General features: G+C 44.9%; 1 protein-coding gene and 1 long non-coding RNA gene across 4 annotated transcripts; one reads left to right on the forward strand and one right to left on the reverse strand.

Moving 5' to 3' along the window:
* Window positions 1–4,776: 4,776 nt before the first annotated feature.
* Window positions 4,777–16,302, forward strand: LOC309537206 (trophoblast glycoprotein-like). 3 transcript variants are annotated; one of them, XM_082231870.1, is made up of 3 exons: window positions 4,777–7,093; window positions 10,432–10,742; window positions 13,579–16,302. In XM_082231870.1, the coding sequence occupies exons 2-3, from the start codon at window positions 10,465–10,467 to the stop codon at window positions 14,414–14,416; spliced, it is 1,116 nt and encodes a 371-aa protein (XP_082087996.1). In that variant the 5' UTR covers window positions 4,777–7,093; window positions 10,432–10,464; the 3' UTR covers window positions 14,417–16,302. The 3 variants fall into 3 exon arrangements, with proteins under 3 accessions (XP_082087996.1, XP_082087997.1, XP_082087998.1); XM_082231871.1 differs by having other exon boundaries at window positions 10,436–10,742; XM_082231872.1 differs by lacking the exon at window positions 4,777–7,093 and adding an exon at window positions 7,610–10,238.
* A 25,022-nt stretch (window positions 16,303–41,324) lies between these two features.
* Window positions 41,325–49,967, reverse strand: LOC309537434. Its single transcript, XR_014221924.1, has 2 exons — window positions 49,651–49,967; window positions 41,325–41,437 (listed from the first exon to the last, which is right to left on the reverse strand). It is a non-coding gene; the product is annotated as an uncharacterized lncRNA (long non-coding RNA).
* Between the last annotated feature and the right edge of the window lie 21,909 nt (window positions 49,968–71,876).

Consider the following 71,876-nt stretch of genomic DNA (forward strand, 5'->3'; position numbering starts at 1 on the left):
GACACCTGGGTAAATAAGAATGTTTTCAAATTCCTCCTGAAAGTTAATAATAGAGACAGGCGCACCTCACTAGGTGAACCACCACAAAAAAGGCCTTGTCACAGATCAGGCAAACTGGGTGGCAACACCAACAAGGCCTCACATTACGATGTTCTTGTCACTCCCATTAAAGCTGCTCCCCGACTGAGTTTTGGGGAAATATCCTGCTGAATTCATGAAGGTGTGTGTCTGCTCCTAAAACAAAAAAGAACCTGGTGACATCTTAAAAGCTTAAGGACCCATCTGCAGTATACATTTAAAACAGCATCATACCAGTATCATAGCCTCCCCAAAAGGATCCTGGGAACTGTAGTTTGCTGAAAGTTGTTAGGTGACACCTATTCTCCTGAGCTACCATTCCAAGAGTTCTGTAGGAAGAGGGATTGGTTTTTAACCCATTCTGGGAAATGTACCTCTGTGGTGTTATGCTAGGCTTAATGTAATTTATTGTGGACTGAATCAGCATAGGCATTGATCACACAGCCTGCGTTAATAGGCTAACCAATGGCAAGATCATGGCCACTGGTCCCATCACCTCCTGCCAAATAGAAGGGAAAGAAATGGAGGCAGTGAGAGATTTGACTTTCTTGGGCTCCATGATCACTGGAGATGGTAACAGCAGTCACAAAATTAAAAGACACCTGCTTATTGGGAGAAAAGCAATGACAAACCTAGACAGCATATTAAAAAGCAGAGACATCACCTTGCCAAAAAAGGTCCGTATAGTTAAAGCTATGGTTTTCCCAGTCGTGATGTATGGCAGTGACAGCTGGACCACAAAGAAGGCTGATTGCTGAAGAATTGATGCTTTTGAATTATGGTGCTGGAGGAGACTCTTGAGAGTCCCATGGACTGCAAGAAGATCAAACCTATCCATTCTTAAGGAAATCAGCCCTGAGTGCTCACTGGAAGGACAGATCGTGAAGCTGAGGCTCCAATACTTTGGCCACCTCATGAGAAGACTCCCTGGAAAAGACCCTGATGCTGGGAAAGATTGAGGGCACAAGGAGAAGGGGATGACAGAGGACGAGATGGTTGGACAGTGTTCTCAAAGCTACCAGCATGAGTTTGACCAAACTGCAAGAGGCAGTGGAAGACAGGAGTGCCTGGAGTGCTCTGGTTCATGGGATCACGAAGAGTCGGACACAACTCAACGACTAAACAACAACAAATGGCGGGATATTTGTGTCAGCAGTTAATGAATGAATGCCGTGAAATGTGTAATTGTCAGGGGTTCAGGAGCAGAGGCGAGGGCAAGGGAGGAAACAGAGAGCGAGGGGGAGGAGGCAGAAGAAAGGATGAGTGATGACGACGACCCGAGATCTCCGAGTCTTTCCAGTGAATCAGAAGATTCACAAAAAGGAGCACCAGTGGCCAGGGCAAGGGGGGAGACTAGGGGGACACCCCAGGAAGAAAGAGCCAGAGGGGACTCAGAGGGGAGCAGTTGGAGATCGGGACCAACGTCACCGCCAGAGAGTAGGAAAGAGGAAGAGCGCCAGGGAGCAAGCGCTGGCAGCTCGCAACAGGAGGGAGGGCACGAGTCAGGAGTGGCCACACCTTCATCGGGGAGCGAAGTGACGGTTAGACGGAAAGTGGAAGGTTGGGCGCGCGCGCCAAGTTCAAATGCACAGGAAGGTGGCGCAGTAGGCAGCCCGGAAAGGGAGCCAGGTCCTAAAGCCCGGCGCAAGGAGACAGGAGAGTCAGGGGGGTCAGCGTCAGAAGAATCCCGGAAGGAAGAGACCCAGGGGGGCAGAGGGACCCAGAGGAGAACTGTCAGGCGGAAAAGGTGGAGCAGGGCTAGGATATTAAGTTGGTGCGCAAGGGGCGGAGACTCAGACGGAGCTTCGCCGATCTAAGCATAAGACGTAGGGTTGCACGCAGCAGCTTGAGAATGGAGACTGTAACTCAATAAAGACTTTTATTTAACGATCGCTGGCTAGCGTGATCCTCTGTGAGCTAGGATCTGGAAGTAACCCTGACAGTAATCATCACTGGCTGTGGTTTTCTGCATTTCCTTTCCTTCCAACCTCATTGTTTACAATGCCTCCACCAGCACCACCCCAACCAAATACCTGCAGCTCAGGATAACACTTTGGCTACACACACACACACACACACACACGACTGTTTACACACGATTAGCCACAATCTGTGGTTTCTCAAGAAATTCTGTTGTTCAACACATTTCCCTTCAAAACAGTTTCCACCCGATTTAAAATCCTAAACTGCGTTCACATCAGTTAAGCTGAAGTGTGTACATTTGCTTTGTGAATAGGAATTCAAGATACTGCAGGTGCAGGGAAACCAAATAGGTAATGTGCATTGAGTGAAGACATGGCCAACCTCCTCCTGGTGCGCCAACAACATGCAAATACAGGGAAATAACTACTGTACTTAGTCTTCAAGTCTCAAGTGACCTGAGAAAATCTGGCACCATGAAAGGCAGTCTATAAATACCAATTGATTAAAAATTATTACATGGAAGTATTAAAAGTTCCAGGAAACTCCTTGCTGCTTTAGCTGCCGCACGCCAACATCTCTGTCCTTAAAGGTGTAGGAGAGGGGTGGGAAATTTGTGGCCCTCCAGACTCCCCTGAGCCCCTGACTGCATGGCCAATGGTAGGGGGAGATGGGAGCTGTAGCCCAGCGATATCTGGAGGGCCGCATGTTCCTCAGCCCGACATAAGAGCACCTCCTATTTGGCCAGCAATGGACTCCCATGGTCCCTTGGCTTTCCATTATCGTACAAGCTCTCCATCCCTGCCTCAGTGTGACCCCCCCCCCAAAGCAGGGCAAATTTGCCCTGGATGATGATGGTAATGAAAAATGCCTTTCTGCTTGTTTGTTTGCTTGTTTTATTACCATTTTGTTTTAATATAGTGCATCCCCACAGCAGCTTTAGTCAAAGAGCAACGGCTCCTTCATGTGGTTTTCTTTCCACAAGGAAAAGGATGACACTAGCCTTCGCCAGCTTCTCCTCCTTGCAGCGAAAAAGCGCCTTTCTGCTTGTTGAAAGCACAGATTTCATCAAAGCCTCCCATCCCTCCTTCCTCGTTTGTATAATGATCCTGGGGGTTTCACACTGAGGTGACAGAATTGGTTTTGCCATTATTGCTTTCTCCTCTTTGCATGCCTTTGACACACACACACACACACACACCCTCTTTGATGACCCTTTTGTTCCAGGAGGTGCAAACTTGCACCTTTTGATCTTGGGGCTGTGTGGCTTGGCTAGAGGGAAGGGACCAAGGACTTGCCTTTGCTTAAGGAAAAAAGGAGGTGATGCCAGCCCCTCTTCACACAAGCCACAAGGGCAAGGCCACTGGGTCAAATGCCAGGCTTGCGTAGTCACTCTAGGCCAGGTATAAATGAGCAGGACTGCCCTTCATGAGGGGAAGAGGGCCTTGGTGCCTGAACAAGTTGTTAACAGGAGATCAGTCAGCCAATTTTGCAATGGCAAGGAAGTGGATCTGGTAAGGGCTGTTTGAAAGTGGAAGGCAACAGACTCTGTTTTGTGGGAGGAATTTAAGGAGAAGTTGAACACTGGGCAGCCATCTGTCAAGGAAGCCAACACAGGGAACGCAGTGGATGTAGCCTACCTTGATTTCAGCAAGGCATTTGACAAGGTGCCCCATGATATTCTTGTAAAGAAGCTGGTAAAATGCGGTCTTGACTATGCTACCACTCAGTGGATTTGTAACTGGCTGACTGACCGAACCCAAAGGGTGCTCATCAATGGTTCCTCCTCATCCTGGAGAAGAGTGACTAGTGGGGTGCCACAGGGTTCTGTCTTGGGCTCGGTCTTATTCAACATCTTTATCAACGACTTGGATGATGGACTCAAGGGCATCCTGATCAAATTTGCAGATGACACCAAACTGGGAGGGGTGGCTAACACCCCAGAGGACAGGATCACACTTCAAAACGACCTTGACAGATTAGAGAACTGGGCCAAAACAAACAAGGTGAATTTTAACAGGGAGAAATGTAAAGTATTGCACTTGGGCAAAAAAATAAATGAGAGGCACAAATACAAGATGGGCGACACCTGGCTTGAGAGCAGTACATGAAAAGGATTTAGGAGTCTTGGTTGACCACAAACTTGACATGAGCCAACAGTGTGACGCGGCAGCTAAAAAAGCCAATGCAATTCTGGGCTGCATCAATAGGAGTATAGCATCTAGATCAAGGGAAGTAATAGTGCCACTGTATTCTGCTCTGGTCAGACCTCACCTGGAGTACTGTGTCCAGTTCTGGGCACCACAGTTCAAGAAGGACACTGACAAACTGGAACGTGTCCAGAGGAGGGCAACCAAAATGGTCAAAGGCCTGGAAACGATGCCTTACGAGGAACGGCTAAGGGAGCTGGGCATGTTTAGCCTGGAGAAGAGGAGGTTAAGGGGTGATATGATAGCCATGTTCAAATATATAAAAGGATGTCACATAGAGGAGGGAGAAAGGTTGTTTTCTGCTGCTCTGGAGAAGCGGACACGGAGCAATGGATCCAAACTACAAGAAAGAAGATTCCACTTAAACATTAGGAAGAACTTCCTGACAGTAAGAGCTGTTCGACAGTGGAATTTGCTGCCAAGGAGTGTGGTGGAGTCTCCTTTTTTGGAGGTCTTTAAGCAGAGGCTTGACAACCATATGTCAGGAGTGCTCTGATGGTGTTTCCTGCTTGGCAGGGGGTTGGACTCGATGGCCCTTGTGGTCTCTTCCAACTCTATGATTCTATGACATAGGAGGGTTCCCATATTTCAAACAGTGAAATTCCGGACACAAAAGCTGTTGCGCTTTTCTTGGCAAAGTTGTTGTGCTTTTGCGGGGGCGGGTGTTGAGTTGTTTTAAAGGAAATTTGCCAAAATCCACAGTTCCGACATGGGTTGCCATACATCTGGATTTCCCCGGACATTTAAGCGATTCCCACCCAGACACTCTTTCTAACGGCCGACTCCTGGCAATGTCCTGCAAATGCTTCCAGGCTACAATCCCATCAACCAGTTGGGGTTGATGGGAGTTGTGGTCCCAACATCTGGAGGAAACCACATTGTTTAGTGCCCTGCCCCTCTGCAGCAACAAGATTCTTGCACTGAGCAGAAGGCTGGACTTAAGTCTGGCCCTACTGGTTGGTAGAGCAAGGTGTCTGCTCTGGTATCCTCTAGATGTGCAGCAATGTGCAAATGAAACAAAACAAATAAACAACACCCAACTTGGGTGACTTGTCCCAAATCCTAAAGCTCACCAGCCAGCATCATTTCACTGTGGGGAAGTTTTCAATCAGATGAATGTTTTAAATTCTGTTTATATGTATTCACAAGCTTTACTCCTGTCTTGTTGGATTGATGACCCCCCATGTTCTGTGTTTTATATGTATGTATTTTATGTTTACATTGCAACGGCCATTCAATGCACACACAATGGGTAGATGGGAGAGAGACCAGCCCTTAGTGGTAGAAAACCTGTTGTGTAGTTGGTAAGAATGTCTTTTGGGACATGGTATACTGACACCGACTCTCTGGAAAGAGAACTTCGCCAAGGATGAATCTTTGCATCTCTGCCAAGTTCTACAGCTTGCCTTGCCTGCTTCATTAGCCCTTCTCTCTCCTTCTGCTGTTGTTTATCCAGCAAAATCTGCCTTGTGCTGTCACAAACCCTGAGGCTCATGTTGTACACTGGGCAGGAAGATATTTGCCCCTAAACTCCCCAAGCTGCTTGCTTCTTCCCCCACCTCCCCAGAAGAATCCTGGCCACCAGCTGCCTTGATTCCAGCAGAGATGCCCCTTTGTGCGGTGACTGAATAATCTGATTAGGAAGTGCTCCCCCCCCCCCATATTGCTGTTTAAAAACCAAATAAATGCTTTGCAATTGGGAAAGTGCTATCCATCTTGCTGCCTCCCACCCCATCCCGGCTGGCTTCTGCAGGGGCAGCAGGTCACAAAGCCAAGATGAGCAATACTGCCTCGAGCCCTACTGTGCGTGGCCGGCGCCTCTGTTCATAAGGAGAGATCAAAGGGAGCCATCCAGTGACAGCTTGGATGGACATAGCTCTTTGAGGGTTCTCATAAACCTATCCATCACTAAGGAGAGTGGCAGCTGCAACTGAGATGGCAGAGTGATGTGGGATTTGTCGTGGGCCCATCCTAAACCAGGATGAATCCAGGTCATTCATTCAAGACACCCACCCAAATAATCCTGGGAACTGTAGTTCTGTTGCCTACAAAGCTACAATTCCCAGCACCCGCAAAGGTTTCAGGGCACACGTTCTGCTTTATTTCCAACTGGTGCAACTCCTTAAAGCTGCCTGCTGGAATCAGCTAAGTTTGTATACCACAACCGTTCCATTTGAGAGGGCTGTGTGTGGCTCCACTTTTGCTGAGCTACAGCCCAAGGGTGCCTTTCCAGAGGGCAATAATGCGGCAACAGACACAGCATTGCAGGACAACTAATAAAGCAGAATGCTGTGTGGATGCCCCAGTATAAACCCACCACAAATGCACTATGATTGTGCCAATAATATGTTGCAGAACTCCTCCAACCCAATCCCCAGTCTAGAAGGGTTGCTTTTTAAAATATTTACATTTTTACATTTATTTCCCTCCTTTCCTTCAAGGAGCTCAAGGTGGTGTACATGGTTCTCCTAGTTTTATCCCAAACACCCGCAAGATCCCGCCCTGCTTTTGCCTTCTTGGGGAAGCTCATCCCCTCCTTCTGACTGAGCTGATATTCCCCACTGACCCTGGGGCGAAGGAGGCACTGGAAGAGGTGGGTGAGCTTGCCGCCTTTTGGGGGCTCCTATACCTTTAAGGCAGAGGATGGGAGCTAGGAAAGGGAGGGCGGTCCCCCTCCCCCAGCAAGCCCCGCCTCCGATTTTGCCTTTGAATTTATTTCATCCCATTGTGTAGCCTGGAGATCCCAGCCTGGGAAGCAGAGAGATCTTTGGCTTTGGGAAGGTAGAGGGAAACAGCACGGATCCTGCTCCCCAACAAGTTTGCATCATCTTTCTTTTCTTTGCAAGAAGAAGAAAAGCATCAGAGCCAGGTTGGAGGGAGAGAAGGTGTGTCTACTTTGGAGGAGATGGTGGTTAATTTTTAGCATTTGTTGATGGGAGGACCCTGGGGTGGCAGTGTCTGCGTATAGTAGGCATCCCACCCACCTCCATTGCCGTTTGGCCAGGATTCTGGGGGGTGGGGGGCAAATGCAACAGGGCAGAGGTGTGTCTGTGTGAGAGAGGGTTGGGAGGGATTGTTTTTAGCATTTGATTTTAGTATTTTTAATATATGCTCTTATTGTTCTGTGTCAACCGCTTGGAAGTTTTGATGATTAAATGGTATATACATCTAATTGAATGAATGAATAAAAACAAAAGGTCATTATGTTATGATGTGTGGGTCAAGATCTAGTCTTGCAGTAGAACTGGCATGTTAGAGTCCTGAGGGTGTAGCATGAACTGTGGAATGATTCCTTTTTCTATCATCTATTTTTCTATCATCTATCTATCCATCCATCCATCATCTAATTTATATATTTATTTACTTACACTTGGTTGCTACCTTTCTTCCATGCAGAGCCTCTGCTTTCCAATTGGTCTCTCATCCAGGCACTGACCAGACCCCCGACTTGCTTAGCTTCATCAGAGTAGGGACTGAACCATTAAAATGGTTCATTAAAAGTTAACACAGCAGGAAGAAAGATTTTTAACTCCCCCCTTTTCCCTGTTGAGCTAATTTTTTACTTGCAGGGAAATTTTATTGGTCTGCTTGTTTGTTTTCAAAGCCCGCCCTGCAGAGCATTCCAGAGTGGTTGCCCCCACCTCTTGTCCAAAGTGGTACATGCCATTCTGCCACCTTAGAACCTGAGCATCTTGTTCCCCTTTTGCTCTGTGATATGTTTAGACCAGGTTGGATATTGGCTAAAGAAGGTGGGGATGTGGTATTTGGGTGATGGGCATGCATGTGCACAAAGGAAGGCCTTAGAAACTAGGAATCCATGAGCAGTGCTTTGATGCGTAGCCGTGACCTGGAGTTTTGAGCCTTCAAAAATGTTTCATGTGGTCCTCATAAGCTTCTTCCACCAGCCTGCCACATTGACAGTCAGGGTGATTATTGCAGAATGATAAAAACGTAACCCCGCTTTTTTAACCTATTGAGTTTGCTTCTGGGCAGACCAAGAGTCTCAGGATGGTGCCCCCAGCAGGGATAACATAGCACTGTGAATCAGAAAGCCTCCAGTTCAAACTGCACCTCTACAGTAAACACAGTAAGTGGTTTACATGCAGAATGTCCAGGTCCAATCCCTGGCATCTCTAGGTAGGGCTTGTAGAATCTCCCCATCTGAAACCCCGGAGAGCTGCTGCCTGTCAGTGTGGGCAGTACTGAGCTAGATGGACAGTGATCTGACCTAGTCAGTATAAGACAGCTTTCTCTGTTCCTATGTATGTTCCCCTATGTCCTCTAATGGTTGTTGGCATCCGCCTGTCTCGAGAGGCAATAGAGTGCCTTCAGGAGGTGAAATCAAATCACTGCATTAGCAAGTGACCTCCCTGGGTTGCAAGCCTGGGCAGTGTGGGTGTGGAGGGCCTGGGCCTCCCAGACGGCTCTTGGCCTTGCTGCTCTAGTCCAAACAGAAGCCGTGTGCCATGGATAATGGCCTGCTCCATGTTCCCTAGGCTTGGCAGAAGATCAGGAAGAAGACCTTCCTCCATCGTGTGACTCTTCAAAGGAGCAGAACAGAGTGTCAGCGAGGGGGTGGGTCAGACATAGCTCAGTGCAGAAGGTTGCAGGTTCAATCCCTGGCATCTTCAGACAGGACTAGGAGAGACTTGCTGAAACCCTGGAGAGCTGCTGCATGTCAGTGTAGACCGTACTGAGCTAAATGGATCAAAGGTCTGACTCTCTATGAGGCAGCTTCTCATGTTTCTACCCTCCCCACCTCACCAACGCTCATAAATGGCCTAAGAAAAAGGCATAGGAATATGCCTTATGCCAGGCCAGACTGTTTGGCCAACTGGCCCAGAACTGCTTGCTCTATCTGGCAGCATTTCTCCAGGGCCCTGGGCAGGGGTCTTTCCTGCCACCTGTGATCCTTTTAACCTAAACCTTCTGCATGTAAAGCATATCCTGTTCTACTGATCAGTGGTCCCTATTAGATCTCTTAGCCTCAATTCCCACATTTGTCAGTATTATTATTAATTTCTTACCTGCCTTTCACCACGAGGTTGCAGAGTGAGTTGCAGCAACTGAAGAATACAGTATTAAACTCAGTTAAAACTATTTGCATATATGGAAATAATAATGCTGACTTACCGTACAGGGTTATTGTAAGGATACATGAAGACTCTTGAACACGCAGTGCTGAGCCCCAGGAGATAGTTTAATATGGCAACCTTTCTAGTGCTAAGTAGTTCTTGGTTGGGTTGGAACGTCAGTTGGGAACATCATCTCTGCCACCTTGATCTTTGTGGAAGGAAGGAAGACTGTAATTAACAAAACAGAGTCAATGTTTGGATTTCTGCCTTAACCAGCTGCTCCGATAGAAATGAAATGGTGACACTTAAAGAGAGTTTTGAGGATGGAATGGCTCAGGTGGGCTTCATTCGCTGAAGCCGGTACTGTTAATGTGTCCAGGGTTAATGTGTCCAGTTTGTACACCCAGAAGTTTGGCATAGTTTGGCATTTATGTAGCCATTACTGGAGAACCTGTGGTTCAGAACTGACATGCTGAGTGACTGGTTTGAACTGTTTTGGCAACTTTAGTGTTTTAACAACCCAAATCCTAAAAAAGAACCTAGAGCAAGCTTACATGAAGTGCTGCATAATGCTTGTATAACTATATAGTAATCCATGTTAAGAGATTGTGAACACTGTCCTTGGGATGGTAATTGATTTGTAATCCTTGCATTCCAAATCTACTGTATATAGTCCTCACTCCAAAGAGCTCATGGTGGCATACATTGACCTTCCTTTTCTCTCTCTTTATGGCTACCCTGTGAGGTAGGAACATAGGAGGTTGCCTTAATGCCAGCTCAGGCTATTGGCCTATGGAGCTCAGTATTGTCTCTGCTGGCTGGCAGCTGCTCTTCGGGGTTTCAGAGAGAATGCTCCCAGCCCTACCTGAAGATCCCAGGGGTTGAACCTGGGACCTTCTGCATAGAAAACACAACACTCTACCACTGAACTACATACAGCCCTTTAAATGGGAAGGTGAGCTTTGCAAGAGTGAGGACCTGAATTCTGGTTTGCCTGCTCTCTGACCACTACACTACACTATACCACACTGGCACGCTCATCTGTTTCTTCCCATTTTGATCTTGTGGAGGAACTAACTAGGCAGATTTTATTCTCTCTAAGCAAACTGTGCAGTGTTCTAATAATTACCTCTTTCCTTCATCACCAGCCAGGATCATTCGCAATTGGAGTTGTGTTGGAAATGACCCCTCGGGATTCTCCCAGTGCCATCCTGGGCGCTTGGGAGCTCCTCTTCCTCCTTGTTGCCCCTCTCTCCGGCCAGCTGTGCCCAGTCCCTTGCGAGTGCTCAGAACCGGCCCGCACCGTGAAGTGTGTCCAGAAAGAGCTGACTTCCATCCCAGCTGGCATTCCTGGATATACCCGCAACCTCTTCATAACCGGCAACCAGATCGCCCACATCGGCAGCCAGGATTTCAAGGGGCTGCCAAATTTGGTCACGCTCTCTCTGGCCAGCAATAGGTAAAGCTCGCTAGAAGCTGGGGAGCAGTGCTCAAAAGAAAGTGGAACCAGAGGAGGACACACACACACACACACACACACACACAGGAACGTAAGAAGCTACCATATACCAAATCAGAACATAGGCCCATCTTGTCTGCACTGACTGGCAGCTCTCCAGGGTTTCAGATAGGGTTCTCTCCCAGCTCTATCAGGAGATACCGGGCATAGAGAACTAGGAACTTCTGCATGCAAAGCAGATGCTCAACTGCTGAACTTCCCCTACCCACTTTTTTTAGAAGGCAATGGCGTTCATACTGTGTTTGAAATTAAGGAACTCAACAAAGGAAATGAAATAGGCCTAGGGAGGAGCGTGGCCTAGGGATAGTTTGGAAGGCCACACAGAGAGTTGCCTAGTGTGGGTGGCATTTAGTGCTCAAGCCTGAGCTCTTCCACCATGTTTATGGTAATTTGAAGCAGTCATGGCTTCCCTCAGAGAATCCTGGGGGAAGTAGTTTGTTGAGGATGTGGAGCAGCGGTTCTCAACCTGTGGGTCCCCAGATGTTGTTGGGACTACAACTCCCATCATCCCTGAGCTCTGGCCTTGCTAGCTAGGGGTGATGGGAGTTGTAGTTCAACGACATCTGGGGACCCACAGGTTGAGAAAGGCTAAGTGGAGAGTTGTTACAATGCCCCATCTCCCCTCACGGGAGCTGCAATTCCCAGAGTGGCTTATGAAATCAATCCCTCTTCCCAAGGAACTCTGGGAAATTTAGCTCTGTGAGCTGTAAATGTTTATAATGCAGGTGGGACCACTGAGAGCTTTTAATACAAATATATAAATATGTAGATGTCGTCTCAGAAAAGGTATTCTCCCTTCTGTCACAACAGCTTCTTCCACCATAGCACCTTGTGTACACACACACCCCACCTAAAAATAAAGTATAGCTTTTGATTTACAACTATTGCTTCTGTTCTTATTCAAATGTTATGCCCATATATCCCCTGACCAGGGGTGTGCCCCATTGAAGTCACTGGGGCTTACTTCTGAGTAGACTTATATAAGATTGCACTGCTGATTTTGAATAGACAAGTATCGTGAGAAGTTTCTCTTCTTCTTTCTTAATACTAGAACCCGGGGTCATCCAGTGAAGCTGAATGTCAGGAGATTCAGGACAGGAAAAATAGAGTATCTGTTGCAGTCTTCTGTAGCATTCACCCGGAGTCAGTGTTCCCTGGTCTGTGCTTACATGTCCTGCCACCTTTGCTGTGGAGATAACAGGCATTACCATGGCAACAGGCTTGTCGGAGACTGCAATTAAAGCTCTAGACTGATGCTCTGGTGCCCTGCCTCCTTTTCATTGGTGGCAGGGGGTATAAGGGGCAACCAAACTCACTGACTTCTGAGGTCTTTGTATCAGAGGCACGAGGCCTCTGCAACCATCCAGGAGGCTGGCTGGGATAGCTGCAGTGCCTGCCAAAGCTTAGGTCTGAGTGCAAAGGGGCCATGGAAATGAGCCTTTTAAAAAGGATAACGGGCTCTTCCATAGGACTCTCCTGTGGAACTGGGAACCAACAGCTCTCAGGAACATTATTATTATTTTTCAATTTATATCCCATTCCTCCCAAAGAAGCCCAGGCAGCAAACACATTACTAATAAAAACATTTTCAAAAGCACTCTAAAAACAGTTTAAAAGCATTCTCTCAGCCAGTGATTTCAAGGTTGCCAGAAACTGGACCTTCCAGTTTTTAACCTGCTGAAAGGCAATTAACGTAGGAGACAGATGCACTGCACCAGGGAGGGCATTCTGTATTGGGGGAAAGGCCCTGTCATGTGTCAGGCAGCTCAGTGGCAGCGCCACCACCAATAAGGCCTCACCTCCTGATTGTAGGATCTGCGATGACTGACATTGGGGAAGGTGCTCTTTTAGGCACATTGGTCCCCACAACCAGATATATCCTTCTGAAATTAAATAATAATATTTTTTTTATTTAATTCCACCTCTAAAAAGAGCAATCAAACTTCATTATTGAATAAACAGCAAGGTTATTTATTTGCCACTTAATGCCAAAATAGGGTTATAACTGGCATAGAAGTATAAAAACCAAACACAAGCAATGAAGTAGAAACATCCATCATCGAAGTAAAACAATTAAAGCACACAGTAAAGTGATCCTGTTAAAACATCTATCATTAAAATATGCTCTAAAACAATCCCATTAAAACAAGGACTTGGGCCAAGAAATAAAGGGAAGGCCCATCTGCTCAATCTACGTTCCTGTTGATCCACTTTTCTACATGCAATGAGTTTTTAATGTGACAGATCACTAATATATGATACCGTCTTCACTTTGCTGTATAAGGTGATGCAGCCCGCAATTCTCACTTCGCTTTGAAATGAGGCACAGCGAAATATCTCAACCAAAACTTTTCCAAAGTGAATTGTTTTAAATTATTTTTGGCAGTTGAATCACATCCAGCTCCCCAGCTCTGGAAAGCTAGGAATACCCACCCAAGATCTCATCAGAAGTCAGATGGTTCTGTGAGATCTTGCGAGAACATCCCAGAACTGGTGCACCAAATAATAATAATTAATAATAATAATAATAATAATTCATTAGTTATATGCCACCCATCTGACTGGGTTGCCCCAGCCACTCTAGACAGCTTCCACTAAATTAAGCACATTGACTACAGGAATACATTAAAAACTTCCCTATACAGGGCTACCTTGCTTGCCCCCCCCCCAAGGAGCTTAGAAGCTCGTTTTACACCGATCCTCAGAGTGTTATCATTGAGACGTTATTACAGAATGATATAGGTTTGGTCTTTCCTCTCTCTCTCTCTCCCCCCAGGATTAACACCATAGAGTCACAGGCCTTCTCTACTCTCCAAAGCCTGCGCTACTTGGACCTGAGTCATAATCTTTTGGCTGCCATCCACCCCAATGCTTTCAACGCTAGGAACAACTCCATCCGGGAGCTGAACCTCAGCCACTCGCTATGCAACTCCTCCGCCATCCGCCCTGTGGCAAATGCCCTGGCCCAGGGGGGCTTCCAGAACCTCTCCAGGCTGGAACTCCCCAGCAATGAAATTGTCTACTTGCCAGGTGGCATGTTCTCCACACTCTCCAAGCTCGAGCATTTAGACTTGAGGAATAATTCCTTGGTGGACATCAAGAACTCCACCTTTGTTGGCCTTGATCTTAAGTACCTTGATTTGACCTCGAATTCCTTCAAGACCCTGAGGAGAGAAGCGTTGTCTGCCCTCAGGAGGCAATCGCACCTCCGCCTCTTCCTGAAGGACAACCCCTTTGTATGCAACTGCGACATAGAAGACCTGGTGAACTGGCTGAACCAGAGCCGGCTGGTGGTGGATGTGGAGAAGTTAGCTTGTGCCTTCCCACAGGAACTGAAAAATGCCTCCCTGGTGGAATTGGCTGGGGCAGATCTGGAGTGCCACACCAGCCAGCATGGCGAAAATGTTCTTCAGACATCCTACGCGGCTTTAGGTGCAGTCCTAGGAGTCATTGGTGTCATCTTCCTCTTTGTGCTTTACTTGAACCGTAAGGGTATCAAGACATGGATGAACAGCATGAGGGATACTTGCCAAAGTCTGATAGAGGAGTATCAGTATCGCTATGAAATAGACTCCGATCGCCACATCACGCAGGTTTCGGCACTGGATGTATAATGCTGTTGATAGCTTGGGGGGGGGGGCTTTCCAATGTTCCTTTGCTGTGTCTATCAGGCACCCTGAACTGATGGCACCCATAGTTTTTGGAAGTGGGCTTTTAGAAATGCCTTCTCTGCCGTTGAAAACCCAAGCCAATTAAGACAGAGGGACCTGTGGATCAAAACTCTGGGTGCGGCCTCAAAGAGCCTCCTTTTATATTTATCCTTAACATTCTGCAGGTGGTTTGGATAATTTGAAACGCAAAAGGAAGAGCATATCGCAGTTCTAGGAGCCAGCTCTGCAGAGAACGGAAAGATGTCACCATTCTGATGGGATGTGCTGTCACCAAAACGTTTAGCCTCCTGGAGGACCAGGAGTCTGGAATCTTATCCTGTTGAGTCTTAAATATTCTGGGGAGTCTATTTTTGTCCTGTTTCAACAGGATCAGTTATCTGTCTTGCTCATTGAGTAACAGGTCCATGAGATGGTGTGGTGCTTATGTCAGACATGGCCAAATAACTTTGGTCTTCATAAAGGACCTCTCTCAGCAACTGCACCGCTTCCGAGGACACATGGGGGAATGCTATGGTGGTATGCTTGGTCAAAGGCCCCAAACCTCCAGCATGCTAAGAATAAGCATGCTTGAGGGAAGACTAGCTTAGAATCATATAGTTGGAAAGGACCTTGAAGGTCATCTGGTTCAATCCCTACTCAGTGCTGGATGCAACTACAGCATCCCTGGCAGATAGTCATCCAGCTCTGCTTAAATAAATACCTTCGGTAAAGGACAGCCCACCACAGTCTGTTCCACTATGAAAAAGCTCTGTTGGGTATTTTCCTCTGACATCAAGCTGAAATTTGCTTCCCTGCCTTCTCTGCCCATTGTTTCTCACCTCTCTGCCATACAATTTTTCCATGTGCAAAGAACTTGTGACAGCATTAAATCTTGCCATTGTCTTACCCTTCACCTTCATTCTCCAATAGTACAGTTATAGGAGAGCTGCTATACATTCTTTTTCTGAGCATAGAGATCAGCCTGTGGCAAAATCCACAGCATTATTCCACTGGACAACAGAGGAATCTTATTTGTCTCTTCCTTCTTAACTAGAAACTGATGGGTCTGTTCTTCTCCTTGCTGGTATCAGCAGTGTGCTCATCAGAAATCAAGTAGGGGCTCTTCACTGGGTTTTGGAATAGTGTTGGCAAACTCCACAATAATGCTGCTAAATTCAAGAGTACATTCTCTGTCCCACCCTTGGGTCTTCTGAACAAAAACAGTGCCTGGTGCAAAGAGCTGACTTTGATCATGATGGAAAGCATTTGCTTTGAGCTGTCATTCCTTTTGTTTTCAAATCCAGCTCAGCCAAAGAATCAGCTGTGTGGCCTCAGAGACACTGTCCTCTCTTAGCTTGGTCAGCAACGTGGTGATGTGAACAATAGCCATGGCAATGATAATGGTCCACCTACCTTACAGGGTCATTGTAAGAACTACTAAGAAGTGTATATATGCCAAGTGTTTTATTTCCTGCAGTGGCCCTTGTAGATAGGGATGGGGAACTTGTAACCTGTAGGGATGTAGCAACCTTTTTCCAACTCCCATCAGCTCCAGCCTGGATGGCCAATGACCAGAGATGATGGGAGGTGAAGTCCAACATCTTAAGAGCCGCAGCTTCCTCCTCCCAATCATAGAACCATTTTGAAGGGCAGTGGGAAACTTTTGAAAAGTACTTGCAAGTTTGAGCTTAAGTAACAGAAATCTCACTGAATTTAACAGGGAGGAAACAGAGAGAGGGTTGCAGCCAAAGTTATGCAACATTGATCTCCTTTCCCCAGGAGTTCTAAGGAGGAATAAATAAATTTTCTCCTGCTGGTCTTAAGCATATAGCTGTTTGCCCCCCCCCCCCAATGATGTATTGCATTTAAGGGCAATAATTTCAAAATTAGAACACTCTAGGATATTTTCAACATGTCCACAAACGATTGTAGGAGGACACAACTCAAAAAATAAAATGCAAGTTTGTCCTTACAGGGAAATATTACTTTGTTCTGGTTTTCAGTACTTAACACAGTGCCTGCCGTTGTGACAGACAGACACCAACGATGGTGCAATTTTATTACTCTTCTTTTTTATTACTCTTCTTCTGATACCAGGAGGGGAGACAAAATATTGACAATCACAAAGCATAAAGCATTTCAACTAATGCAACAAATATTTAACAAACAAACAAAAAACCAAGGCAAGACTTGTTTCAGTGATTAAAGCAAGAGAAGAAGAGGAGTTTGGATTTGATATCCCACTTTATCACTACCCTAAGGAGTCTCAAAGCAGCTAACATTCTCCTTTCCCTTCCTCCCCCACAACAAACACTCTGTGAGGTGAGTGGGGCTGAGAGACTTCAAGAAGTGTGACAAGCCCAAGGTCACCCAGCAGCTGCATGTGGAGGAGTGGAGACGTGAACCCAGTTCACCAGATTACGAGTCCACCGCTCTTAACCACTACACCACACTGGTTCTGTGTGATTATGGACCACAAAGAGAGAACAGCACCAAAACCCGCAGCCCCTGCAATAACTCCACCCACTTAACATTTTTGTATAGCAATACGTTTGGCAGTGCAGTGACGTTACACCCATTTTCTAAACCACTTCGCTGGGTGCTGCTAGCGCAGGTAGAGAAATCCACAACACAGCAGTATCACATCATGTGTTCTCTCTCATGTTAACGGTGGGAGGGGGGATGTAGGGTCTGCATCAGCATCTCCTTTGGCAATGGCCTTTGACTTAGTGCAAGCTTGAGTTCAAATGGCTTGTTTAGATTTTCTCATGTCACGCAACCACTTTTGTTCAGGAAAGGATTTTGTTCACAAAGCTTTGTTTTGCCAAAACTTCCGTCTTTCAGCCGCTTCAGTTTGGTCCTCCTCAGACATGTCCGCCAGTGGCATTGCTTTCACGTTAGAAAGGGAATCAGGGATTATTTCTTCACCTTCCTGCGTCTCTCTGTAGCATTTCTTATTGTCCATGTTTTGGAACTCCTCCAACTCCCAAGGCCTTTGCCTTGGCATTCTCACATGCTTGAGGAAAGTAGCTAGCTCTGCCACACGGGTTCCAAAACTCTGGTCTCACAAGTCCCCTTTTTCACACAACGCAGCATTCTCAGGGTGTCCTCTGTGGTTAGCACTGCGGCATGCAAGTTATTCGTGGTAGAAATCTGGTCGGTGAGTGTGGCTGGTTCATGAAAGTGAGTAGCAAATACTTTAAAAGCTATTTTGCTGGCAATAAATTCTGAGTTTGCCCATGCCAATCCAAACCCATCATACGTAAGATGTTCCTTTCCCAAGCTCATTGATGATTAGCATAAAGTGTTTGGTTGCAATCCTGGCAGATGTAGGTGGATTTCCCTTCCATGTTTGATGAAGGTGTGTCCCCCCCCGTGCCGCCCTGCAGTTCCCCTGCCGTACTATAGCCCCCCGTTGCCGCTCACTGCCCTTGCTGTTCTTTGCTACTGCATGCTACCATCTTATCCCCAGAACTCACAAAAACAGACTTCCAAAGGGACCAAGAAGTGAATGTAGTAAAAAAAAAAAAAGACAACAGAATTAGTGTACATAGCTTATGATGAAACTTCAGCAGACAATGTCATTTGGGTAAGTTCATAAGGATATTGTCCAGCCTGCCTTAAAAAAACAACACCCCGAACCCTGCAGAAACCTGACCAGCCTTTAGACCTACATAGCAATAGTAAGGAACCTCCCTTCTCAGAAGAAAAACAAATAGGGTGAAATAGAGCATGGAAAAAGTTTTCAAATCCAACATAAGAAGAAAATTGAGGATCAGCTTCTCCCCCCCCCCACTTCTAGATGACCAAAGAGGGGACCTCAGCTCCTGCTACCAATGCAAAATCATTGCTGTGCTGAATCTTAAATTGTGGGTCGGTGTTATTTTTTGTCAAAATGCAAACAAGGCCATTTTGCTTTTGAAATAAGGCACTGGACTTCAGTCCCATACCTCGAGACGAGTGAAAAAGCCCCAGAAGGAAACAGTTTTATGGAAAAAGCAGCTGCCTTTCCCCCTCACTTATTTCCCTTCTCATGGGAGGATCAATTTTAAAGGCCTAGTTGCCCCCAAAAGCCCACTTAGACCTAGGAGACTTGCTCCTCACAGGAAGCAACGTTTGTTCTCTACTTAAAACGCTAAGTTGGATTCTGTGCCCAGTGGGGTTTAGACAATGCTATGTGTCTTGTGTGTGACCATCAGAGGCATCAGGGCCTTGCATTTCATTCTGTTATGTTTTGGAGGAAACAGCCCCCAACATGGCGTCAAGCCTTCATCATTGTTGCTGCCACCACACTCCTTTTTCAGTAGTGAGATGTGTTGAGGGGATGCATAGAAATGCGGAGGGGGCATTGCTGAGAGGAGGAGGCCCTGAATGTACATGCCCTGAATGCAGAAGCCCCCTAGGTTTATGGTTAGGTGGACCAACTATCAGAATGCACAAGGCAGCTTCAGAAATTCTTCATGTGGTGAAAGAATCATATGCTCACTTGTACATTTTTTTCCTCTGGGCAAACAGTGAATAATGTTCCCATCCCACCATGAACTTGAATTTGCCCCTTTAGAAACATTTATAACTTATTTCTCTTTTTCAAGAAAAAAGCAATGTATAAAAAAGTATTAAATTAAAACCAACATTGTAAAATCCCTACATTGTTCTTTGGTACAAACAATGGAAATAAATTAAATAATAGAATTTAGAGGCCTCAATTTTGTGTGGAAAGCTTTGAAAGGTTACAAGAAAGCTTTTTATAATGTGTTGATAGAAATGGTATGTCAGGGAACTGACATTGGAGCCAGAGGCGGAGGGAAGGCTCTCAAGTGATGCTGGAGAGGGACCCAGCAGGGAGAGAGGTAGCTCAGCGGGGGAAGGAAATCAGGGCAACACCAGGGATAAAGGGGGGCAGATGGGGGAATCGGCGAGAGGGCTCCAGGACTCTTCGCTGGACACCAGCGGGGAGAGCACGGGTCCTCTGCTACCCACACCCTCCCTGCGCAGAAGACTTCCACGCAGGGAGAGTAGGAGGAGACTTGGCGTCAAACAGCTTTTATGCTGGAAAAGGTTTAAGAAACGCCCACTGACGGATTCTGCTAGCGAATGAGGCAGCCACGAAGTGAAGGGCTGTCCAGACATAAAAGGTTTAACAAGGCAACATAGCCAGGAGTGGTGGCAACTTAGGCACGAGCAACCCCTATATTCACTACATGATAGGAGGCAGATCATGGCCTCCCTGCTACTTAACAGGTGGAAAGAAATTTTATCCCCTCTATGGCCCAGTTCAGATGTCACAGTCCTGTCCTCCAGTCCATGGTTTGGAAGATCAGCAATACCGCAGCATCAGCTTCGCTCTCTTCAAATCACTCACACTCATTTCTTTCTGTGCTTTGGCCTCAGTTTGTTCAGATTCCTGAATCATGCAGTCTGTGATCAGCAGCAGCCTCCAAATCATAGTTTACAGATTTGGACATTACAGCAAACCAGTTAGAACAGGCTTCCTTAACCTCAGCCCTGCAGATACCGAAGAAAGGGGAAGGGACTTTTCTGAAGGCGATTCTGCAGACTGAGGGGAGTGGTGAGAGGAGCAATGCACAGCTCCCTCAGCCTTTAGAGCGAAAGGGGTGACGCGCCCACCGCAAATGGGAGCTTGTGGGGCATGCCCTATAGTGCCCTACTATACTATCCATCGCTTGGCGTTTTCTTCTTCCCCCACTAGCATGCCTTGGGAAGCAGCGCCAAGATGCTGAGGGGAGATCCAAGAGGTCATTCTGCTACGAGGTGTGGATAAGGTGCCTCAGGGAGGAGCAGCAGTTCGCCAGTTGCCATTTCCCCCATCTTGTTCCTGCCATCTCAGGCCTGTCGACCTGCCCTGCAGGGAGAGGAGGAGGGGCACAAACTGGCGCGAACCGTGCCTATTCCTTGTGCGCATGCTCTGCCCCTGCGACAGATAGGTGGGTTGGCAAGAGACATGTGTCTTAGGGTGCGACGCTGCTCTGCGCAGCACAGCACCAAGCCAGATGGAAGGTTAGTTGCAAACCTGGCTGTTACAGAAAAGGAGCAATGCGACCGCGAGCTGCAGCTGGCTGGAAAGCAAAACATGATGGGAATGTTGGGACTGTACCGTGGGAACAAAGGGACATTCTATTCACAGTGCTGAGCACCGGATTTAGCTCAGAGTGTAATTTGAGCTATACAGGAAGTATAGGAGGTGGAGTTTGGCTCTCTGCTGTTGGAGTTTGAAGAGAGCAGATGCGTTTCTCTGTAATGCTGCAAAGACAGAAACAAAGGCACGTAAATACATTTCTGTCTAACTCTTTCCCTTCCCTGGGGGGAGCAGGGAGCAGGGAAGGGTGGTGTGTCCTTCTCACGCTGAGGAGGATCGCCGATCGCGACCTAGCCTGTATCTTGCCGGGAAACGCAGACGGGGAGGTCAACAAGGAGATCAAGCCGGGTGCCTGGAGAGTGGCCAGTTTCTCCTCAGAGGCAAGATTTCCTGACACTGGCTACCAAACTTCTCCACGTCCTTGCAAAATGCCGGTTTCCAGGCACAAAATGCACCTAACGCTGGCTCGTTTTGAATGCTGTTTGTTAAGAAAAATCCAGAGTGGAGAGAGACTAATGTTAAGGATGGTCCCAACAGTCCCCAAGAGGGCCTATGTGTCAGAGAAATGCCAAAACATTAGAAATCCCTTCAGACAGCCCTGCTTCAATTTGTTGTTCAAGTAATAATAATAATAATAGTAATAGTAATAATAAATTATTATTTTTACCCCACCCATCTGTATGGGCTTCCCCAGCCACTCTGGGCGGCTTCCAACAAAATATTAAAACACAGTAAGGCATCAAGCATTAAAAGCTTTCCTAAGCAGGGCTGCCTTCAGATGTCTTCTAAAAGTCTGGTAGTTGTTGTTCTCTTTGACATCTGGTGGGAGGACGTTCCTCCTCTTCCCTGACAGGTAGAGATGCCGCAGGAGGCATTTCGCATTTCTATGCCACTTTTCGTTCACTTAAGTGGCTTACATACAATAAACAGTGGAAGGAAGAAAGGAGGCTGTGGCGTTTGCCCTCCTAGGTGTGTGACATCATACTGGGTTCATAAGGAAAGGGTTAACCACCGTATTTTTCGCTCTATAAGACGCACCAGACCATAAGACGCACCCAGTTTTTGGAGGAGGAAAACAAGAAAAAAAATATTCTGAATCCCAAAAGCCAGAACAGCAAGAGGGATCGCTACGCAGTGAAAGCAGCGATCCCTCTTGCTGTTCTGGCTTCTGGGATAGCTGTGCAGCTTGCATTCGCTCCATAAGACGCACACACATTTCCCCTTACTTTTTAGGAGGGAAAAAGTGAGCCTTATAGAGCAAAAAATACGGTAATTGTAAAATGACTAACCAATGGGAACCCAAGGGGAGGAGTTAGAGTTAGGGTGGTTGAGAAGTCAGTCTGGAGTTAGAAAGACAGAGAAGACAAGTCTGTGGGTTGGGCTAGTCTGATGTGAGAGAGTGAGAGAATCTGTTAAGAGGAGTCAGTCAAACCGTTGATATAATCAGTCAGAAGGTATTAGGAAGGTATAGGCCGGTAAAGAAACTAAAGTTAAGAAACTGACAGGAATATTATCTGAGAAACCATAAACTTTTTAATGCTTATAAACTTGTTTATTTGGTTCAATTTTTTTAAAAAAAGATATTTATTAAGATTTTCAAGAAATTACAAAATAGAAAAAACAAAAGAAAAATACAAAAAAGAAAAATACAAAATAAAAATAGTTAAAAAACAATTCAATCATCACATATTTTTCATTTACTTATTTCCCGGACTTCCTTACGCCTTCCTTCTCTGTATTCCAGTTCAAATTATTATTTCAGCAAATCCCTCCCCTCTTTCAAATCCTTTCCATAATTCCTAATATTCTGTCATCACATTACCTTAATCATCAACCCTGGCAATCAATGGGGTGACAGATGTCGCAGCCAGATCGCCCTCACATCCATTGACTCTATTGTTAAACCTAATAGAGCCATTTTCAGTCCCCTCAAACTATAGAACCATGGTACAAAGCCACCCTGTATACAAAACAAAGAAATGGACAAGCCTCAGCTCCTCTCTTGCCCTGGACATACAAAAATCAATTGATATGTCTGCAGCTCTCTCTGATCCAATCCTGCCTGCTGATCAATACCAGAAATTACTTGATGCTTTCTCAGCAACTTACATAACCACCACCTCGCCTACTCACCAACGCCTTTTCTCTGAATCACCTTGGTTTGACAAGGAATGTAAAGCCCTAAGAAGGCGAATTAGGAAAATGGTCAGAATCATCAAATTTTCCAACGACCCCCAAACCCGTGCAAAGCTCATAGAGACTAAAAGGACATACAGAAACATGATCCATTGCAAGAAGCAGCAGCACATCTTTAAAGCTTGGTCCACTCTTCATTCGGCTGTAGAGAGGCATGACTCCCGCTCCTTCTGGCGCTTAGTTAGACCTTCGGCACCATTCAACCCAGCTACCCAGATTTCCCCTGATGAATGGATTGCCTATTATTTAACCAGTTTCGCTTCTCCAAATCATCTTACAGATCTCCTTCAGTCCCCGTCGGACCTCGGTTTCTGTTCTCTTAGTTCCACTTCCTCAATAAACTTTACCTCAACTCGCATTTTCAACATCATAATGTCAATGCGAAGAAATAAGGCCCCCGGCCCAGACATGGTCCAGTTGGACCTTTTCCTGACTGATCCTCTTTGGTGGAGCAAACACCTGACTCCTGTATTCACCGCTATCTCCTCTGCCCTAGACATCCCCGACTCCTGGAGAGAAGCTATAATAGTTCCGATCTTCAAAGGCGGTCAGCCAAACATCCCAAGGAACTATCGCCCCATCAGTTTATTATCCATCCCGGGGAAAATATTTGCCGCTGTTTTACTGGAGGAACTTCTCTCATGGGTCCAGGAGAGGAACATTCTACCGCTAGAACAGATCGGTTTCCGAAAGTCAGCGTCAACCATGGACCACTGACAGGGGCGCCGACTTATAAAAAATATTGGGGGGGCCCATACCGGGGTCCTGCCGCTGGTTCGCTCGGGTAGCCGGGAGAACGCAGTTCGAGGTGGCGGTGTTGGGGAGAGACCCTCGCTCAGGGCGCCACGAGACTTGGTGGCCGGCGGCCTATCTGGGGGGTTTTGGAGCGTATTTCGGTGGAGCGATTGGGGAGGAGGGGGCTTGTTGCCGGATTCTTCAGCTGAGCCGGAGATCCGCTGCTGGGGGTCCCTGGGCCGAGTTGTGAGCACGGCCTGCTGAAGGGAGATCCAGCCGATTGCGCGACGGGGACGGCCGGGGCTCTCCGGCTAGGGCGCGCGGCTGGCTGGCTGGCGAGGGAGCAGGTGGGGAGGAGGCGGGGGTCCTCACTCTCTTAGGAAACGCACCCGCGCGCCCGATTGCCACGAAGTCCGAAGGGTGCGTGTGTGGAATTAAAAAGCAAAAACGAGATACGGGCAGGGCAGGCAAAGAGTTTTCTGCAAGAGGATGGAGGGCAGGTTGAAGAGAAAATCACTCAGGATGAGACAGTCAAATCAGCCATGATAAAATGGGCTCAGGATATTGGGTATAACATCATGTTTGAGGACTGGGAAAGGTTATGGACCACCGGAATGAAATTCACGGCATGTAATGCCTTGAAGGAAAATATTATGAAAATGATTTATAGGTGGTACATGACCCCAGTCAAGCTTGCAAAAATATATCACCTGTCTGATAATAAATGTTGGAAATGTAAGGAGGCTGAAGGGACATTCTTTCACCTCTGGTGGACTTTTCCAAAAGTGAAGGCCTTCTGGGAAATGATCTATAATGAGTTAAAAAAGGTATTTAAGTATACCTTTCCCAAGAAACCAGAGGCCTTCCTCTTGGGCATTGTTGGCCAGAAAGTGTTAAAGAAGGATAGAACTTTCTTTATGTATGCAACTACAGCAGCAAGAATATCGCAAAATATTGAAAGACACAAGATTTGCCCACACTGGAAGAGTGGCAGACGCAATTGATGGACTACATGGAACTGGCTGAAATGACTGGCAGAATCCGAGATTTGGGAGAAGAAACAACGGAAGAGGACTGGAAAAAATTTAAGGACTATTTACAAAAACAATATAAGTTGTATGAATGTTAAAAATTTACACGATTCGGAAACTATAGCTTCAGCAATTAGATTTGGGAAACAGGAAATTATATTTTAAGTAAGAAAAGGTCAAAATCTAAGGTAATACTATGTTTAATTTAAGATATAAGTAACTGATGAAAAGTATGTTAAATTTAGAGGTATAGTATTTGAAAAGTACAAAATAAGGTACGAAACAAGGTAATAATTTGCTGATATCTTTATTATAAAGAATGCAGGGTAAGGGAGATGCGAGGAAGTCCAGTTAGTTATATAAAAATGTGTTGAATGGTTGGTTTTCTTTTCTTCTTTTTCTTTTTTTCTTTTTCTTGTTCTTTTACTTTTTTCTTCAGTGTATGTTTCTAACTTTGTATTTGAAAACTTAATAAAATATTTATAAAAAAAGAAGAAGAGAAAATCCTTTCGCTTTTCTGGGGCGCAGGGAAGTCTCAGAGCCGGAGGTTGGGGAAGGGACCCCCTTTGCTCTGCCCTCTTCTCCCGTCTTAGATTCGCATGGGGGTCCCCGCCCGAGCTTGCTGTCCTCCGCGGCTGTGGAGCAGCCCTGCGCCGGTGCCCAGCCCCTCTGGGCGCCCGCTGCGCTGCCAATGACAAGCGGGCGACGTTGCGGGCGGGGAAGGCGTCGCTTTCTTTCCCGATCCTTCATCCTCCCAGTCTTCCAGCCCTTTTTTGGGTTGGAAGCTCGTCTCGTTCGCCCTTCTCCTTTCTTCACCCTGCGCGCAATTTTCCTCCCTCGTCTCCCTCCCCATTTCTCCTTCCTTCCTTCCTTCCTTCCTGACGGGCTCGGGTTCGGGCTTCGGCTCAGGCTCGGGCAGCCACAGCGTCAGCGGTGTTGGCGATCGGCGGCGCGGGGGGATGGTCCGGGGGAGCCGGCGCTGCTCAATGGGGTTGCCAAGGAGACAGGCCGGCCGCCCCCCTCCCCTGGCCCGGCGCCCCCCGCCGCGCCGGTGCCCGTTATCGAGCTGGTGCGCGCCGGGCGCCCTATAAAAGCCGCGGACGCGCCCACCGCCGCCCGAGATTATTGGGGGGGCTGAGCCCCCCCAAACGAATTTTTGAGGGGGCTCGGGCCCCCTCAAGCCCCATGGAGTCGGCGCCTATGACCACTGTCTAACTCTCTATCACCTTGCCAGTAAATACACTGCTCCAAGGCAAGGCCACCTATTTGCCGCTTTCATGGATCTGGAGGCCGCCTTTGATTCCATTCCTAGGCAGAGATTATGGTCCAAACTTGCCCACCTGGGAATTGATCCACACCTCCTCTCCCTAATTATTTCCCTTTATTCAAACACCACAGCTCGCATCCGAAGTGGTCCCAACGGCTCCCTCACTACTCCATTTCCAACGGCCAAGGGCGTCCGACAAGGTTGTCTCTTGGCCCCTTTACTATTTAATCTTTATCTTCATGATGCAATTTTCACTCTGAAGCTAGCATCTAAGTATCCTCCTCATTTAGCAGGCCACCCCGTTGCCTCCCTTTTCTATGCTGATGATGCCATCATCTTATCCAGAACAGCTGCGGACCTAGCAAATGCAGTTAATGCATTTATCGCCTATTGTAAGGCGGAAGCTCTCAATATTAATTATAAAAAATCGAAAGTCCTCCACTTCACTCGTTCCCGCAAACTCAAGTTGGAGCCGCTTAAGATCACAGGTGGCTATTTAGAAAAGGTAAAAGCCTTTAAATATCTAGGCCTAATATTCACTTATAATCTCTCCTGGTCCACCCATCTACAATCTGCCTTTCTCGCTGCAACCACGACCTCCAACGCCATTGTCCGATTTTACCACCAGAAGGGCGGCAAACACCTTCCAGCAGCAATTCAAATATTTAATGCCAAAGTTGTCCCTAAATTATTATATGGATGTGAAGTATGGACTACAGCAATATCAGGTAACTTGGATCGCCCACTTCATATGTTCCTGAGATCTCTTTCCGGCGTCCCGAGATGTGTCTCAGGTGCAGCCTTACGACTCGAGTTCGCCCAGCCCTCAATTGTTAAACGAGCATGGAGTCGAGCCATTTCCTACAGACTCCACCTATTAGCATCGGATGCCCGAATTAGAGGTGGTTTTTCCAATCTGATCCCAAGAGATATTCATAACTCCCCTTGGAAAACTACAATTAACCTCAAATTCCGCTCTCTTCTCAATCTGGATTGTAAAACTGTTCTTAGAATCATAGAATCATAGAGTTGGAAGAGACCACAAGGGCCATCGAGTCCAACCCCCTGCCAAGCAGGAAACACCATCAGAGCACTCCTGACATATGGTTGTCAAGCCTCTGCTTAAAGACCTCCAAAGAAGGAGACTCCACCACACTCCTTGGCAGCAAATTCCAGCCTCAGCAGTTTTTTTCTTAACTTAGAGTGTATCAGCCCGGCGGCCCTACCTCTAATTAAAAAGAAACTAAAGCAACTTGACTTCTCTAACACAGCTTCCTATGCAAGAGGACCGTGTTCAGGCCTAGCCCTAGCTATTCCACCCCCTGAAGGGATCCCTCTATACTGCTTCACAATTCCTTCGGAGGCTAAGCGAAGGGCCTTTACCTGTGCCCGTCTCAACTGTTTTCCTACAGCAGTTCTCTCGGGTCGTTATTCCAGAGTTCCCATCGCAAATAGAACATGCACCTGTAATGACACGTCCCTGGAGACTATGGAACATGTAATGCTCTTCTGTCCCAACTGGACAGATGAAAGATCTCGGTTTTTAACTCCCCTTGTGAACAAGTTCCATCTCCCAATCCAGCCTTGGATAGTGTCCCTCTTTTTGCAGGATTCTGATTGTTGGATTACGGAGATGACAACTAACTTCCTGCTTAGTGTGATGAAGAGGAAAGCGGCACTAACTTCTTCCTTAACACCACAGCTGCAGTCGACACGCCGCACAATCGAACAAAATTCCAAGTAGCCTTATTGTACAAGGACAATCGAGTTAGGACAAATCTGAGGAGCTGAAGGACCCTTTAACGGTCCTCCTCCAGCCTCAGCAGTTTTTTTTCCTTTTCTTTCTTTCTCTAAGCCCAGGACGATATCTACCTTTACCTCCCCACCCCCATTTTATGCTGCTATTTTAATGTATATCATGCTATGGCCACATGGCTAATGCAATATATAAATAAATATTTAAAATTTACCTTAATCTATTTTCATCTTATCTTATATATACAGAAAGAAAAAAAAACCTTGAAGTTTAAAACTTAAATCTTAATTTTTACCAACTTCTCCTACCATAACATTCTTACCTAATTCTTTAAACATTTTTATTAGAGCCAAATAATTTCATTTCAACATTTTCCTAACATTCATCAATTTTATAAAACAGTCCTAATTGAAAATAAAAAATAAGCAATCCAATCTTCATCCAGCGTCCCTTCCTCCTGGTCCCGGGTTTTGTCAGTCCTTTCTATCCTATTAATCTAGCACATTAACCTGGCAATCTTATACAGTGGTACCTCGCAAGACGAATGCCTCGCAAGACAAAAAACTCGCTAGACGAAAGGTTTTTCCGTTTTCGAGTTGCCTCGCAAGACGAATTTCCCTATGGGCTTGCTTCACAAGACGAAAACGTCTCGCGACTTTGTTTCCTTTTTCTTAAAACCGTTAAAACAAAGGGTGCTTAGCTTGAACAGCTGCAGTTGCGACTTGACTTCGAGGAGCAACTGTTAGCACGTGGTTTTGTAGCCTTTTCTCAGACTTTGCTCACTTTTGAAGCTTTTCTAAAACTTTTCCAGAACTTCTCTTGCATCCATTTGGTAAGTTAAACTTTTAAAACTTTTTGGGGGGGTTTTGGATTTTGGGTTGGGGTGTTTGGGATTCAAGGACTTGGTGTTGGGGGGGGTTGCGATAATCTGGGAGCTTGTGGGGCTTTTTTGGGAATTTTTATGATTTTCTGTGACCATTGGGCCAGGTTGTTTTTTTTTCAAATTTTTTCCCCGAGTTTGAATTTCTGAGTGCTGGCTGGCTGGGGGAACAGTTGGAGAGGTTTCTGCAGGAATCTGGGAGCTTGTGGGGGTTTTTTGGGAATTTTTATGATTTTCTGTGACCATTGGGCCAGGTTGTTTTTTTTCAAATTTTTTTTCCTGAGTTTGAATTTCTGAGTGCTGGCTGGCTGGGGGAACAGTTGGAGAGGTTTCTGCAGGAATCTGGGACCATTGAGCCATGTTGTTATTTTTTGAAATTTTTTTTTGTCTGGGTGGGGGAACAGTTGGGGAGGGGTTTGCAGCAGTTGGGGAGGGGCTGGGGGAGCAGTTGGGGAGGGGTTTGCAATTTCTGTGTGGTGGGTGGGTGTCTGTGGGAACAGTTGAGGTTTTTGAAGGCATTGGTGATTTTTGAAGCTTTTCCAAAACTTATTTTGCAGCCATTTGAGGTTTCTGAAGACTTCGGTGATTGATTGTTGGAGCTTTTCCAGAACTTCTCTTGCATCCATTTGGTAAGTTAAACTTTTAAAACTTTTTTGGGGGGTTTTGGATTTTGGATTGGGGCTTTTGGGATTCAAGGACTTGGTTCTGGGTTTTAATTTCTGTGTGGTGGGTGGCTGGGTGCTTTTGAATTTTTTGGATTTGAAGCACATCACTGATTTCTTTTTCTGAGTTTACGAAGGTAAGAGCTGTGCTGCCATGGGACCCAAGAAGACTGCTGCTGCGGTGGCCGGCGAGAGGAAGAAGGAAAAGGTGACGCTGGAAATGAAGGAGGAGATCATCCGGAAGCATGACGGCGGAATGCGTGTGACGGACATCGCCAGGGAGTACGGGAGTAATCAATCAACCATCGGGACCATCCTGAAGATGAGGGAGAAGATCCTGGCGACTGATGCAGCCAAGGGAGTCACCAGGATCGTGAAGAACCGCCCAGCTGTTCTGGAGGAGGTCGAGAAGTTGCTGCTCATCTGGATAGAAGAGAAGCAGCGTGCAGGGGACACAGTGTCTGAGGCCGTCATTTGTGAGAAGGCCAAGGCCTTGCACACTGACCTCATCCGGGAACAGCCAGGAACCTCAGGCGAGCCAGAAGTCTTCAAGGCAAGCAGAGGTTGGTTTGAACGGTTCAAGACAAGATCTGGCATCCACAGCGTGGTCAGGCATGGAGAGGCTACCAGTTCTGATGTTCCTGTCACTGAAGACTTTGCAGCGGAGTTCCTGGAGGTTGTGACGACGGAGGGCTACGTTCCACAGCAGGTCTCCAAAGAACTGAGGGACATTTGCCAGAAGTGGAAAGATGTGCAGGCTTTTGCACAGCGGCACCACCCTGACAAGGACCTGACACGTGGCCTTGCGAACACTTTTGATACGAGGGTCATGTCGTCTTTCAGGGAGGTGCTGAATAGGCGGATGAAGCAGCAGACCATGGACAGGTTCTTGAGCAAGAAGCAAAGAGTGGAAGAGGAGCCTTCTTCGAGTGGTCCCCCAGAGTCTTAGAAAATGCACTGTACACTTTGTTGATTTTTAAATGTTTTTCTGTCATGTTTATAAAGTTAATTTATTTTCCCTTCAATTTTTGAACTGCTCTTTACAGTATGTGTGACTTTAAAGAGCAGTTAATAAACTGTTGTTGTACCAAATTTGGCTTTGTTTGGACTTTTTTTGACCATAGGAACGCATTAATTGATTTTCAATGCATTCCTATGGGATTTCGTGATTTGCAAGACGAAAAATTCACTAGACGACAAAACTTGCGGAACGAATTAATTTCGTCTTGCGGGGCACCACTGTATCAGAGGCCCTCAAGTCTCTTCCATATCCCTTCCGCAGCTCTTCTTCATATCTTCCTTTTATTCGTGGGAACTCCAGCTTGGTAATATTTTTGACCCTTTTCAACAAAACAGTCCCTTTTCCATAGTCCAGACCAGACTCGATGTAGTATTTAGAAACATGTACCAGATTCCCTTCAAAGTTAAGAGCCCCCACAGCTCCAGACATCTGCAATGGCCTCCCCAGCCTCTCCACACCACGGCAATATGCGTTCCTGAATCTGCTTATCTCTTTACAACCTTGAATAATAACCATTTGAGCCTGTTCCATCAATGGCAGCCTTGTTCTCCTGATGGACCTCAACACATGTTCATATGTAAAACATGTGATTTACACTAATAGCAATAAGATGGGGCTTTGTTTCTTGTGCCCCCTGTCTGGGGTACAATAACATCCATTCAACTTTGCTCTTATCTTTTACCCACCTAAGCCAGTCATTCTGAGAGAGGAGAAAATGCCTAAAAGAGTTTTTGGGATCATATAGAGAACAATATTCTAATGGCCCCTTCAATGGCAGCGGGGAAGCAAGCACAGTGGTGGCACAGGGATCAATAGACTGTTAAACGTCCAGGGATCCTGTGTGATCACCACAGAGGCTTTCTGTGCTTTCTCTGTTCTATCGTATCAATACCTGGAGAAAGTGGCCAAGTATGTCTTCCACATACCTGGAACAAGATGTCAGGGAACAGTTAGAGTTAGAAGTTTCCAGAGGGAGAAAGCTTTCCACAAGAGGAGGGGGGAGGAAAGCAGTGAATCTAATAGAAGAGAGCAACAGGAACAACAGGGAGGGACAGGATGTTCACAGGAAAGACAAGGGTTAAGTTATAGCTCAGATTCGAAGGAGGGGAGATACAAGCCAGCTCTAGCGAGGTTAGAAAAAAGAGCAGGAAAGCGTTCGCCATTTTGAGATTTGCTGGTCACGGAGAAGCAGAAATAAGAAGGTACCTGAAATGAGGGACTCTGAGGAATAATAGTTGAGGAACCGTTTATAAGATTGTTTGTTAATACGCAATAAAAAGTTATAAAAGAACAAGAAGCATTTGTGTGGTGATCTGAAGAGGACAACAACCAGTCCTGACACAAGTGGTCTGACAGATAAGTTTCCCTTCATGTATGGGGCTCTTGAGCTTCTATTGCCATAAGAGATATGTTGGGAATCTGTAGGACTCACTCAGAAAGTATCTTTCTCTCTCTGAGGACAGGCAGCAGAAAAAGCCTTCTCCACCCCACCCTCAGTGTCAGGAGTCTCCAAACCTCTTCCTCCTGGATCTCCAACTGATTCTTGCCTCATGGCAGGAGGCAGAGTCATTTCGCACAACAGAAACTATTAGGTTCTTTAAAAATAAGAGCAATGGAGCATAAGTCAAGAAGGCCGAGACAGCCATTTCTCCTCTCCGCAAGGCAGCAAGGGGTGGAACTGGTGCTTCCCCCCACTCTCTCCTACAACAACAAATAGGCAGTGACTACACAAAGTGCCTGTTCTAGATCACACAGGGATCATTCTGGAGCGCAGGAGACCAGGGCAGGGCTAAGAGCATTCACCTGCCACTTTTATCATCACTTTGTGTTACCATTTCAGATGAAGATGAAATTTGTTTCTGAAACGTGCATCAGTGATGGGCATTTGGTTAACAGGACGACTCTTCCCAAGGCATCTGTTTGAACAACCAGCTTTCTAGCAAAACTAGTCCCCTTGGCTGGTGGATTCTGTCAGAAATGGGAGTGGAAAATTCCAGTGGGTCTACTCTGAAGATGACTAACACTGGAGACAACCCTTAGAATATAAGTAGCCATGGCACCAGAAGGTGCAAAGTCCACATTCAGATTGGGACCTGGTGATGAAAGGCTTTAACCCTTTGCTCCCATGGGGGCTACAATCTATACTGGGATGGGTGCCTGTTATCTGCATCAGGAGAATGGAGAACCCCTTTAAATGGGGAACCCTGGGAACGGTAAATCATCTAGAAAACAATGTTATTGGATGGCTTTCTCAATACCTCCATCAAACTACAATTCCCGAGGTTCCTTGGAAGAAACCGTGGCAGTTTGATGGATTTCTAAAGGCCAGCCCTCACGCAATGGGGGCCCTTCCTGTTCATTCTGCTGAGTGGGGCCATCGGTTTTCTTCCACAAAGTGTGGCTGTCATGGCATCCCTGAGCCTCATCTATTCTTTCAGGTCTTTGGCGCCTACCTGCCTCCAGAGCAGCTCCTGCAGGCAGTGTGTTACCTGGCCAAGGACCTTGCGGTCAAGGTCATATTCCTACCACTGATCATCTACGATCTGCTCCAGGAATTTTTGGAGGAAATAAGTGGCAGAGCCACCGAGGGTCCCATTCAGCAGAAGGAGCAGGAAGGGCTCCCAATGCAGCAGAACTTCATTTTACTTTGAAACTTCATTCTCTGTCTCTCTCTCTGATTAAGGAACATTTACATCTCTTCCTAAACTGCAAACCCGAGCCACCACAGGTTCCAGAATAATAACAGTAATTTTCTTGCACCTTTGTGAATATATACCGAATATATTTTGATGATGCCCACCAGCCTAGACAAAGATAGGAACACATTCCTGCATTCCATTGATTAATAGTAAAATCAGGTGTAATGTTTTACAGACATATGAATAGCAAATACAATCAACTGACTTGCTACTTAATTACAACTTATTTGATTCATGAACTTTTGAGCTAATACCCAAACAAAACTTGTTTCTCTTTAGTTGGGGTAGTCTTATCAATCGCCCGCTTTCCCCTTGTGGCTCTGCCTGCATCTTTTGTTTATTGTATGACCCTTTATTTTTCCGTCTTATATCTCCATCTCTTTTTTATCGCAATTTCCTTAAACCTTTGGGGTGTTTTGTTTTTGCTCCCAACAAACTATTCGTGGGGTATTGTAACAGGAATTGCCTGTGCTGTGTTGCGATTCCCTCTTTATTTCCAGCCAAACTCTGTGTCTAAACAAGCTTTTTATCTCGTCTCTCCCTTGCTGCCCACCTTCGCTAGTGGGGAGTTGTTAAAGATAAACAGTCTCTCTCTTATTGGTGAGTTCAGCGCTACCTTGCCAGGTTTTTGGGGTGTTTGTGTCAGAGAGGGAATTAACCCTTTTGCGTGGAGGTCCTCCCTGCGTCTTGGCTATATACTTTGTTTTCTTGCTTTGGGAGACCCCATATCGTGCCGCCATGGGCTCTGCCCTCAGGATCCCCACCTGAGGTTGGGTGACTTATGTCTCATCACCCATTTCTGCCTCTCTCAAACGCCGGGTCTGCCTTGAGATATCAGGAGTGCAGATCCCCACCCGACTGTAGGTGCGCTGCTCCGGAAGTCTCCCCAGCCTGGGATGTTTGGCTGCTGCAGGCAAAGCATGATGGATCTGGGCTCATGTCATCATGTCCACACTGCTGCTGGATGGGCAGTGGTGAGGCAGGTGGGGCACCTGCAGCAGTGTCACCTGGGGGGCTTCTGCAGCCTGAGGCAGTGGCCTCACCTTTTCTAATGATGGGCTGGCTCTGCCACCTGCTCACAATCCTGCCTTGCAGTACCTCCTAGGCACCCTCCTCCCTGCCCAAGCAAAGAAGGGAGCGGGCTCAACAGATCCTAGAAGGGGTGCTGATGCAGAAGTGGGGAAGAGAGAAGCCACACCCGTCCCTATGCATGAGGAGCCGTGCAGGAAGGAATTTCATCGAGAAGATCCCCTTCCCCTCCATCCAGAGGAGATGGAGAAAACAAACCCCAGCAATTCTTTAATGACCTTTGAAAATGTACCTCTCCTAGTGATGTACTAGGCCTTCCTTCAAGGTCTCCAGCTGCTCCAAAGTACGCCAGCAATTCAGCAGTCCTTCAGCTGCGCCTTCCCCACTGTGCCTGCACCCAGTCTGCTGCCATGCCTCCTCCTGTCACCTGGAGGCAGCCCAGGGAATCCCGAGTGTGCTGGAGGTAAGGAGGCCTCCATTTGTCCACCAGTCTATATGCAAGGATGTTGTCCAGGGTGCTGCCCTGAGCTTATCTCAGTCTGCTGCCAACAAGCAGGTATGTGTCATGAGTGGCAGCGCTGCTTGTTGGGTAAGTAAAGCAACATCCCTCCCTGGTAGGGATGGATGGACTTGCCTCTTGAATGATGGAAATTACAATCCAGTCATGTGGCTAGGCAGGGGCCCAGGCACCTCCTGATTCTTTTTCTGAGTCTCAGGATGGGTAATGAATTTGGAGAAATTGGACTGGCATGCAGCGCCCCTATGCATTCATCCCTGCCCTGCCCCAGCACATCATGGCACTTGGAAGCCACTCCTGAGAGTACCTGTTCTCCTCCCAACCTGCCTGTGAATTCATTGGCCTTTCAGTGTGTCACCTCATTGTTTCCCACTGTCTCTTTGGGACACCTGGCTCACAACAAGGCCAACTTTATCTTGGTAGAAGATTTGCCGTCCTACTGTTCCTGTAAGTGAGGAGAAAATGCTTCTGCTAAGAAGGGTGTTAAGTGAAGAGAGATTAATATTTGAAGGATCTCTGGTGGTGCGATGGCTGTGCTTAGTTTCTTGCCTCCAGTTATGTGTGTTTTTGACTGGTATTTTTGCCTGGATTGCATCAACAGCTCAGCCTGTGAGCGATAGCTCTGCTTCTGGAATTCGACCTAGTAAGTGACTCCCAAAGGAAAGGATGGAGGGGCAATCTAATCAGGTTGTTCAATGCAAACCTTCCAAATCTGCACTTCCCAAACCAAGAATCTGTTCTACCCCCCCCCCCCCCGCAAGACAGTGAGATCCTCCAATACTTCTGGATTTGGGGATATGAATGGTTCCCTCAACAGTAAAATTAATTCAACAAAGAAGACAAAGAAAGGGCCCAACGAAAAAGACCAGAAAACCTTGAAAAATAGAGAAACCAATGCTGACAAATGCATCTGTCCCTGTCCAGAGAGCAGAGGGTAGGAGGGGGTCCAACTTCTCAGACCATGGTCCAGAGCATGAAACTCAGGCAGATTCCCTTAGCATAGTGCTTGGAGCCGCAGTCGAACCAGGTTCCATTTGGAAGTCTAGATTCAAATTGCAAAGAAACCTTGTTGTTGTTTTTATTATTATTATTTTATTAACCTTCCCAAGTGGAAGGGTCAGGGATTTGGAATGCACCAGTCCATTGCTTGCTCCAGCTTGTTGCTCAGTTGAGGAACACCTGAGTGTGGGATGTAAAGGTGCAGTCAAGTGCAACATTCTGGCAGAGGACTAGCAGCCTCCATGTTCTAAGCGGTTGCTGGTAGTTTTGAAAGACGACTGCTCAGTTGCAGTCACCTCAGGACCAACTTCCCTCTGGTATAGTTTCTTTGCTTGTTATATAACCTAAGCCTGCCTTCAGGTACAGTTCTGTAAACCTGAAGGAACCCGAGAGTAAAACAGTTTTAGATGAACATGAATCAGATTTGTGTGTGTATTCTTTAGGAGGGATTCCAAGGGATTTTGAACCAGGGAGGCATCTTGATTAGTAGAACTCAGACGAGTCAGCAACAAGCTGGTTGTTGCATCAACTTAGAAAGGGGATTTTTTGAACTGTGCTAAAGTCAAGCTTCCCACCCTGAGGCCATAACTTCCGAGCCGAGCACATCCTTTGCCCAACAGTGCTCTTGGGAGAGCTCTGTGGAAGACCTTGGAGACAGTGGCGGAGGAAACCTCTTGGGCCCCTTGGGTGACGTGCCCAGGGGCAGGGTGAATCGCCCCTAGGGATGGGGTGCACGACGCCCGTAGGGACAGGGTGCGCTGTTATGTACTGAAGTTCTCACCCTGGGCCAGCAGGGGAATACTGTAGATAGTTTTCACTCAGGTCCACGTCAGTTATTTTAGGCGGGAAACCCTGGGTTGTTGTTGCTACAATGTTGACAGCCGGCTGCCTATAAAAGCAGGCGGGCTGAGCTGTTTGCTGTTCAGTTCTGTTCCAGCTTACAAAATAAAGAGCTGCTTTGGAGAAATCACTGTGTCGTGGAGAAATCGCTGTGTCATCTGCCATGTCTACCCACTATTCAACATGTGCAGTGGGGCCTCAGCCGCCCTACAGCTGGGGGGGAGGCAGCAGGCAGAACAGGAGGATGAATACACAGCAGAAATAGGGAGTTATCTGGAGAAAAATGGGGGTGAGCAGCTGACAGAAGAAGAAAAAGCACACCTAAATAAACTAATAACGATGGATGAGGTTAAGGAGGCTATTAAAAAAATGAAGCCAGGGAAAGCCCCAGGTCCAGATGGTCTGTCGCAAAAATACTATAAAGTCTTGGAGGAATACGTAACACCCGTCTTATGTGATGTATTTAACAACATTCTGCAGGGAGGGAGGATACCGGACTCGTGGAGAGAGGCGCATATCACGCTAATACCAAAACCAGATGCGGATAAACTTGATATAAACTATAGGCCGATATCACTACTCAATGATTATAAAATTTTTGCTGAAATAATGGCAAAAAGATTAAAAAAATACCTGATAAAATCAATCCATAAAGATCAAGCCAGATTTTTGCCAGGCAGGCAGTTGAAGGATAATGTAAGACATATAATAAATATCATCGAATATTTAGAAGTTAAAAATGAAATCCCTGCGGCTCTAGTATTTATCGACGCCGAAAAGGCTTTCGACAACATATCCTGGTGTTTCATTTTAAAGTGTATGGAAAGGGTAGGGATAGAGGGGCCCTTTTTGGAAGGCATTAAAGCAATTTACTCGAGCCAAAGGGCTAAATTAATTATTAATAATAATTTAACAGACTCCTTTATGATTTCAAAGGGTACAAGACAGGGGTGCCCTCTGTCCCCTCTCCTGTTTATTATGGTACTGGAAGTAATTACAAACAAAATAAGGGAAACCCCGGAAATAAGAGGAATTAAACTCGGAGCGAAAGAATATAAATTAAAGGCATATGCCGATGATTTAGTAATATCATTAGAAGAACCAATAAAAGGTGTGGACAAAGTCTTGGAGCTGCTTGAAGAGTTCGGAAAGCTATCTGGGTTTAAGTTAAATAAAATTAAAACAAAAATGCTGACAAAGAATTTGGCTGAAGATCTAAGAATCCAGTTAGAACAACAAACAGGGATTAAGGTAGTGAAAAAGGTGAAATATCTGGGTATTTGGGTAACTACAAAAAATATAAACTTAGTGGAAGATAATTATAACAGAACCTGGAGAGAGATTAAAAAAGATTTAGACAGTTGGAGTAGATTAACACTCTCCTGGGAGGGAAGAATGACTGCCATTAAAATGAGCATCCTTCCAAAATTATTATTTTTATTTCAGAATATTCCTGTGATCAGAGGCACGACAATGCTTAAGGAATGGCAGAGGACCCTGTCCAGGTTTATCTGGCAGGGGAAGAGAGCAAGAATTAAGTTTAAATTGCTTACAGACAGAAGAGAAAGAGGGGGGTTTGCTGTCCCGAATTTACAATTATATTATGAGGCCGCGTGCTTGTGTTGGATTAAGGACTGGATAGTTCTAGAAAATCTGGACGTGTTAAACTTGGAAGGATTTGATGCTAGATTTGGCTGGCACGCTTATTTATGGCAAGATAAAGAAAGGGTGCACAAGGGATTCTCCAATCATATTGTTAGAGGAGCGTTGCTAGAAGTATGGAATAGAACTAAAAGACTGTTGGAAAAGGACACCCCTTGGTGGTTATCACCAGTTAACATCTCAACAATTAAAAACCTTAACACGGGAAACCAAAGATGGACCTACGAAGACCTCTTGATTAAATCAGATAAAGGGTGGAGAATTAGACCATATGAAGAATTAAAGGATAAGTCAATGGGGTGGCTACAGTTTGCTGTTCAGTTCTGTTCCAGCTTACAAAATAAAGAGCTGCTTTGGAGAAATCACTGTGTCGTGGAGAAATCGCTGTGTCATCTGCCATGTCTACCCACTATTCAACATGCGCAGTGGGGCCTCAGCCGCCCTACAACTGGGGGGGAGGCAGCAGGCAGAACAACAACAGAAATCCGGCATGATAAATGAGGTCACTGTAAAGAGAATGGTCAAGATCTCCTCAGTATGCCTGCCATTGTCTACCTGGGGCCCTTCCTCTCCAAAGCCCCACTGCGGGATAGAGAAGGATCTCTGGTAGTGAGATTGTGATTCCGTTCCTTCAAGCACCATCCACGTTGTGCATCGGGCCTTGGCAGATCAGCCCAAGGGGAGGTTCTGGCGCTTGGTCAGGAGGCTGCTAAGTCTTATTCCGCTCCAGCCCATGAGCAAACCGTGGTCTGTTCTAGAGAATGGTGAGGGGTCTGTGGTAAGAGCAAATCTTTAGAGGTTTGAGATCTTTGAAAAGACCCTCTCTTTTGTGTAGGACCCCTGGATTCTGCAGGTTGATTTGCTGAGATCCCTCAGCTGCCCAGCCACCGATTTCATTTATTTATTTTTTAGAAATAACATTATTAGATGGAGTCAACATTCACAGCAAGACAAATCCTCCAAATGTTTGAATTTTTTCCACAGCAAATTGTAAAATGAGTCATTTAAAAATAGCAGTAGCTACTTTAACCCTCCTCTAATTCCTATATTCTATTTGTGGGTGAGAAGATTTTCTAGACTACTTCTTTACAGACAATTGTGACTTTGTCACGCGTTCAATTAGTTTGGTAGGTAGATTTTGCAATTAGTTTGGTAGGTAGATATTGCTCATGGAGCTCTTCACAATGCTAAAAGAGGTGCCGTCATTTGGGTCTTTCCAAAAACTGACAGTCCAAATTCCAATCCAGACATTTCCAGAGCCGATTCCCTTGACGTTTTCTACACGCCACTCTCCAGGTCACAACCCAGATGAAAATAGCTGTCAAAAATGCACATAACTGGAAGCAAGAAACTAAGGATGGCCTTCTCACCACCAGAGATGCTGTGGCTGAGCGGAGGGTGCCATCGCCGCCAGCAACAACAGCCACCGCAACAGGCTCCGGCCGCTAGGGGGCAAGGGATGGGTCGGGCACCCATGGGGCAGCCGGCGGCGGGAGGCGTCGTTGGGCTGCATGAGCTCAGAGCTGCCTTTGCCCGCTGGCTGGAAGGAAACGAGGGACTACGACAGGTGCATCTTCTACATCAACCACAACACCTGGCAGACGTTGTGGATCGACGCCCGGGACAGGATTACAAAGCCACTGACATTTCCTGGCTGTGTTGGTGACGAACTGCCTTTAGGATGTGAAATTGTTTATGACCAACAGATTGGTGTTGATTACATGGACCATATCAATCTGAACCAGACCGGGAGAAAGAGGAACTAACGAAAACAGAAATCAGACATGATAACTGAGATCACTGTAAAGAGAATGGCAAAGATCTCCTCAGTATGTCTGCAATTGTCTACCCAGGGCGTCTCCTATCCAAACCCCACTGCGGGATAGAAAAGAATCTCTGGTGGTGCGATGGCTGAGCTTAGTTTCTTGCCTCCAGTTATGTGTGTTTTTGACTGGTATTTTTGCCTGGATTGCATCAACAGCTCAGCCTGCGAGGGATAGCTCTGCTTCTGGAATCCGATCTAGTGACTCCCAGAGGAAAGGATGGAGGGGGCAATCTAATCAGGTTGTTCAGCGCAAACCTTCCAAACCTGTGTTTCCCAAACCAAGAATCTGTTCTACCCTCCTCCCCACAAGACAGTGAGATCCTCCAATACCTCTGGATTTGGGGATCTGAATGGTTCCCTCAACAGTAAAATTCAACGAAGAAGACAAAGAAAGGGCCCAACGAAAAAGACCAGAAAGAGGATTGTTTTAACTGTGCTAAAGTCAAGCTTCCCACCCTGAGGCCATAGCTTCCGAGCCGAGCACATCCTTTGCCCAAAGGTCTCTTGGGAGAGCTCTGTGGAAGACCTTGGAGACAGTGGCAGAGGAAACCTCTTGGGCCCCTTGGGTGACATGCCATGGGGCAGGGTGAAGTGCTCCTAGGGACAGGGTGCGCAGTGGGGCCTCAGATGCCCTACAGCTGGGGGGGGGGGAAGCGGCAGGCAGAACAACAACAAAAATCCAGCATGATAACTGAGGTCACTGTAAAGAGAATGGTCAAGATCTCCTCAGCATGCCTGCCATTGTCTACCTGGGGCCCATCCTCTCCAAAGCCCCAGTGCGGGATAAGAGAAGGATCTCTAGTGGTGAGATGGTGATTCCGTTCCTTCAAGCACCATCCACGTTGTGCATCGGGCCTTGGCAGATCAGCCCAAGGGGAGGTTCTGGCGCTTGGTCAGGAGGCTGTTAAGTCTTATTCCGCTCCAGCCCATGAGCAAACTGTGGTCAGTTCTAGAGAATGGTGATTGGTCTGTGGTAAGAGCAAATCTTTAGAGGTTTGAGATCTTTCAAAAGACCGCATATTTTGTGTAGGACCCCTGGATTCTGCAAGTTGATCTGTTGAGATCACTCAGCTGCCCAGCCACCAATTTCATTTATTTATTTTTTAGAAATAACTTTATTAGATGGAGTCAACATTCACAACAAGACAAATCCTCCAAATGTTTAATTTTTTTTACAGCCAATTGTAAAAAGAGTCATTTAAAAATAGCAGTAGCTACTTTAACTCTCCTCTAATTCCTATATTTGTGGGTGAGAGGATTTTCTAGGCTACTTCTTTACAGACAATTGTGAATTTGTCACGCACTCAATTAGTTTGGTAGGTAGATTCTCTTCTATATGGCTATCTTTCTATTTGATCTCCCAAAACATCTAAGTGATTACAGTCATGTGCTTTCATCCATCTCCACTGCGCAGGATTCCTCTCAAATGACCAGATCTAGCAGAGAACGACATTTTGTACGAGTAGTTTGACTCTCGCTTTTTACCGCACTTCCTGGGGTATGAACCACTCCAGTTTCTAATCAACATGTTTCTGGGGTCTTGAAGCAAAATCTCTCCATTGCAAGAAATGATGCACTCAGCAGCCGGAAATCCGCAGAGGTATACCCTATATAAATAGAAGGTCCAATATGCTGCTCGCTGGGAATTTTAGGCAATTCTGAAGTTACTGGAAAGTGGATTTTCCCATTTTTTCAAGACAGCATGCATACTGCATATAACAGAAAATAGGAGAAGTATCCCTGCAGGTAAGTTCAGGGAAGCTCCAAAACTAAAAAAGATTAAGACAAAATCTTTTTGTTTTACAGGTTTGAAGACACGGCAAATGACATCAATGCTCCAGCCGCTGAACTCATAATGAAAGCTAATGTCATTAAGTCCTGAGCAATAAAAACTTCCCTTGGGAGGGTTGCATATTGCTCATGGAGCTCTTCACAATGCCAAAGAATGGTGAGGGGTATGTGGTAAGAGCAAATCTTTTGAGGTTTGAGGTCTTTGAAAAGACCGCATCTTTTGTGTAGGACCCCTGGATTCTGCAGGTTGATCTGTTGAGATCACTCAGCTGCCCAGCCACCAATTTCATTTCTTTATTTTTTTTATTTCATTTCACCAATTTCATTTCTTTATTTTTCATTAATAACTTTATTAGATGGAGTCAACATTCACAGCAAAACAAATCCAATGCCAAAGTGTCGCTGTCATTAGGGTCTACCCGGGGCGTCTCTTATCCAAACCCCACTGCAGGATAGACAAGGATCTCAGGTGCTCAGATGGCTGTGCTTAGTTTCTTGCCTCCAGTTATATGCATTTTTGCCTGGTATTTTTGCCTGGATTGCATCAACAGCTCAGCCTGTGAGGGATAGCTCTGCTTCTGGAATCCGATCTAGTAAGTGACTCCCAGAAGAAAGGATGGAGGGGGCAATCTAATCAGGTTGTTCAACGCAAACCTTCCAAATCTGCACTTGCCAAACCAAGAATCTGTTCTACCCCCCCCCCCCGACAGTGAGATCCTCCAATTAATTCAACAAATATGTCAGCAAGAAATTGCTACCCAGAGAGAAACAACTTTCCACGATAGAAAAGGAATGTTTTGTTATCATCTGGTCCCTACAGAAGTTGAAGCCATACATCTGGGGCCAGAAATTTATACTGTGCACCGATCATTCGCCCTTGCTTTGGTTAAGGACGATGAACACTAATAGCAAACTGATGAGGGGGGGCCCTGTTGCTGCTGAACTTCAATTTCACCATAAGAAACGTGAAAGGGTCCCTGAACATTGTGGCCGATGCTTTATCAAGAAGATCCAATAATGAAGGTTAACCATAGACAGTTAATATTTTTCCCTGTAGATAACCGAGTTGCCTAGAATGTACCAAAACCTCTGTATAATTGAATGTTTTGTGGGATGTAAGAATCAGGTGCAGCCAAACACAACATTGCTAGAGTAGAAATGAAAGTTGTCTCGGTCCTCCAGCTGGAACTTCCTGCTTTCCAGGACTAAGAAGAAACTTTCTATGTGTAATTTGAGATGGGCGTGGTCTCTCTTGAAGTAGAAAGAACCAGAATCACAGGTTGACGACCATCTTGCCCCTCTTGATGCCATCTTAACAACAGCACTACTAAGATGCACCCTTGGCTCTAGGCCAAGAGAAGAAAAGGGGGGCTTTCTCCCATAAGGAGATAGTCACCACATTTAAACTATGTTCTAACCTTTTAAGTCTCCCTTCTGGGTACCTTTGTGTGAACAGATGATTACTTGTGAGTAAATGTTTTATACTTTACAGAAGACTGTGTAGCATCTTATTTTAGGAGGGATTAAATGGGGGAAATACCAGGAAATATTTACAGAGACTCTAATGAGTCTGAGAAAGCTATCTGCTGTTCGTGTGTTTGAGAAAAGGGGAATGTTAACTCTGCTGATTTTGTTGAACTTGTAAAGACAAGTTGGGATAGGACATCTTAGACAATATATCCTCCCCCGCATCCCTAAACATTCCCACATGTTTTACCAATAGGCAATTGTTGTACTAGAGAATATAGGAAGTTAAATGTATAACCTAAGTATAAATATGTTTATTTGCTTTAATTGTCTAATGCAGTTTGATCAGGAGTGTAACTCTGTTCAGTTATCCCTCCTGATCAAACTTCTTTAAGGGGGGAGGGATGCTTGCCCATTCTTTTGAAAATGTCTGTACAGGGGGAGAGAAAGAGCTAATGGTTGGTTGGTTGAGAAAAGGCAGTTGGGAAAGCAGTTGGCAGATAGATGGAAATAGACAGTGCAGTTGGTTCTTGCGTGAGGGGAGGTAGAAGAGTTAGAGACAGAATAAAATAAGACTAAGAGGGAAAAGGGTAACAGCGTTTCAAATGTATTTAAAGTTTATTTGTGTTTGCAATAAACCACAATCTTCATTATGAACTTAAGAACCTGACTGAGACCAAGTGATTTACCAGGGAGGACCAGGTTGGTGGGAGTGGATTAGTGGTGTATGGGTCAATAGTCTGTGAGACGACCGGCGGCTCCGTACAAACGCCACAGAGCCCAACAAAAAATACCCTTTCCGTGAGAAATGGGTTTTATTTATTTATCAAATACTTTTTATTGAGTTTTCTATAACATATACAAACAAAATAAATACTCTAAAGTTCAACAATCATATGTCTACTTATTTTCTACACGCTCTATCGCGCACAGACTTCTCTCCTTCCCTTCAACAGGCTTTCATATTAAATTTTCTCTTTCACAGGTTCTTAGTTGCATTCTATCCACATCACAAAATTTATTTTAATCCTGCTGCAGTCTTTAAACTTCTACAGTTATTACCTATATATTTTACAAATTTACTCCATTCCTTTTTGAACTTTGTTTCCTCTTGGTTACGGATCCTGTGGGTCAGTTTTGCTAATTCTATATATTCAACCATTTTGGTCTGCCACTCCATTAGTGTTGGTATTTCCTGAGTTTTTCATTTTGGGGCTACTAAGATTCTGGCAGCAATTGTAGAGTACATAAATAGTCTGTGGTCTGCTTTTCTTAATTCACCGCCTATCAACCCCAGCAAAAAAGCTTCTGGTTTTTGGGGAAGGTATATTTAAATATTTTTTTTCAATTCGTTATAAATCATATCCATTTTTTTCCCACATGTCCACCACATGTGAAAAAACTCTCCAGCTTTCATTTTACATTTTCAGCATGCTTTAGTGCTCACTCTGTACATTTTTGCTAGCTTGACAGGTATAATATACCAGCGGTACAGCCTTTGCATTATGTTTTCTTTTAGGGTAGTACACGCGGTGAATTTCAAGCCCTCGTTCCAGTTTTGCCCAAGTGTCATATTCAATATTATACCCAAAATCAATTGCCCATTTTATCATTACCTCTTTTGTCAATTCATCTTTTGTGTTTCATTCCAATAAAAAAACATACATTTTCGATAAGTTTTGACCTGCCCTCTACTATTTTGATTTGGTATCTTGACTTCTTTTCACTGAATCCCACTTTCTTACCCCTTTATCATTCACTTGATATTGTAACCATCCCGTAAATGCATTCTCTATACAATTATAGGGTTTCAGTTTCCATCCTTCCTCTGTTCTCATTAAGATTTCTTCATAGGTTGCCCTCCTCCCCTCCATATTCTACTTTTTTACTGTCAGCACTTCCACCGGGGTTTTGTTTTATAACAGGCAGCTGAAAAGCAGAATGACAGGACCTACAACTGATTCCTGCTTCTTTGTGGAAAGGTGTTCTGTGATAATCTGTTGACACCTTTGACACTCCATAGTTTCTGACCTAGGCCTGGGGTCCCAGGGGTGTCGTGGGGTGCCACACCAAGGGTGGAGCACTTAACATGGGGCTAGCTACGCCGCTGTGGGGTCCCCAAAAAGCGTTCATGCATCCACCAACAGCAAGGACCCGCATCCACCAACAGCAAGGACCCGCAATCACTAACGCCTTCCAACATAAAAAGCTGCTTGCATGCAACTTTCTCTTGCTTCTCACTCAGTTCCTCTTTTCTGGGTCTGGGCCAAATCATTCTAAATACCGCGCCCCATCCTTTCTAAGGCCAGTGCCTCTGTTCCGGAAAAGTGAGGGAAATTGGCAAAAAGGGGTATAGGGAGCATGCCACGTTTCCTCCCTGTAAGTATTGCAGATTTGGAAACTCCCCAAAGATGCACCATTGTATTCCTGCAGGTTTTAGTGGCTGTATCTTCTTCTGTGGGCGTCAATAAATTATAGACGGGCTGCTTACAGATCACCACTTCTCATAATGGGAAGTGGGCTCTAGTGAGCACATCCAGTATCCAGAGCAGTCCTCTGGAAGGGAGAGCAATTATCATAATAGAGCTGCCACAAACAGCATGGGGTTCCCTTGTTTGGCCCTATCATAAACCCCAACAACGTCCAAGTTGTTTCCACAGTATCTCCTTTCCTGATCCCACAGCTTGTCTTACAGAGAAGCATTCTCAGCTTGCAGGGACCTGAGGAGGGATGCGGTCTCTTCATCTCAATCCTGAAATAGGGGACTCTTAAGGAGTCCATTCACTGCTGAAGTTAATGAACCAAGGCTTGCAGGGCAGTTACATCAGCACTGATCACCTTTAGCAAAGTTATTACCTCCTTGTAGGAGAAGATCAGGTGAAGGCCACAATGGCCTCTGTGAGGCAGCAATTTTGTTGTTGTTCTCCTTACCGGGCATAAGGCCACATGAACTGACAAGACTGCCTCTTTCTTTCGCAAAATTGTCCCAAAGTAGCAGAATGAACTCCAGAGAGAACTAAGAAGGGGAGAGACAGAGGATTTTCTCATTTGCCACTCCATAATAATAGATTCTCGATACTGCTCTGGGATCTGTCAATTATTTGTTGTATCTTCAACATCAGATTTGATAGACTCTCTTGGCTCTATGAAGTAATTGCCACAAACAAGACCTTAAATGAAGGCGGAGGATGCCACTGCGGCTGCCCCCCCCCCTCGTGCTGGGTGCCCCGCATCCAGGAGCAACCCCAACTGAAGTCAATGGGACATACTTCTGAGTAAACACACACATGACAGGACTGCACAAACAGGAAAGGTTTGGATCACTCTTCACCCTAGAGTGGCCACTGGAAGACACCATCTGAAGAAAAGCCCACCCCTTAGCTCTTCTTGACTTCATTCTAATTCTGCTTTTCTCCTTGAGTTGCAAGCAGCAAAGTAGGATCATCACCAGCTAGCCCGGCTGGTGATGGGTGGATCCAGACAGGTTTAGCTTCTACTTAGCACTCCACTAGGCTGGCTAAAGAGTTTGAATGCCACTGTGACAGAAGGCCCAGGTAAAGCAGAGTTTGATGGTACTACCAGAGGGATATAGCTCTCAGTATGTTGGGTTAGAGCAGTGTTTCTCAATCGGGGCCATGTGGCCCCTGGGGATCCCCAGGATATTCCAAGGGTGTCACAGGTGAAAATCACATAAATGGGGGACCAAGTGAAGAAAAACAGAGAAGTGACCGAGAAAAGAAAAACAGAAGTGAAGAAAATAGAAAACAGAGAAGTGGAGTGAACACAGAAGTGACATTCTTCCCAGTGCATAGATCATCATGCACACTGTGCTGCAACGTCGCTGCCAAACTCCACTACTGTGCGCACCAAGTTGTCCACATCTGAGTTGCCACAGACAAGGTGTGTGGCTGCAGCAGTGTTTGTGTATGGGGTGTTGTTTCTTTGCGCAAAGGTGCTATGTTGCTGCAGACCATTTTTGGATTAAGAGTACAGTATCTAAAAAGCTTCCACAGCTTTGGGATAAAGCAAAATTGTTTTCATGGCATTTCCTACTTCGTATTTGGCAGAATCAGTTTTCAGCCATGCTCAGCCTAACACAGAATCACCTTAACATAACGGACAGAGGTGATCCCTCACAGCAATAGAACCAGATATAAAGCTTGTTTCTGGCCATCAAGCACAAGGGTCACTTAAAATAAATACTTAAGAGTATAATGTGTTATGTAATTGTATTTTGCATAATGTGTTTGTAATTGTATTATAAGAGAGACATGTTTTATTTTCAAACAAAACATTCAAATGGCTACCTTTCTACTGGTATGACAGAGGGCTACAAGAAGGAAACAAGGTCGGAAGGTTGAGAAACACCAGGCTAGAGCTTTACTCTGTGACTGGCTGTGGGTACAGCTAGCCAGAATAGCTAGCTAGTCAGGATAGGCCGAAGCCTGCTGAAGTGGTGGAGGCTAAAGTGGCACATTGCTATGCCATTAAACAAGACAATCTTCTTTTGAAAAACGCTGGGGAAGATATTTGGATTGAAGGGAGGAGATTTCTAGGGTTAAAAGACACAGGTTCACAAGTCACTATTGTCCACCCAGATATAATCTGTCCCACCAAAATAATTCCAGGAAAAGTTATGCGATTTGATCCCTGTGTCACCACTGCTAAGGAATTTCAAAACAGCCCGAGGTATTACCAGTTGCAGATATCCATGTTAAGTTCCAAGATTGGTCAGGAAAGTGGCAGGTTGCCATTTCTGAGGAGATTCCCACTGCTGTACTGATCAAATGGGATCTTTTAGGGCATGTACAGAGTTCTTTTGTAGTTACTCGCTCCAAGGAGGGTCAACAGTCTCCCGATGCTGAGGGGAATACTACTGTTGCCAAAGGAGACAGAGCTGAGGAACCGATCTGTGAGGGGAGAAATGAAGACCTGCTGGTTCCTTTTATAAAAAACCAAAAACCTAGTTTTGCCCAAGAACAGAAAGAGGATGCTGATTTAATTGTTCTGAGGCAGCCAAATCTGACGTGCCTTTAACATCTCAAAGTGCTGAGCGATTCTGTCTAAGCAATGGATTATATAGAGAAGTCCTTGCCATACTATCTAGAGGGGGGAACAAAATCGGAAGGCAGTTAGTAATCCCACAAGCTTACAGGGAGAAGATCCTGCAGCAAGCTCATGAAGGTTTATTTGGAGCACACATGGGGATTACTCGAACCAAGCAACGAGTGGCACAAAATTTCTATTGGCCAGGCATGGGAAAACAAATTAAATTATATTGTCAAATCTGTGACATCTGTCATGAGAAGAGGCACAGGCCAGGATAAGACAAAGACCAAGCTGTGTCCTTTGCCTGTAATCTCTACACCATTCCAGAGACTGGGTCTTGATCCGATAGGACCATTACCTAGAGCCACTAAACGAGGACACAAATATATCCTCACAATTGTGGATTTTGCGACCAGGTATCCCGAAGCCATCCCGTTGCGAAATATAGAGACGGAGACCGTGGTGGATGCTTTAGTTAATTATATGAGTCGGTTAGGTTTTGCTAGTGAGATCGTCACTGATTTGGGAACCTCTTTTACCTCACTACTAATGAAAAGGTTGTGGGAGTTGTGTGGCATCAAGCACATAACTTCAACACCATACCATCCCGAAACAAATGCTTTGGTGGAAAGGTTTAATGGGACTTTGATCCGCATGATCAAAGCCTATGTAGCAGAGAACCCCAATGACTGGGATTGCAAATTACAACATCTTCTTTACGCGTATCGTGATATACCCCAAGAAAGTACAGGGTTTAGTCCTTTTGCGCTGTTACTAGGACCGTAAAAGGACCGTTAGACTTGATCTGTATGAATTGGGAGGAGTATCAAGACAGAGATCCCGAGTCAGTGTTAGACTACGTATACAACCTGCAAAATACACTGAAAGGTCCTTAAGAGATAGCAGGGGGAAATTTAAAAGCAGCCCAAACAAAGCAGAAAACCTGGTACGACAAAAAGGCCAGAGTAAGAACTTTTGAACCCGATAGTGAAGCAACCAAAGGAAATAAAATGCATCTAGCATAGGAGGGACCGTACAAAATTGTGTCCAAAATGAGTGATGTAAATTACGTAATCCAACAAGGGGAAGAAGGGCATAAGGTGGTTCATGTGAACATGTTAAAGCCTTATCTTAGACCAGAAGGCTGGACACTGTATGCAATACGTGAAGATCCAGACGAAGCTGATATAACATGCTGGGAAGGGAGAGGGGAGCAACTGTGCAATCTACAAGAAATAAAGATAGCTCCTACAGGGATCAACAGACCGTTAAACGTCCGGGGACCCTGTGTGATCGCCACAGTGTGAGAATTTGTTAAGAGGAGTCAGTCAAACAGTTGACAGTCAGAAGGTATTAGGAAGGTATAGGCTGGTAAAGAAACTAAAGTTAAGATATTGACAGGAATATTATCTGAGAAACCATAAACTTGTTAATGTTTGTAAAATAAACTTGTTTTTTTGGTTCACTTTTAACAACTCCCTGGACTCAGTGTTTTACCAGAGAGTAACTGGTTGGTGGCAGCGGGGAAACGAGCAGTGGTGACACAGGGATCAATAGACCGTTAAACGTCCGGGGACCCTGTGTGATCGCCACATCCTGATTTCACAGAACTTTTGACCTGTCCTGTACCAAATTCTACTCCACTACGGTGGGGACTTATTATGTGCTCATTCACCTGGAGGACAGAAGAGGTATACATCGTTTCAGCTCTGAAGAGTAAGCATTTTGCCGGGATGCCAGATATCACTGCAGCCATCTTCCTGGAGGTGAGGGGTGTGGGATATAAAGCTGTCAGTCAAGTCCAACATTCCGAGAGAGGACTAACTGCCTCTATGTGGCAGGCAGTTTTGTCACATTGGTCGGTGTGACATTAACATATGAGAGTGCTGGAGGTGCTGGAGTTTGTTAGGAGCTGGGTGGTTGGTTGGAGTGGGAGTGAATTGGGATAGTTTGTGGGTAGGTTGAGTTAGTGTAAGCTGAGTCAAGAATAGTTAGGGGCTAGGAAGACAAGTAAATATCTGAGAGGTTGTTTAGTGAGTGAGAGCAGGTAGCAGAAGTTATAGGTTTGGATAGAATCATAGAATCATAGAGTTGGAAGGGACCACAAGGGCCATCGAGTCCAACCCCCTGCCAAGCAGGAAACACCATCAGAGCACTCCTGACATATGGTTGTCAAGCCTCTGCTTAAAGACCTCCAAAAAAGGAGACTCCACCACACTCCTTGGCAGCAAATTCCACTGTCGAACAACTCTTACTGTCAGGAAGTTCTTCCTAATGTTTAGGTGGAATCTTCTTTCTTGTAGTTTGGATCCATTGCTCCGTGTCTGCTTCTCCGGAGCAGCAGAAAACAACCTTTCTCCCTCCTCTATGTGACATCCTTTTATATATTTGAACATGGCTATCATATCACCCCTTAACCTCCTCTTCTCCAGGCTAAACATGCCCAGTTCCCTTAGCCGTTCCTCATAAGGCATCGTTTCCAGGCCTTTGACCATTTTGGTTGCCCTCCTCTGGACACGTTCCAGTTTGTCAGTGTCCTTCTTGAATTGTGGTGCCCAGAACTGGACACAGTACTCCAGGTGTGGTCTGACCAGAGCAGAATACAGTGGCACTATTACTTCCCTTGATCTAGATGCTATACTCCTATTGATGCAGCCCAGAATTGCATTGGCTTTTTTAGCTGCCGCGTCACACTGTTCGCTCATGTCAAGTTTGTGGTCAACCAAGACTCCTAGATCCTTTTCACATGTACTGCTCTCAAGCCAGGTGTCCCCCCATCTTGTATTTGTGCCTCTCATTTTTTTTGCCCAAGTGCAATACTTTACATTTCTCCCTGTTAAAATTCATCTTGTTTGTTTTGGCCCAGTTCTCTAATCTGTCAAGGTCGTTTTGAAGTGTGATCCTGTCCTCTGGGGTGTTAGCCACCCCTCCCAGTTTGGTGTCATCTGCAAATTTGATCAGGATGCCCTTGAGTCCATCATCCAAGTCGTTGATAAAGATGTTGAATAAGACCGGGCCCAAGACAGAACCCTGTGGCACCCCACTAGTCACTCTTCCCCAGGATGAAGAGGAACCATTGATGAGCACCCTTTGGGTTCGGTCAGTCAGCCAGTTACAAATCCACTGAGTGGTAGCATAGTCAAGACCGCATTTTACCAGCTTCTTTACAAGAATATCATGGGGCACCTTGTCAAATGCCTTGCTGAAATCAAGGTAGGCTACATCCACTGCGTTCCCTTCATCTACCAGGCTTGTAATTCTGTCAAAAAACGAGATCAGGTTAGTCTGACATGACCTATTTTTCAGAAATCCATGCTGACTATTGGTGATCACAGCATTCCTTTCTAGGTGCTCACAGACTGTTTGCTTAATGATCTGCTCCAGAATCTTCCCTGGTATTGATGTCAGACTGACTGGGCGGTAATTATTTGGGTCCTCTCTTTTCCCCTTTTTGAAAATAGGGACAACATTTGCCCTCCTCCAGTCTGCCGGGACTTCGCCTGTTCTCCAGGAATTCTCAAAGATGACTGCCAGTGGTTCTGAGATCACATCTGCCAGTTCTTTTAATACTCTTGGATGCAGTTCATCTGGCCCTGGAGACTTGAATACATCTAAACTAGCCAAATATTCTTGTACTATCTCCTTAGTTATTCTGGGCTGTGTTTCCTTTGCTGAATCATTTGCTCCAAATTCTTCAGGTCGGGCATTGTTTTCTTTATCGGAGAAGACTGAGGCAAAGAAGGCATTGAGGAGTTCAGCCCTTTCTGTGTCCCCTGTTTGCATTTCACCATCTTCTCCTCTGAGTGACCCCACTGTTTCTTTGTTCTTCCTTTTGCTACGAACATACCCATAAAAGCCTTTTTTGTTGCTTTTAACCTCTCTAGCAAGCCTGAGTTCATTCTGTGCTTTAGCTTTTCTGACTTTGTGTCTACACGTGCTGGCTATTTGTTTGAATTCCTCTTTGGTGGTTTCCCCCCTTTTCCATTTTTTGTACACATCCTTTTTTAATCTTAATTCAGTTAAAAGTTCTTTAGATAGCCACCCTGGCTTCTTTAGGCACCTTCCATGTTTCCGTCTCATTGGTATTGCCTGACGTTGTGCTTTTACTATCTCCCTCTTAACAAACTCCCAGCCATCATGAACTCCCTTTCCTTTTAGTATTGTTGTCCATGGGATCTCACCCAGCACTTCCCTAAGTTTTATGAAGTCGGCTTTCTTAAAGTCAAGAAATTGAGTCCTAGTATGCTTGGCTGCTCCTTTCCGCTGTATAGTAAACTTCAGAAGAGCATGATCACTCGCGCCTAATGATCCTTCCACTTCTACCCCACTGACCAGGTCATCAACATTGGTTAGGACCAGATCTAAAATGGCTGTTCCTCTTGTTGCTTCTCCCACTTTCTGGACAATGAAGTTGTCTGCAAGGCCAGTGAGGAATCTGTTTGACCTTATGCTCTTGGCTGAGTTTGACGTCCAACAAATATCCGGGTAATTGAAGTCCCCCATTACTACTATCTCCCTTCCTTTTGCATGCTTGGCCATCTGTTCCAGGAAGGCATCATCTATGTCCTCCGTTTGGCTTGGGGATCTATAGTAAACTCCCACAATGAGGTCTCTGTTATTCTTCTCTCCCTTAATTTTGACCCAAATGCTCTCACTTTGGCTTTGAGGTTCTAAATCTTTGATCTCTTCACAGGTATACACATCAGGTAGGCACCCCATGATTGTAATTGACCGATACCGTTTATGCAGCACGCTCACAATAGTGTATTTGGAGCGCATATGGGTATTACATGTACAAAATGGAGAGTGGCTCAAAAATTTTATTGGCCAGGCATGGGGAAACAAAACAATACTGTCAAGCCTGTGACATATGTCAGAGAAGAGGCACCGGTCAAGACAAAACAAAAGCCAAATTGTACCCCTTGCCTATCATATCAACCCCTTTTCTTTTTTTTTCTTTTTTAATAATATTTTTTATTGCTTTTTTCCAGGTACAAATATATAGTCAGGTACATAACAGAAGCAACAGAACAGAAAAATAAAAATAAAAATAAAAAAGAATTCATCTTTCCAGAACATTTTTCATAACCAACTGGACTTCCCCACATCTCCCTTACCCTGCATTCTTTGCAATAAAGATATCAGCAAATTGTTACCTCATATCAACCCCTTTTCAATGGTTAGGGCCGGACCTGATAGGGCCACTGCCTAGAGCAGTGTTCCCCAACCCCCGGGCCGCAGACTGGTGCCGGTCCGTGGATCAATCGGCACTGGGCCGCCCGAGGAACTTCAAATCATTTCACTGTGGCGGGCGGCCGAGGCGCAGAGCATTGCGCCCTCTCAAGCCCGCCCATTGTGTGACAATAGCGAATGAAAATTTGCTATTGTTACACTGATGCTCCTCCTGGCCAATCAGGGAGTGGGTCCTCCCACTTCCTGATTGGCCGAAAGGCAAACCTCACGCCATTGGCCGAGGAGGAGGCACCACGATTTTCTGTGACCATTTATGGTTTTCTGTGACCATTGGGCCATGTTGTTGTTTTTTTGAAAAATTTTCTGGGTTTGAATTTCTGTGTGCTGGGTGAACAGTTGGGGAGGGGTTTGCCAGAATCTGGGAGTTTGTGTGGTTTTTTTGAATTTTTATGGTTTTCTGTGACCATTGGGCCAAGTTATTTTTTTGAAAAATTTTCTGGGTTTGAATTTCTGTGTGCTGGGTGGATGGGGGAACAGTTGGGGAGGGGTTTGCAACAGTTGGGGAGGGGTTTGCAACAGTTGGGGAGGGGTTTGCAACAGTTGGGGAGGGGCTGGGGGAACAGTTGAGGTTTTTGAAGACTTTGGTGATTTTTAAAGCTTTCCCAAAACTTCTTTTGCAGCCATTTGAGGATTTTGAAGACTTTGGTGATTTGCAGACATTTCGTAAGTTAAACTTTTAAAACTTGTTTTGGGCTTTCTGGATTTTGGGTTGGGTGTTTGGAATTCAAGGACTTGGTTCTGGGTTTGAATTGCTGATTATTTCTTTTTCTTTTTCTGAGTTTACGAGGGTAAGAGCTGTGCTGTCATGGGACCCAAGAAGACTGCTGCTGCTGCGGAGGCCGGCGAGAGGAAGGAGAAGGTGATGCTGGAAATTAAGGAGATCATCTGGAAGCACGACGGTGGAATGCGTGTGACGGACCTCGCCAGGGAGTACGGCAGGAACCCATCGACCATCGGGACCATCCTGAAGATGAGGGAGAAGATCCTTGCGACCGATACAGCCAAGGGAGTCACCAGGATCGTGAAGAACCACCCAGCTGTTCTGGAGGTCAAGAAGTTGCTCCTCATCTGGATAGAAGAGAAGCAGCGTGTAGGGGACACAGTGACTGAGGCCCTGATTTGTGAGAAGGCCAAGGCCTTGCATGCAGACCTCATCCGGGAACAGCCAGGAACCTCAGGCGAGCCAGAAGTCTTCAAGACAAGCAGAGGCTGGTTTGACCGGTTCAAGGCAAGATCTGGCATCCACAGCGTGGTCAGGCATGGAGAGGCTGCCAGTTCTGATGTTCCTGCGGCTGAGGACTTTGCAGCAGAGTTCCTGGAGGTTGTGAAGACGGAGGGCTACGTTCCACAGTAGGTCTTCAACTGCGACAAGACCGGGCTGTTTTGGAAGAGGATGCCCAAAAGGACTTTCAGCACACAGGAGGAGGCCAAGTTGCCTGGCCACAAGCCCCTGAAGGACCGTCTGACCCTGCTCTTCTGTGCCAACGCAAGCGGCGACCTGAAGATCAAGCCCCTGCTGGTGTACCACTCGAGAACCCACGGGCCTTCAAGAAACACAAGGTCGACAAGGAGCGGCTGAGTGTCATGTGACGATCAAACAGCAAGGCTTGGGTCACACGTGTGCTGTTTGTGGACTGGGTCAATCTTGCTTTTGGCCCTGCTGTCAAACAGTACCTGCTGGATGACGACCTGCCGCTGAAGGCTTTGCTTCTGATGGACAATGCTCCTGCTCATCCTAAAGGCCTTGAGGTGGACTTGTTGGAGGAGTTCAGCTTCATCAACATCATGTTCCTGCCGCCTAACACCAACGCCACTGCTCCAGCCGATGGATCAGCAGGTCATCGCCAATTTCAAAAAACTCTACACCAAGGAGCTTTTCAGGCGATGCTTCGAGGTGACTGATTGCACCACCATTACCCTGCGGGAATTCTGGAAGGACCACTTCGACATCGTCACCTGCTTGAAGATGATCACCACGGCCTGGAACGGGATCAGCCAGAGAAATTTGAATTGCGCTTGGTGCAGCCTGTGGCCGGACTGTGTGGCACCAAGTGACTCTGATGCACCAGAGTCACTGGTGGTGCAGGACATTGTTGCCTTGGGGAGGACCATGGGCCTGGAGGTCACAGGAGGACGTCAGCGAGCTGGTGGAGGAGCACAACCACGAGCTGACCACCCAGGAGCTGGTCGAACTGCAGGCAGAGGTTGCGCAGGAGCAGGCCTCGCTGGAAGAAGAGGAAGCAACTGAGGAACGGCCGTCCTCCAAAGAACTGAAGGACATTTGCCAGAAGTGGAAGGAGGTGCAGGCTTTTGCAGAGCGGCACCACCCTGACAAGCACGTGGCACATGACCAAGCGAACACTTTTGATATGACAGTCATGTTGCCTCTCAGGGAGCTGCTGAAAAGGCGGATGAAGCAGCAGACCATGGACAGGTTCCTCAGCAAGAAGCAAAGAGTGGAAGAGGAACCTTCTTCGAGTGGTCCCCCAGAGTCTTAGAAAATGTAATGTACCCTTTTTTGATTTTTAAATGTTTTTCCTGTCATGTTTAGAAACTTAATTTATTGTTCCTTCAATTTTCCTTCAATTTTTGATATGCTCTTTAAAGTATGTGTGACTTTAAAGAGCAGTTCCATTGTACAGGGCTTTTATAAGAAAGAGAAGTCGTTTGTCCTGCAAAATCAGACTCAATTTGGACCATAAGCTGGGATCTGGGGATGGAGTCAAATGCTGATTTCAGATCCATAAAGGCCACGAAGAGTTTACCCTGTAGAGGTCTGATATACTTCTCAGCTAGGAAGGACAGCATTAGACAGTGGTCTGTTGTTGAATGGTTCTCACGAAAAGCTGCCTGGGCTTCAGATAGTATATTATGTTCATTTAGAAAAGTTGTCAGTTTGCTACTGAGGAAACGGGCATACAGTTTCCCAATTATTGAGAGCAGGCTAACAGGCCTATAACTGGAAGGTACATTTGGGTGGCCTCTCTTAAAGATTGGAACTACTATAGCATGTTTCCAGCTATATGGTACCTTACCCGAGTTATTTACTACCGTAAAGAGTGCTGCCAGAAGCGGAACCCACCAGTGCTGGTTTGATGTAATCAACTCTGCTGGGATAAAGTCTTTCCCCGGAGCCTTTCCACTCTTCAGATTCCCAATTAATGTATGGACTTCCTCCACAGTAACCGGCCTCCAATTAGGGAGCAGTGACAATTCTGCCCTGTCATCCTGTAAGCTGGAAGGGAGGTTTGGATTTTCCATAAATATATTTCTGAAGTGGTTCTCCCAAACCTGAGCTGGAATGACACAGCTGGGGGCTGAGGAACTATTTTTCATTGAGTCGGAGACCAGTTGCCAAAAGAGTTTAGTTTCATTGTTTAGTGAGGCATTCAATAGTAGGGACCAGGAATTTTGTTCGGACTGCCTTTTTTTTTGAGGCCAAAAGGGCTTTATACTCTTTTTTAATTTTGAAATAAGATTGAGGTAAGTAGCTTAATCCAGCGTTTCTATAGGCCAAATAGGCGTTCCTTAAGGCTTCCTTCTTTGTGCGGCACTCTTGGTCAAACCAACCGTGCCCTTTAGCAGTGCGTGGCTTGCCGGCTGAGTTTATGTTAACCGAGACCACATCCTGCAAGGACTCAATGAGATTTTCGTAAACTGTCAGGGAGGAGTCTATTGATAAATTGTTTATTATAATTGATCTTAACTTAATTGCAGTTTGTGAATTCAATCTATTCTCAACTGCAATTGCTACCCCAGGTGTCCATTTTTTTCTACGCAATGTTGGATCATTTGCTTTGTCTATATCCTCATGTTCTATGTGAGAGTGCTGAATTTAATTTTGGCCAGTAGTGGAGATGATAAGAGGTAAGTGGTCACTTTCAGTCCTATTATCTATGGTGATTTTTTTAATTGATTCGAAGGCCTCTCTATTAGTGAGACAGTAGTCTACTGTGCTGGCTCCATTTGTATTTATGAATGTGTACTCACCTTCTCTGTCCCCGGGGAATGCCCCATTAGCAATGATCAGGTCAAGACTTATTTGTAAAAAAGCCAGGCAGAATCCAGCATAGTTGATTTGGCAATCTTTCGAATGTCTACATGGGGGTGGGTTTAGAAAGAGGGCACTATTTTCCTTTAGATCTCTTAATATTGGGAATTTTATTTCCAGGCTATCATCATTTGAGCCTATTCTGGCATTCATATCTCCCATTAGGTAAAATGGCGATCCAGGGTACCTAATTTGTAGGGAGTAAAGGAAACTATGGAATTTACGCCACGTGCTCTCTATCTGTGTTTGCACTGTATATGGTGGAATATAAGCTGAAACAATAATAATACTCTTGGATTCCATATGCAAGGTGATCCCCAGTGCCAGCTGCTCGAAAACTGAGCACTCAATAACTTGTGACGCCAATTGAGTGGAAACCAGAGTTCCTTCAAATTTGAAGAAAGCAAAGAATTAAGACTGTTGGAGAGAAAGTCAGATTTCTGCAAAAGCACCCAGTTGAACTTGGAATGACAAGATAAAGGCTCATAATGGTTTTAAAAATCATGTAATTAGAAAATCTTTATATAACGTTTGGATAAAATATAAAGAAAGGAAAACACCCAGATGGCTTTCGCCAATGGAGGCAAAGGCCCAGAAAAAGTTAAATATGGAAACTAATTGGTTGAGATATTCAGATCTATTATTGGAAGATAAAGGATTTAAATTAAAACCATTTGATCAAATTAAAGATAAAATAAATTGGTTACCCTACCACCAGATCAATGAACTGTATAAACTAGACGAGAAAAATGGTTTTGCATTGGAAAAAACAAAGTTGGAAATGGAGTTGCTAGATTCTAAAGTTAAAAATTTGTCTAAAATGTATAATCTATTGTTGGAATGGCATACAAAGGACGAACAAGTTAAATCTGTGACGATAGATTGGGCAAGAGATGTGGGACGTAACATAATGTTTGAAGACTGGGAAAGGTTGTGGAGGAAAGGGGTCAAGTTTACTGCATGTACGGTGTTAAAGGAAAATATTATGAAAATGATTTATAGATGGTACTTAACTCCTGTAAAATTAGCAAAGATATATATATATATATATATCACAATAGTTATAATCTATGTTGGAAATGTAAAGAAAAAGAAGGTACCTTTTATCATATGTGGTGGACCTGCCCCAAGGTGAAAGACTTCTGGGAGAACATTTATAATGAATTGGAAAAAATGTTGAATATACATTTATTAAGAAACCAGAGGCCTTTCTTCTTGGAGTAACAGGTTTGGAATTGCTCAAAAAAGATGTTAGATTGCTTTTGTATGCCACAACTTCACGTAGAATTTTGTTAGCCAAGAATTTGAAAACACAAGAAGTGCCAACAGTGGAGGAATGGCGGATGAAGATGATGGGCTTTTCGGAGCTAGCTGACCTGACCGGAAGAGTCCGTGACCAGGAGGAATGGATGAAATTCAAAGACTATTTAGTTAGATATGCTAAGATAATTTAAATAGAAATACTTGCAAATACCAGATAGGCTTAGGATTTAAATATGTGACGTTACATAATATGTTTAAATTTAAAATGAAAAGATGTTAATTGTTTTGGAAAACTGTTACAATGATATACATTGAAACTCAGCCAGGGGGATTCGAGGAAGTCACTTAACAATGTTATTAAGAGTGGAATAGTTACGGTTAGGATTTATGTTTATTTGTTTATAAATTTTGGAAAATCAGTAACATTTTGGAGGAAAAAAAGAGTAGAGTTCGTTGGGTGGAGTGGGAGTGAATTGGGATAGTTTGTGGGTAGGTTGAGTTAGTGTAGCAAAATAAGCTGAGTCAGGAATAGTTAGGAGCTAGGAAGACACGTAAATATCTGAGAGCTGGTTTAGTGAGTGAGAGCAGGTAGTGGAAGTTATAGGTCTGGGTAGGCACCCCATGATTGTAATTGACTGATACCGTTTATGAAATCACACACTTGTTAAACTGCAATAAATAAAGAAAAGTTTATGTTCCAATTTAACCCTGACTGGACTCAGTATTGTACCAGGTAGGGCCTGGGTGGTGGCAGCGAGAAATACAAGTGGTGGCAAAAGGATCAATAGACAATGAAACGTCCGGGGACCCTCTGTGTGATCGCCACAGTCGGTTGCTGATAGGAGTGTTATTGTTAACTGGTAGGAGTGTTAACTGGTAACTGCTCAGATGCAGTCTTCTCATGACTCACTACTATCTAGTATATAGTTTATCTGTCATGTAACCTAAAGCCTACCTTCAGGAACAACCCTGTAAACCCAAATTAATCTGATAGTAAAGTAGTTTATGTTAATATGATTCAGATTCATGTGTGTTTTCTTTAAGAGGGACAGAAAGGGATTATCAACCAGGAAGGTATTATTATTGATAGGACTCAAATGAGTTAGCAACCCTCTTGTCATTGCATAACCTCACAGGGGATCATTTAAACTCTGCTAAATTATACAAACGTTCCCACCCACAAGGGGAACAGGTGCTGAAGGCAGAGTGCAGACAAATGGGTAGAGCAAAGAGCCCCATGTTCCGTATCTGCCGAATGTGGGCTGTGGAGTCTTTCTTCTGTGTCTTTCCCAGAGGAAAATGCCCTCCCAGTAACAGAAGAAAGAGGGTCTCCCAAGACCTTTAGGGAGCTCTCAGCATGGGGCCACTAACGGGGCAGCACAAGTGGGGCTCCTCTGCTTTGCCTGCACTGTGCCTTGCTCTCCACGCCTCACCCTCTCAGCAACCAGCAGCAACACCCAATATCTGGAAGGCAGGTGAGCAACGACGCCCCACCTGCATCGCCCCACCAACTGCCAATCTGGGGCCCTGCCTGGTACTGCTACTGTCTCTGCTGCCACTGGAGTTCCCAGTGTGCCAGTTTGCTCCTGCATCTGCTCACTCATCCAACCCCAAACTACCTCCATATGTATTATGTAGTGGCCGTTACAACGGGCTACTGCTCAGCTCCGTACGGCAGCAGGTGGCTGAGTCAACTGATATCGGTCACTGACCAGTGTGTGTAGGTGGCTGCCATGTCAGATTTTCCAGGGTGCAGTGCCCAACATAGACCCTAGGATCCTCAGCAGCTGCTATGAGCGGCTGAACTTGCCGAGCCAAGACATAGCCACCACATTCCTTGATTTCATTCAGAAAATGGGCAGAAAAAGAAATCTCCTGGGTGCTTCAGGGCATCGTCTTTAGAAATCAATTGAAATGGCAAGGTTTCTTCCAAGGAACTGCAGGAATTTAACATTTTCACCTTTGGAAGTGAGAAGGACAATTTGTGGTCATGGTTCCTCTTTCCCCCCTTTCAGGACAAAGCCCTGGTTCAGGCAGCAGCAATTTGACACCCGGCAGGGCTGGGGAACGGTGGCATCCCAGTTTGCCGGAGGAAGACATTGCAGAAGTGGTTAATGTGGTCATTCACCTGGAGGACACAGAAGAAGTGGCAGAGGTGAGGGCCTGCAAGGGCGCCTGATGCAACTGGAGGGATTGTTCTCCAGAGCCTCATGGACATGCCTGCTTTTGAGGCCTACTAACCCCACCCTCCGGCTTCTCTCCTGTAGACCTTTTCTTGACCCACTCCCTCTCCCTGCGATTCCTCAGCTGGAGTAGGCTCAGAATAGGTGAGGGTCACCTGCCTCGTGAAGCCCAGATGCTGCAAACAACATGCAAGGTATACAAGGGAAGAAGAGTTGTGGTGCTGGGTCTACTCAACTGCCTGTATTGGTGGTCCTTGGGCTTGGATGCTCTATGACTGCTATGGGACTGTGTTTTGAGATTGACCCTGGACTGTGTTTCCTGACTTTTGGGACTTTGCTTACATGAATCAACCCAATGGATTGTTTAATTTTGGACTTGGCATACTGCCAGTGGGACTTGATACTAGGTAGGCCAAGGAGTTAGGCATCTCAGGCTGATGGTACAATACAGGCTAAATTCCACCGGATTGTTACAACTCTCTAAATGCCAGAATGGGGTGCAGACCAGGAATGGAAGGTTTTGTTGTTCCTGGGATTGGGATTGGATAACAGCATAAACTGTGGAAAATCTGCACAGGAGGGAATATTTACAGCCGTTGAAAAATATGCCCCCCCCATTTTATTAAATTTGCTTAGTAACATAACATTATATATATTCTATAAAACAAAGAATACAGAACAAAATTCATTCATACTACAATGCCTAACTACATAACATTAATATATTGGTTTCTGAAAAAAAGGCTTACATAACAAAATCAATTCAAAATATCATCCAGTTTACTTATTTTCCCCCCTCCCTCCCCACTCCAGCCCTCCCTGCCCCGGGGTCAGGCCTTCCTTCTTTATATTTTTATCCATGTACACAGTCTGTTCATTTGAGCTTGTATGTTAGGGTTGGCTTCCCTTCTTTCTATCCAGTTCCTGTAAAATGCCCATTTATTTGTGATTCATAGAATCATAGAATCATAGAGTTGGAAGAGACCACAAGGGCCATCGAGTCCAACCCCCTGCCAAGCAGGAAACACCATCAGAGCACTCCTGACATATGGTTGTCAAGCCTCTGCTTAAAGACCTCCAAAGTAGGAGACTCCACCACACTCCTTGGCAGCAAATTCCACTGGCGAACAGCTCTTACTGTCAGGAAGTTCTTTGGCATTTATTTTCCCATCTATCCTCTGCCACTATCCGTGCGAATATTTCTGATTGTATGTATTCAAAAACATAATCATTCCATTTTTCCATATTCCATTTGGCCTTTTCTTTCCATCCAAAAGCAATAACTGCCATTCCAGCTAGAATCATAATCTTGTACAACTCTTGCTTATTACTCTTTACTTTGTTATTTCCCAGTATTCCCGAAAATAACAAATCCCTATTAACTTCTATGCTTATTTGAAATAATCCAGAAATTACCTTTATAATCTTTTGCCAATATTCCTTAACCAGATTACATTCCCACCACATGTGTGAATATAGTCCTTTTTTTTCCTGACCACAATACCAGCATTTGGGACTAAACCCTTTCACTATATACACCATTTGTGCCGGAGTTCTATACTATTTTAACGTTGAAAAATATGGTTTATTCACCTATTTACACCTTTAGTTCGCGTGGGGGGGAGTCCAGATCTTAAAGCATGGCCCAAAGCATTGCTGACAACCTTTCCTTCTCTTTCTTTCTTCCTTCTGCCCAGAAGCCCCTGTGTCAGAGCTCCCCTTTCCTGTCCCCCAAAACACAGTTACCCCAGCAACCTTTGTGACATCTGACTCCCCAGGCCAAAGGATCCTTCTATGGTCCTTCAAACACCTTATCTGATCTTCCCCCAGCCAGCCAGGCTGGTTTGCATAAGCCAGCACAGGAATTCCTTTGCCGCTTGCATTCTCCCTTCATACCACAAATAACCAAAATCCTAGCATTTATTAATTTCTAAGTTTATCCTGCCTATAACAATTCTTTATTAAGTTGCTTTGAGGTTGTTGTTTGGTATGAAGCAATTAACAAATGCAATAAATAAAAACAGCATATGAAAAGAAATGTACACGCTTGTACCAAAACTCCCAGCTATCAAACTCCAATAGTCCAAATTGTACAAGAGCAACAACTCCCCCACCCCTTGATTATACTTGCCAATGCTAGAGGGATAAATAAGTGTTTCTCAGGAATCCTGCCATTTTGATAGGTTTCTGGAGGTGCAAGTGCCACCTGAACAGGTTTGTTTTGAGGGAGGGGTGCAAATGCTAAGAATTGTCCTGTGCAATTTTCTTTCCTTCTTTGATCACAATGGGGGCAGACATGTTTTCTCTCAAGTACGTATGTTTGGGACCAATACGGCATATTGACATTCTGTCTGACATGGGCCTTCTGCCTCAGGAACTTGCCCAGGCTGTTCAGAGAGCAGAAGCAGTTTTGGGTAGTGTGACGGCACTGGGTCCCATGCCACAGGGCACACAATGACAATGCTATAGAACACAGCATGAGAAATGCTCCCCTGCTTTTTTCCCAGAGAGGGTACTTTTGCCCTCTCTCAAAACCTACCTATGGCAAGAAGCTTTATCAGACAACTTACTTAGCAATCTAAATTGGCCACAGGGGAAACAAAGGGCAGGTTCTGTCAGGTATAATGGAGTTTCTGAGGTACAGAAGCCATTGAGCTTACAGAAGCCAACGGAAGTATTCTAGTGTGTTTGGAGGGTTCTCAAGGGAGCAGAAACGCAGCTGGGATGAGTTTAAGCAAGTTATCTCTCCCTCAAGGCCAAACTGCCCCAGGACTGTCTACAACTGCAGTTTGATGGGGGTTCATTCTTTTTCTCTCTCCCTCTTCTTTTCCTCTCTCATTTTGGACTGATTTTTACTTGCTCAGTGTTTTATTCTACTGTTATGTATTTTTGCTGCAAGTGGATTATTAAGAGATTGCTATTCCAGGGATCTGTTATTGAACTATTAAGCTTATTTTTACCTTAGTAAACTTTTACTAATGAAATTAATGTGTCCTGAGTCCTTTTTGGAGCAACACATCCCTTTGGAGCTGGTACTCTGCCATCAACTGAGCAGGCATGTCCCCAGTCTTTGGGGCATGAATCCTGACAGGTTCTGTGAAAACGTTCCTTTTTCTTTCCTATATCAACTCCAGCCCTGGAGAACCCAGGCTACCTTTAGCTCATTGTATTGTAAATTAGGCTGTGCAATTCCTAACTCTGCTTCACAGTCACACATACTTATGCCCTCCCTTTGTCACCAGCATTCCTTCTGTGGATATTCACATTATGGACAGGCTTCTCGGTTTAGTTTTATGCCTGCTTTGTTTATATAGAATGTATGTCGGTTTCTGTGTTCCTTTGGTTTTATTGTACTGTTTCTGAACTTAAGCATTTATTGGGGGGGGGGGACAACCACCCACGGAAATCTTTGGGCTGGGTGCTTCGGCTCAGCATTAGGGTTATAAGAGATAGTCGTCGTCCGTCCCCCCTATGAATTCTTCAGCCACAGACATGTTTCCATTGCTCTGCAGTTTTGTCTTTCCCAAAAACCTACATTATTTGCCCCACAACCCACCGTGGTAAAATTACATAACTAAATACCAAATTATGTAAACATAATTGGCATATTATTCTACCTCATATATTTCAGTATAAAGGAAACTCAATGCAATAATAATCATGTAAATGTTGCTTTCAGTCTGCAAACAGTAACAGTGGCAAATACAAATAGTATTCACTGAATTGATTTTTGTTGTGGGCAAGGGACAAATAAATGAAAATTGGCGCTTTCCATTCTTTTATTTCCATCAGTATTTTCTGATATCTCTACTCAGCACTTAATGAACCCGTTATAATCCAGCATTGAAGGGGCCCGATTTTACTAAAAAGTTTGTTGTGCAAACATGCCTTTGACGCAGAGCTAAGGCACCCTCTTCCTTTCCCAGATGGTAGTTTTCAATACCCAGTTTCTTATTCATGATGTAATTTTTGAAGAGAACAAAGAAACCCAGTGTTTAATTTTATGTTGTTTTCAGCTGAAGTAGCCCCTTTTGCCTCATTACGGGTAATCTATAGTAGCACCAAAACACTCAAAGTCAACGCATCAAGTTCCATTATTGGTGGGGTTTTTCCTTTGGGCTGGTCATCATAAGAGGAACAACCAAGCTGCCAGATTAGAACAAGAAACAAGTGGCAAAACTGCTGACTGCACTGGAGTGCAAGTTCCCCCAGGAAGCTGTTGAATAGTTTGTTTAAATGTTAGGGTTCATTGTTGTTTCACAGGATGTGTACCACTTTAAAAGCCAGGGTGCATATCCTGACCTAGTTTTTACAGCTGTGTAGCAGGTGCTGATAAGTCACTGTAATTAGCTGTGTCAGCAATTGTGAATGATATATAATGTGCAGTATGTACCTTACTCTGCCATGGTGGGTGGAATGGGCGATGATTATAGACACTATGTAAGATGTATGTTAACAGTTTTGTTATTAAACCATGCAATGTTATTTTTGCATCTTTTCAGTGTTTCCATCTGTGTGGTCTACTCTGCACGTACTCTGTGGCATGTTTTAAATGCCTAATACCAAACCCGATATAATGCAAAGAGGGGAAGAAAATCATGATCTATCAGCTGGAATCTGGGATCCCTACCAAAAACTGAAGCTTGGTCAGGATTAGGGGCTGACCATCATGACGATAGAACAGGTTCATTTGTATGCTACCCCTGAACCTAATATATTCCTTTAGTGTTGTAACAGGACATATGTCAGCCTCAGCAGATATGACACAGACCTGTCTATATGTCATTGACCAACCCACTGCCAAATGTACTAAAGCCCCCATAAAAAGTCCCTAAATTGCAAGAAGTGCTGTTAGCAATCAGCTTTTGACCGAATCACTAATTAACTCATCCTTAAATCTCCCAAGAAGGGCTGCTGAAACTACTACTACTGAAAGGTAGAACGAGAAATGAGGATATATTTCAGGCTTTTTTCTTTTTTTAAAAAAAATATTTTTATTAAAGATTTCTTAGTTTACTAAAATATGTGCATTGTCTCTATTTTCAAGTTGTATTTTCTACAGATCAGTTTCATTTGTGATGAGACATAAGTGTTGCATACAGTGTTGAGAACTATGCTACAAGAAGCCTCTGGTAAATCATCACGGAGAGAGAAACTTGTGTGGGGTTTCCCAAGGCATTCGAGCAGGAGTTAAGCATTGCTGCTGGAACCATGCGGCACAAAATGGTTTCTGAAATACCCAATGAGGGTTTTATTTATTTATTTATTTAAACATTTCTATCGCACCCTCCATGTGTAAAGCCATTTGGGGCACCACAATTCCATAAAATATAAATTTATTCTATGCTGTCAGACATGAGTGTTGCATTCAGTGTTGAGAACTATGCTACAAGCATGCCTGCCTCTTCACCAATTATCATCTGTTACCATTGATGGCGAACCAGCAATGATTGGTTGTGTCAGTGGGTTCATTGCTCACTGCCTAAAAGATTATTGCCTGTAGTTTGTGTTATTACACACCAAGAAGCATATTTTTAATAAGTTTTCATGGTGATTGTGCCCCCCATTTCCTTTATTAATTCTTATGCAGAGGAGCCCTGACCATCAGTAAGATCACTGTTCCTAATGCCTAGGGTGAATGAAACGTTCAAGCAAAGTCTTTATGATTACAGTCACAGAATGGCCATGGGAAGATTAGAGATGGTATGTGCAGCTTTTGTGTTCTACTGCACTATGTCAGAAGACCAGTGAGAAGAACTCACTTTTGGTGAGATAGAAGCGTCGTGAAGCATTACTTTGGGGTTATCAGTTAACACAGCATTGTTGCCATAGGTGCTTATTAAGATATCTGTTAACAGCTTCTGCTCAGGAGAGATAGCTGAGAACTAGTGCATTAGATTAGTGGATAGATTGCTGATCTACAGATGGAGACTATTAAAATCCCTGCTCAGCCTTAAAAAAAGTTTCCATTTATTTCTCCAGTTGTGCTAAGAACTATGAATCTGCTCAGCCTTTAGGGTTATGTTTGACAGTCACTATCTCTCAGCCTAACCTAGGAACTATAGGAAGGTGAGCTCAATATAGGAAGAAAGCTCAATAGTGACAGGCAGTGGGTCTCCAGTTTTGAAAAGGGAAGGCCCCACTTGGGAGATGCCAGGCATTGAACTTGGGACCTTCTGCATGCAAAATGGATGCTCTACCAAGGAGCTACAGCCCTTTTCCACAATGTTCCTCACATGGCTGCTGCAAGGATAAACTCGGTGGTAGAGAACAATCTGTGATGCCTTATGCTCCCTGGAGAAAGAGTTGAACATAAAAAGAAACAGGTAACTTTAAACTGCATGATTCCTAAACAAAACAAAATGAGTGGTGATCTAACTGAAGCCCCTGGTTTCTCCATTATGTGGGAGTATGCTGTGGAATTACCATATATGGAAGAAAAGGAGGAAATCTCTCGAGGGATTGCTGAAGCCTAACCATTTTTAAAGTTTTTATCATTATTTCTGCCACCACTTGCTCCAGATGTGACACAAAAGACGTGAAGGTGTGTGCCATATCCAGAGATCACTTTCCCAAACATGTGATCCTTCACAAAACTTGTTTTGTTTAGTTTCACTTCAGAGTCCTGTTTAATTTTAAGCAATATATAAATTGTTCAAATAAAATAAACAAATACAAAAATATCCAATGGGAAGTTTGTACACATTTGGAAGTATTGTCATGGCTCTCCCTCCTCAGGGTTGTGAACATGAACTTTTAAGTAGCAGCAACAAGTTTTCTTTATTTTAATCACGGCACAGAAGGGACAAAGTGCACTTCTGTGTGGATGAGCGATGTGCCTCACTCAATTGCTGAGGAAAAACAATTTCAAGTTAATACTCCCATCCTAATTTTTATCTTCTCTGAATAAAAGCCCTGTTGTTTTAATGAATATAATGAACCAAATTACAACTTTTGGGGTGGTGAATATTGAAAAAAGTGTCAAGAATGCTGCATTTCCTACACAAATATTTCCTTGATGGCATAAATTAGGCTGAAATTACACTGGTGCAACCCTTTTGAAATGTAATTGCTTTTAAAGAGTGCAGACAGACCAAGGAAGAACGCAGGCTTCCAGTGGAAGGAAAATGAAAGGAAAGCAACCTTAAGCTCCTGTCCCCAAGCCATTGAGGCTATCTAAGCTAAGAGAAGTCTGGTTGATATGACTGAAATAAAAGAAATGGCACTAGCTCTTGGCCTACGGCAACATGTACACACCAGCCAGTTTGCAAACCTCCAGGACTTACCCAACCCACCACCCCCTTGCAAAGCCCTTTTCAATCTGAGTCCCCAAACAGGAGGGCTGGAGATGGTGAAGCAGTGGGCCAAACCAACTCATGGCAAACACTGGGGGGGTGAGAGTGTTCAGTTGTTTTTTTCCTTTGCAACCCAAGCATTACTATTTTTGTTTGCCCCAACTCTACCTTGGCACCATAAAACCAGCATGTACTTCACATATTCTTCAAGATGGCATACTGGATGTAGTGCTTTCCATAGCTAGAGGCTCAAAGTATTGTCCCCCTTCATGTAGCAGAGATGGCTTCTCCCCCTGTGAGTCATCATCAGGAAGGGGAGGGAAACCTATGTGGGGTTTCCCAAGGCATTTCAGCAGGGGTTAAGGAACCATTCATTTGACACAAAATGGCTTCTGAAATACCCACTGAGGGTTTTATTTATTTATTTAAACATTTCTATCACACTTTGCATGTGTAAAGCCATTTGGGTCACTACAATTCCATAACATTTAAATATAAAATTAAGGCCTATATATTTAAATCAATACAGTATTATACAACTTTAAACAATCCTCAAATAATTCTGGGAACTGTAGTTTGCTAAGGGCACTAAGAGTTGTTGGAAGACCCCTGTTCCCCTCACAGAGCTACAATTCTCAGAGGAGCTTGGCAATCCCTATTCCCAGGAAATTCTGGGAATTGTAGCTCTGTGAGGGGAACAGGGGTCTCCTAACAACTGTCAGCACCCTTAACTAAGTGCAATTCCCAGTATTATTTGGAGGAAGTCGTGACTGTTTAAAGTTGTATAATACTGCTTTAAATTTCTAGTGCACATGGGACCAGTAAGAAACTCCATTTGTGCATATGTTCTCAACTAACACAGATTGCTGTGACTCTTGGCTCAAGAACAGAGTAAATTAGCAATGAAATCAGCAAGCCAAGCTTAGACTGAAAGAATATGCCATTTATTACAAAATATGATTGGTAACATGATACAGAACAGAAAAGTTAGTCTTCATAGGCAGGTTGGAGTGACAGCTCTTTGGTTAAATCCAAGAAGGAGCAGAGATGGAAGGATCCTGAGGACAATAAGGAGAATAGTGTAACACCAGAGAAATGGGTGCAAATCCTACTTGGGTTATTTAACGAGACACAAGGCAGGGAATCTGCAACTTCCATATGTGGTTGGTGTGGATAACCAGCTTTGTATAACCAACATGTTATAAAACATGTTATTTAATGAATGAATGAAGATAATATCATAGAGTAAGCTATCCTGCTAGGTTTAGCTATATCCATGTCCACTTCCCCTCACCTTGGTAGGAACCAAGTAATTCCCTTTGTTCTCCCCTAGTCTTCAGTGTGTGAAGAGGTTTGAGCTGGTTGCTCCATCTCAACCGCATGGCTCTCACAAGCCACTTTTGAATTCCTATACCAATAAGTAAGTAACATGAAACACTTTGCATCTAAGCTGAGTTTTACTGCCTATGCAACCTTTTCTGAAGCACATGAACCTGACATTTGGAGAGTTTGTAAGTAAACCTTTTAAAAAAAAAGTTTTACCAACCTTGTGGTCTTTTCCCTATGCTGGGGGGAAAGGGAAACTTTGGAAAGAAACTTTTTGAGGGAACATTCTGGAACTCACTCAATTCCTCATGAGTAGTTGTGATGAACCTGGGGAAAGAACCCCGTTCTTCAGGGAATGAGGCTGGGGACCAGTGTACACATGAAGTCTCCATTTTAGTAAGGAGTGGGACACATGCATACCATTGCACAAAGGTGGGTTGGAAGATGCAGTTCAAAAGCACGTCAAAGTGCAAGTAGATAAATAGGTACCGCTCTGGCAGGAAGGTAAACGGCATTTCCGTGCGCTGATCTGGTTTCACCAGAAGTGGCTTAGTCATGATGGCCACATGACCCGGAAAGACTGTCTGCGGACAAACGCCGGTTCCTTCAGCCAGTAAAGTGAGATGAGCGCCACAACCCCAGAGTCATTCGCGACTGGACTTACTTAGCTGTCAAGGGTCCTTTACCTTTTGTGTGTGTATACAACTGAATTATATTTTTTAAAAACTGTCAACTCACATCAAAATGTAATTTTATTTGCTGAAACCTTTTATTAAATAATAAATTAAATACTGGATTTTCTGTGAAAGAATTCATTACAAGCTGAAGTGTGTGAGGAATTGAATGGGTGAAGGAGGTGTTGGAGGAAAGGCAGAAAGAAGAGCTAATTTATCTGTGGCTAGGGGGCGTAATCTGGACTGGGCACAAGATCACCTAGCTATGGCTCTTTGTGCAAATGCCCTCTTGAAATTCCCCCTAGTCAAAGACGCACCCCATTTCTTCTTTTATTATTATAAAATATTTTTATTGGTTTTACATATGATCACATTACGCAACATCATACCCTCTTATTTTATCTCTTTGGCTCAACTGAGCCTAATGACGTCCCTCCCTCTCGTCTGATGGTTTACAAAATTAAACTTTACATCTTTACAATTCGCTTTGTTTCCTATCCTTGTTATGTCATTGCCTAAAATATTATATTACTCAACTTGAATAGGTAGCAATTTCATCTTACAAATCTTCAGATTGCCCTGCTAATGATGTTAATTGCTTACAGTTGTCTTTCAAATGTAATATAAATTTATTCCAGTCCTTTTGGAATTCTTGGTCTTGCTGGTTCCAGATTCTTCGCGTCAGTTTCGCCAGTTCTGCAAAGTCCATTAGCCATGCACCCCACTTCTCTGCTCATATATAGGTGCTTTTATCAGGGTCATCTTTGACCAAACCATTCCCTGCATAGTAGCAGTAAACAATGGTATTAAGCAGTAAAGGGTGGCTATCCTTGTTTCTATTTAGACAGTTTACTGTTAATAAGAACATTGGTTAAGTTGCGTTTAGCCTTCATCCTATGTTGGGCAAGAGATTCCTGTATTGCAGGGGGTGACATCTTATACCACTGAAGTCGCTGCACTGTAGAATTTTTCTTCATGCCTAACAGTGTGTTGTTGCTCTGAACAATATGATGCAAAAAGGGAATGCTGGGCTTACCATGAAAATTCATTCTCTCCAGTGGAGTGGGTTGCAATTCCCACTTGCTTTCTACGTAGGGATATTAAAAAGAGCTTCTGCTAAAGCCCTGCCCTCTCCCCGTCCAAAAAACACCCATACCCAACCCTACAGTTTTCTGTTTCCACTGAGAAGTTTCGGTCTGTAAGTGATTTCCCTATACGATATAGCTGCATTAAAAAGTAACGAACAGCTCCACCACGAGGTCAGCCAAGGCAAGCACACCCCATTGTGAATTCTGGTATCATTAAAACTGGCAGGCAGATAGTTCTGATCCTGTAGAGTTCTCTGTTCAAGCCACATTAAAATGCAGCGCCCTAAGCAGGGATGGCCTAAGACTTTTTGGTACTTGAGGCAAACCACAAAATGGCACATCCTCCTGCCAAGGAAGAAGAGGTGAATGAAGAGGTGGAACAAAAGGTGGAAGGAAGAGGCAAATCAACCTTACCCAATGGCTGAAGTGGAAATCAAAGGCTATGAGGGGGGGGGGGATTTCACCAGGTGGGTGCAGAACCTAGGAGACCCCAGAGGACAGAGCCCCACCATTTCCTCCTGGAGAAGCCAGTATAAGTTACAATTTCATCTGAATTTGGGGGAACCACTTGAAGCATCTGATTAAAGGCTGTGTGAAGCTTTGGTTTGATTTGCTCATTGCAAACAGCTGAAAGTCTGTAACTTTTGACAATAAACCTGATTTGCAATGGTGGTTGCAACCGTAAGCCATCCATGTGTACCTATGGCCATAAAGCCTGGGTAAAATCTGGAGGGAGGTGGGTTAACCTCCTGTTTTGGCCACATACAT

The sequence above is a fragment of the Podarcis vaucheri genome (assembly GCF_965113315.1).
Source record: "Podarcis vaucheri genome assembly, chromosome: 7".
Classification (NCBI taxonomy): Eukaryota; Metazoa; Chordata; class Lepidosauria; order Squamata; family Lacertidae; genus Podarcis; species Podarcis vaucheri.

What these genes read in the sequence shown, in the direction of transcription:
- LOC309537206 (XM_082231870.1), top strand. Translation starts at nt 10,465, where the DNA reads ATGACCCCTCGGGATTCTCCCAGTGCCATCCTGGGCGCTTGGGAGCTC. An exon ending in CTCTCTCTGGCCAGCAATAG is followed by an intron (nt 10,743 to 13,578) that starts GTAAAGCTCGCT and finishes CTCTCCCCCCAG; the next exon opens with GATTAACACCATAGAGTCAC.